Raw genomic sequence first — 72,089 nt, forward strand, 5'->3', positions numbered from 1 at the left:
TCCGCCCAAAACTTACGTTTTCCTTCGCGACCGCATACCAACGTCATTGCGCAAGTTTAAATATAACTTATTTGACAGCACGTCGAATATCCCTTTTAAATTGTTTTTCTCCATAACCTATGATACAATTACACTCGTCACTCCGCTACAATTTCCTCACACAATTATGTTATCGGGGCGTGCGCTCGAACAAGACGATCGCGATAACATGACGTGCGCAAGATGTGATGTGCAACGGTAACGTGTCGCATCGATGGAGCGTCAATTGACGCACCCCGCTGTTAGAGGTAGATCAAAACAGTTCTAGTGTTAAGAACAGCAGTGAGATGGAGGTATTGCATACTACATAAGGAAAATATACATATTGCCCATTTCAGTGCCCCTTGGCGATTGTTCTCAATTAATCGCCCACCCCCCCATAAACTTTCTCTAATTATCGCCCTGGGCGATAATTAGAATAAATACTGTATGTTATTAAAACTATGAAAACTCATTCTGTATACCGTCTTTCTTTGTAAATAACTCAAGAGCACATGCGGCTTTTAGTACGGTGCGGCTTATGTATGAAAAACAAACTGCTAGTGAGGTTTATAATCAGGTGACGCTTATAGTCTAGAAATTACAGTAAACCCCCTTAGAGAAATTTATAAATATATACATAAATATTACCGTAATATTCGGACTATAAGTCGCATTTTTTTTTCATAGTTTGGGTGGGGGGGGCGACATACTGAGGAGCGTTGTTGTCAAAGGACGAGGAATTTGATCGATGGATTTAATGATTTGGAGTGGCACAGATGGTTTGATAATATTATTTCTTATATAATATTTATTTGATATATAATTTATATATATCGTTATATGGGCCTGTGGAATATTTTGAAGCGCACCCAGCCGGCATTGTTGACATAAAGTCCAGAAGTCTCTTTTTGCACCTTTATCCCCCTACTTGTACCTTCCTGTTAATCGGGCTGTTGTTACATGCAGTTTCTCACACGTGAGATTAATAAAGTTCCTCTTATCTTATCTTATCTTATAAAGGACGATTGATGGATTTAATGATTTGGTGTGACACAGATGGTTTGATAATATTACTGCTCATATAATAGTTATGGGGGGTTATTGGTGGAGCACTGGGTAGCACGTCCGCCTCTCAGTTAGTTAGGAGGGTGCGGGTTCGATTCCACCTCCGGCTCTCCCTGTGTGGAGTTTGCATGTTCTCCCCGGGCCCGCATGGGTTTTCTCCGGGCACTCCGGTTTCCTCACACATCCCAAAAACATGCTTGGTAGGCCGATTGCAGACTCCAAATTGTCCCTAGGTATGAGTGCGAGTGCAAATGGTTGTTTGTCTCTGTGTGCCCTGCGATTGGCTGGCAACCGGTTCAGGGTGTCCCCCGCCTACTGCCCGATGACGGCTGGCATAGGATCCAGCACGCCCGCGACCCCCGTGGGTAGTAAACGGTTCAGAAAATGGATGGATGAATGTAATAGTTATTTGATATATAATTTATATATCGTTATATGTGCCTGTGGAATATTTTGAAGTGCAATCGCCGTCATAAAGGACAATCGATGGATTTAATGAATTGGAGTGACACAGATGGTTTTATAAACGTGTTATTTATGTAATAGTTATATCAACTCTGAATGTTACGTTCTCAGCTCTTCGTTTGTGTTTATGTCACGTTAGCATACCTATCGTTTAGCCTGTTGTTACTCATTCATGTCTGTTCTTGGTGTTGGACTTTGTCGAATTAATTTCCCCCAAAATGCGATTTACACTCCGGAGAGTCTTATATCTGTTTTCTTTTCACGTTATTGTGCATTTTATGGCTAATGCCACCTATATTCCGGAGCGACTTTTAGTCCAAAAAATACAGTAAATATAAATATTTGAACTTCAAAAAGAGTGGAAAAACACTAACATTCTGTACCGTGAGGCAAGCAGGGTGGATTATCTGTGCACAATTCGAACATTCCATCAAACTAAAGAGCCAATCTCCAGTTTCATCTTGGTTAGGCTCCTTGCATATTTCACAAACAGCAGACAGTGGTAGTCCTGGCTGGAAAGAAAGGGAAAAAAAAAATCAGGTTTATATGACAAACACCAAGGTTTACTTTTCAAAACAAAATTTCTGAACAGAAATAAACCAATACAATTTTTTTGGCCCAATCCTGATACCAAATATTAGTAGCAAAGTAGGCCAATAACCAATACAGCTAAAGCTCAATTTTACGCGAACTTTGGGGTCTAGAATTTGGGAATTGCGTTAACCCCGAAAGAGCGTCGTATAGAAGGTCTTGTTTTTTTCAGATAGGCATGTTTTTTGTTTTTTTGTTTCGTTAATTTATGTCATGCATGTTGTTCGGCAGTCGAAGGGGTCCGTTTGCCGTCCGTCACCTTCAATGCTCCCCACATAATAAAGTCTGTTGACATTTTATTAAAAGAGAAGCAATACGCAGATGACAATAACAGGCGGATTGAGTGAGTCATTTTGATGCTATGTGAATTATGTGAATGGACACGTGAATAAAGCAGCCACTTGTGAGTGACTATATGGATGAGGTGCGTCTACAATGTTCCCCCTTTCCGAATGAAAAACAGTCCAAGCTATCACTAACACTGTAACAAAGCAATCATAAAAATCAAACAGCCCGACTACTCCTTATGAAACGCCTTCAAATTGGTCACAGAAACTCATCAAATCACTGGCACTAAGGTCTATGCGTTGGTTGGTTGGTTGGTTGGTCGGTAGGTCTGTCAGTTGGCCAATAGCAAGTGTCACTAGCTGGTATAGTTTGTCCCAATTCTTTATCTTTAATGTTCGCTATGCTAATAGTAATTACCAGTTGGCTGCCTTCTCAGTTTAACTAATGTGTGCAGAATGATCGAGACACAGCTGTGGAGCCATCTCTGCGAAATTATGGAAGAAGGTCTAACCCCCACCCCCAAGGTCCCTATTCTTATACTACTCTTGGCTGCCGTGGGTGGGTGGTTAGGTAGGTAGGTTTGGGTGGGTGGGTAGGTTTGTAGGTAGGTAGGGAGAGGGAGAGGGAGAGGGAGAGGGAGAGGGAGAGGGAGAGAGCGAGAGAGAGAGCATGACAATAGCGTAACATTAGCTTACATGTAACATCATGTTACTTTCTAAACCCACATGCTTGTAAAATTTTGTTTCGATGTGCTCCTTAATATTCCTAGTGCCGCGACCTCCATAGCTGATCATATCTTGACAGAAAATACACAAAACCTTCCACAGGACATCTACTTTACGGATATGTTCCGTCAAGCACGTGGTTACGGACTGTGTTCCGAGTTGTACAATGACGTTACTCTTGAGCCATGCCCATCTGAAGCAGTTCTTGATCCCGTTCGGCTTGTCTATTTCCCTGGCACGATCCTCATGCTGGCGAAAATTTTTGCCAAGTAGGCCCTAGATCTATCTAACTAAATAACTCGTACAAGTGATGAAAACCCAATTGCAAATTTACATTGTGGCGGTGTAAAAACACTAGTTCTCCGCGTAAGTTAACAAATGGAAATGATGTGACGAAAGTAGCGCCAAAATCCTGCCGAAAATAAGGCGGATGTTGTCGCATCACTGCTGCCAGTGAGTTAGGTTTACAGAGCAAAGCCAATTTCCGTACTAATTTTGCCTTGAGATGTGCCTAAAGATGCCATCACGGCAGGCGGCCGAATGCTCGCAAGTCACGAGGCTAACGTTGCCCGGCCAACTGGCCGGCCGCTTCCATACCCCCCCCGCCCTATATATATAAAAAAATATATATATTCTCAACGGATTTACACGATTCACGAAAATGATACTTTCGACGGAAAAAAACACAGAAATCCACGGATCCGCGGAAAATTCTCATCCCTGATATAATAGACTGCCGCCTTGTCAGCATCAGCCAATCAGCGTAAGGATGTCTTCCTACTTCACACGCAGGCGCAGACCAAGAGGAGGAAATCACCCTTTCACTGCACAAAGCCCCCTGCATAGTGCAATAATAAACTGAATGCATTACTAGCGAAAAGGTCGGTAAGAATTTTTTTTATTCAGAATGCAGGGTATTTATAACCTGCAGTGGACACACTATTACACTATTTTTTTGTTCAATGCAAAGAAATAGGTGTTTGTCCTACCTGTCAAGAAAACCATGGCAGTATTCAAAGAATACAATCAAAAATAGTATGATAGTTTGTAAGGCTAAATGCGATCAGACAAACTCCATCCATTCATCCATCCATCCATCCATCCATCCATCCGTCCGTCCGTCCGTCCGTCCGTCCGCCCGCCCGCCCGCCCGCCCGCCCGCCCGCCCGCCCGCCCGCCCGCCCGCCCGCCCGCCCATCCATCCATCCATCCATCCATCCATCCATCCATCCATCCATTTTCTATTTTGCTTTGTCCCCATGGGGGTCGCGGGCGTGCTGGAGCCTATCCCAGTGATCATCGGGCTGTAGGCGGGAGACACCTTGAACCGGTTGCCAGCCAATCGCAGGGCACACAGAGACGAACAACCATTCATCTCAACAAGAAAATGTGAACTGTCAGATGAGCAGAATATATTTGTACTTCAAACTCAGATTAACCAGTCATTTGTTTGGGCGAGCTTTTGCAAAGCTCATCTGATAGTGAGCAGCGGTAAACGATTCACGGAATTTGTCAAGGAATGTTTGAATACTGTTGCAGAAGTGGTATGTCCCGAAAAGAAAGATGTCTTTAATGCCGTGAGTATGTCGGTGAGTACAATTACTAGAGGGATTGAAGAACGTAAATGTGCAGCTGCAGCAGAAGACGAAAGTATTGGTCTTTTTTTCATTCGCATTGGATGAGAGCACGGACGTGCAGGACACAGCACAGCTGCTCATTTTTATTTGTGGAATCAGCGCAAATTTTTGAAACATGCGAGGATCTGGCTAACTCGAACCCTAACCCTCCAAAATCTCAACTGGACTACGACGAGAGGATGTTTTCGCAGTGTTCCAAACCATAGAAGAGCTGGACCTGTACTGGTCAAAGATTTCCAGCATCACAACAGACAAAACTCCTAGTATGGTGGGCGTTTCTTGAGGTCGAAGAGGACTCATGAATCGTAATATGGAAGAACGGGGTCGCACGGCCCCGCTACAAGTCCACTGCTTAATTCACCAACAACCACTGTGCTGCAAATTCTTGAAGTGGGATTCTGTCATGAAGGTTTTGGTGTCAATCATTAATATCATCAGAGCAAAGGGACTTAAACACAGGCAGTTCCAACAATTCCTGTCTGAGTCAGAGTCTGCGCGTGGCAAAGTGCTGTACTACAGAAAAGTACGATGGTTGAGCCCGGGCAGTTTTGAGGCGTTTTTACGAGCTGCTGCCCGAAATTAACACATTTCTTCTGTCAAAAGAAAAAACGGTCCAGAGTTAATCAGCCCAGATTGGAAATGGCACCTTACTTTTTTAACAGATCTGACAGAAATGCTAAATAGCCTGAACTTGCACCTATAAGGCAAAGGCAAACTCATCCATGACATGTATTTCCACATAAAGGCTATTGAGGTAAAGCTAGCACTGCTTTTAGAACAAGTGCAAAAGCACAAATTTGAACGTCACCCTGCTACCCAAAACTACTCTGCAGAGAAACCAGCGGTCCGGTCCCTAGCTGAAAAATGTGTGTAAGCACTGGAAATGCCAAAGGAGGAGTTCAGTGTGCGATTCCATTTAACTCCATGTCTATGCAAAAGAAATCTGTCTCTTTTGTTGTCGACATCAATGCAGCCCAGCCTTCTTATCAGTTTGAGTTGGTCAAGTTAAAGAACTGTGATGCCTGAAAGAATCATTCAAGTCTAACAGCCCCAATCACTTTTAAGCTGCCCTCCGACAAGACACGTACCCAAACATTAAAAAACACGCAATGAAGATGTCCACATTTTTGACAGTACGTAGATCTGAGAGCATTTCACAAATGAAACAAATGAAAACTCAGATGAGATCAAAATTAACAGACAAACATCTGCATCAGTGTTTGAGACTAGCTGTGACTAAAACGAAAGCTGACATTCAATTACTCACCAGCCAGATACAGGCCCACAGTTCACACTGATATTTGCTTATTTATTTCATATTCATATTTCACAGTGTTAGTATTTCATGACTTAATGAGTGGCTTTCTGGAAAACAATACATTTTTATTTTCAGGCACCCTTGCAACTGTCACCTGTTTTTTGGTGCAAAAAACCCCGGCCCCCAATCAGAAAAGAGTTATGTGGCCCACATTCGAATAGGTTTGGGGACCCCCGGTGTAGAGCTTAAACTGAAATTTCTGTTTAACTGTTTCTGTTGACGGGTGGCTTGGGTAGCACGTCCGCCTCACAGTTAGGAGGGTGCTGGTTTGATTCCACGTCCGGCTCTCTCTGTGTGAAGTTTGCATATTCTCCCCGAGCCCGCGCGGGTTTCCTCTGGGCACTCCGATTTCCTCCCACATCCCAAAAACATGCTTGATAGGCCGATTGAGCACTCTAAAAATTGCCCCTAATTACGAAGGATTACTGTATAAGATTTAGTTTATAGCCTTATATGCAAAATAAAATATAGTGGAAACAGTGAACTTCTTTTTTTCATCAATTACTGTTAACATCTCATGAAAAAAAAAAAAAAAAAAAAAAAAAAACGGGACTTACCGAAAGACACTGGCGCAGCACACAGGTTTGCTTAAGCTTTCCAGGTCCTCCAAACTTCTTCATGTCTCGGCAGAAATTGCAATCTCCACATTCAGCTCTCATACATGCCTCACAGCGCTTACACCTGCACAGACAAAATATCCATCCATCGATCCATTTTCTGTATCGCTTTGTCTCCACGGGGGTCACGGGCATGCTGGAGCCTATCCCAGCGGTCATCGGGCAGTCGGCGGGGGACACCCTGAACCGGTTGCCAGCCAATCCCAGGGCACACAGAGAAACGTAATTTCGGTCTCTTTGTGTGTTGTGACATGTGGAGAGATTGACAATAAAGCTGACTTTGACTTTGACGAACAACCATCCGCACTCGCACGCACACCTAGGGACAATTTGGAACATTCATTTCCCGATATATAGTGTTTTGATATGCGAGAGAATCTTAAGATTGTGGAACAAGGAAAGAACCTCTGAAAGAATTTAGCTCATACACACACGCAACCACACACACACGCACACACACACTAGGGATGAGATATGGCAAATGTAAAAAAAACACTGAAAAGTAGCCGGGGGTGTGGGGGGCCGACCGGGGGTCTGGGGGGCCATATATACGTAGGGTATGACTAGACATATAGACGAACTCGCTTCCACACACAACTTGGGCGTCTGTACCCCGGTTATCGAGTGGGTAGCCTTTGGGTGGGGAGAAAGATCCTGACTGTTGTTTGTGCCTGTGCAACAAACGGCAGTTCAGAGTACCAACCCTTTTTGGAGTCCTTGTAGGGTGTGCTGGAGAGCGCTCCTCCTGGGGGTGCCATTGTTCTGCTGGGTGACTGTAATGCTCACGTAGACAATGACAGTGAGACCTGGAATGGCGCTGCTCCTTCGTGTTGAGGAGCCTGATGATGTGGCTCAAACATATAATTCGGATACCTCCTGGTGTGGTGTTACGGGCATGTCCCACTAGACCAGGGGTGGGCAAACTACGGCCCGCGGGCCACATCCGGCCCACGGGACCGTTTAATCCGGCCCGCCAACCCTGAACAAATTGTATTATTAAAAAATGTTTTGGGTCATTTCGCCTGCAATGACTGTGTTTCCCCAGTAGATGAGGAAGCGCTCGCCTGCGCATTTACTACCGGAAGCCGTGTCAGAAAGCTCGGTGCACACACACAAGTACGTACTCAGTAGTACGGACATGGCGCACTCGCGCTCTATTTGTATCAGTCCCGAAATTAGAGCGTGGGCTGTGACGACAGCATTCTTGTAATTCGCGCGCTGAGCTTTCAGATACAGTTTTGCGCTAAAGCCACCCACAAACCTTCCCCTGGAATCCTTCCATTAAAATGAGTCGCCCAAGGAAAAGCAAGGTGGACACAGTGCCGAGCGTTTAAAAGAGCGGCCAATTTGGCTCGACGTACGCTACGTGACGTTCAGCCACATGAACGTCAACATCAACCCGTCACAGATCGAGGTAAACGGACCAACACCTCGGATCTCGCCTAAGAATTGCCACAACAAATTTTACTCCAGACTATGACGCACTAGCAAAAAAGGGAGACCAACAACACTGTTCCCACTGAAAATGAAGGGGAGGCATTTTGAATATGATTTCTACACATAGCAGGGCTTGAAACTAGCGACCATTCTCATTTTCAAACAATGCAGGATGCTCAAAGACATTGATGCACCACCTGTTTGCGACTAATCTTAACCTGTAAAGTTCTTAAGGTTTACTTTAAGGAAGTGTTTCCCCGTTTCCTCACCTCTGTTACCAGGTGTTTGCGAGTTAAAACCCCTCACCGTGTTGCCGTTTTGATTACTTTATTTGGGTGTATGCTTTCACCGATTCTTCAAGATGATATATTTGGTCAGAATGTTTGCCGTTTGATGTGATCTCATAAGATAAACATCTTTCATTAATCTGACCTGCAGGCACTGAAGTGATGGAGACTGTTATTAGTGTGAAGGTGAAGACCTTCACACTATTGTTATTCCTGTCCTTTATTATTGTGTGAAGGCGAAGGCCTTCACACATATGTTATTCTACACCATTCTCTATTATTATTGTGTGAAGGCGAAGGCCTTCACACATATGTTATTCTACACCATTCTCTATTATTGTGTGAAGGCGAAGGCCTTCACACATATGTTATTCTACACCATTCTCTATTATTATTATTATTGTGTGAAGGCGAAGGCCTTCACACATATGTTATTCTACACCATTCTCTATTATTATTATTGTGTGAAGGCGAAGGCCTTCACACATATGTTATTCTACACCATTCTCTATTATTGTGTGAAGGCGAAGGCCTTCACACATATGTTATTCTACTCCATTCACTTTATTATTATTGTGTGAAGGCGAAGGCCTTCACACATATGTTATTCTACTCCATTTACTTTATTATTGTGTGAAGGCGAAGGCCTTCACACATATGTTATTCTACTCCATTCACTTTATTGTGTGAAGGCGAAGGCCTTCACACATATGTTATTCTACTCCATTAACTTTATTAGTGTGAAGGTGAAGACCTTCACACTATTGTTATTCCTGTCCTTTATTATTATTATTAGTGTGAAGGTGAAGACCTTCACATTAGTGTGAAGGTGAAGACCTTCACACTATTGTTATTCCTGTCCTTTATTATTAGTGTGAAGGTGAAGACCTTCACACTATTGTTATTCCTGTCCTTTATTAGTGTGAAGGTGAAGACCTTCACACTATTGTTATTCCTGTCCTTTATTATTGTGTGAAGGCGAAGGCCTTCACACATTGATATTCTACTTTATTGTGTGAAGGCGAAGGCCTTCACACATTGTTATTCTACTTTATTATTATTTTTATTAAACAACTTATTCCTCCCACTTTTTTGACATCCAACTACTCCCACATGCTTCAACCGATTCACCTCGTTCAACCTTTCACACGTTCCAAAAATTCATGGCAAGCTTGCCACTTTTTTTCTCGTTCATAACATTTACCGTTTTTAAGTAATTAGCAAATTTGTGCCTTTTATTTCCCCATTCATTCTTAATGGCAATGTCAACCCGAGCCAGTTTCCTGTAGTGGGTTCGATTCCCACATTGGGCGTCATTAATTATTTTACTCTTTATTCTTCCCGCTTATAATTTTCAACGCTTATCATTTGTAACTAACATTCGCATTCAACATTCATTACATTAAGCAATTTCCACCACTTTGATTACGTATTCGCATTCAACAAACACATTCATTACATTAACCAATTTCAACCGTGGCATAGTAAGGGACTCAATTAGCTCGTGGGAAACACAAGTGATTCCAGTACACGAGCATCATTCCCGAGTGGTATCAAAACCCGCGTCAGTTCGATTCCCACATTGGGCGTCATTATTTATTTTACTCTTTATCCTTCCCGGTTATCATTTTCAACGGTTATCATTTGTAACTTTTGTCATTCGCATTCAACATTCATTACATTAAGCAATTTCCACCACTTTGATTACGCATTCGCATTCAACAAACACATTCATTACATTAACCAAATTCAACAGTTACTGAGGTAGGAACCTGATTAGCTCAGTTGGAAACACAATGGCAATGTCAACCTGCGCCAGTTTCCTGTAGTGGGTTCGATTCCCACTTTGGGCGTCATAAATTATTTTACTCTTTATTCTTCCCCCTTATCATTTGTACCTTTTTTGTAACATTTGTAACGTTTCATTTTTAACGCTTATCATTTGTACCTTTTTGTAACATGTATTTGTAACATTTTCCCATTTATTTCACAATTATCTATTTTCCCTTTGTATTCTTCCCGCTCATCATTTTTAACGCTTAACGTTTGTAACTTAACATCTGCCTTCGCCTTCACACGCAATTTCTTCCGAAATTGCAATTCTAGTTATTATTAAACAACTTATTCCTCCCACTTTTTTGACATCCAACTACTCCCACATGCTTCAACCGATTCACCTCGTTCAAACTTTCACACGTTCCAAAAATTCATGGCAACCTTGCCACCTTTTTTCCCCTTCATAACATTTACCGTTTTTAAGTAATTAGCAAATTTGTGCCTTAAAAACAGTTTCCTGTAGTGGGTTCGATTCCCACATTGGGCGTCATTAATTATTTTACTCTTTATTCTTCCCGCTTATCATTTTCAACGCTTATCATTTGTAACTAACATTCGCATTCAACATTCATTACATTAAGCAATTTCCACCACTTTGATTACGTATTCGCATTCAACAAACACATTCATTACATTAACCAATTTCAACCACGACATAGTAAGGGACTCAATTAGCTCGTGGGAAACACAAGTGATTCCAGTACACGAGCATCATTCCCGAGTGATATCAAAACCTGCGTCAGTTCGATTCCCACATTGGGCGTCATTATTTATTTTACTCTTTATCCTTCCCGGTTATCATTTTCAACGGTTATCATTTGTAACTTTTGTCATTCGCATTCAACATTCATTACATTAAGCAATTTCCACCACTTTGATTACGCATTCGCATTCAACAAACACATTCATTACATTAACCAGATTCAACCAGCAAGAAGGAAGGATCCTCATTAGCTCAGTCGGGAACACAATGGAATTGTCAACCCGAGCCAGTTTCCTGTAGTGGGTTCGATTCCCACATTGGGAGTCATAAATCATTTTACTCTTTGTTCTTCCCCTTTATCATTTTCAACGCTTATCATTTGTACCTTTTTTGTAACATTTGTAACGTTTCATTTTTAACGCTTATCATTTGTACCTTTTTGTAACATGTATTTGTAACATTTTCCCATTTATTTCACAATTATCTATTTTCCCTTTGTATTCTTCCCGCTCATCATTTTTAACGCTTAACGTTTGTAACTTAACATCTGCCTTCGCCTTCACACGCAATTTCTTCCGAAATTGCAATTCTAGTTGTGTGAAGGCGAAGGCCTTCACACATTGTTATTCTACTTTATTATTATTATTTTTTTTATTCTTATTATTAAACAACTTATTCCTCCCACTTTTTTGACATCTAACTACTCCCACATGCTTCAACCGATTCACCTCGTTCAAACTTTCACACGTTCCAAAAATTCATGGCAAGCTTGCCACCTTTTTTCCCCTTCATAACATTTACCGTTTTTAAGTAATTAGCAAATTTGTGCCTTTTATTTCCCCATTCATTCTTAATGGCAATGTCAACCCGAGCCAGTTTCCTGTAGTGGGTTCGATTCCCACTTTGGGCGTCATAAATTATTTTACTCTTTATTCTTCCCCCTTATCATTTGTACCTTTTTTGGAACATTTGTAACATTTCATTTTTAACGTTTATCATTTGTACCTTTTTGTAACATGTATTTGTAACATTTTCCCATTTATTTCACAATAATTTATTTTCCCTTTTCATTCGTCCCGCTTATCGTTTTTAACGCTTAACGTTTGTAAATTAACATCTGCCTTCGCCTTCACACGCAATTTCTTCCGAAATTGCAATTCTAGTTATTATTGTGTGAAGGCGAAGGCCTTCACACATTGATATTGTACTTTATTATTAAACAACTTATTCCTCCCACTTTTTTGACATCTAACTACTCCCACATGCTTCAACCGATTCACCTCGTTCAAACTTTCACACGTTCCAAAAATTCATGGCACGCTTGCCAGTATTTTTCGCGTTCATAACATTTACCGTTTTTAAGTAATTAGCAAATTTGTGCCTTTTATTTCCCCATTCATTCTTAATGGCAATGTCAACCCGAGCCAGTTTCCTGTAGTGGGTTCGATTCCCACATTGGGCGTCATTAATTATTTTACTCTTTATTCTTCCCGCTTATCATTTTCAACGCTTATCATTTGTAACTAACATTCGCATTCAACATTCATTACATTAAGCAATTTCCACCACTTTGATTACGTATTCGCATTCAACAAACACATTCATTACATTAACCAATTGCAACCACGACATAGTAAGGGACTCAATTAGCTCGTGGGAAACACAAGTGATTCCAGTACACGAGCATCATTCCCGAGTGGTATCAAATCCCGCGTCAGTTCGATTCCCACATTGGGCGTCATTATATATTTTACTCTTTATCCTTCCCGGTTATCATTTTCAACGGTTATCATTTGTAACTTTTGTCATTCGCATCCAACATTCATTACATTAAGCAATTTCCACCACTTTGATTACGCATTCGCATTCAACAAACACATTCATTACATTAACCAGATTCAACCAGCAAGAAGGAAGGATCCTCATTAGCTCAGTCGGAAACACAATGGAAATGTCAACCCGAGCCAGTTTCCTGTAGTGGGTTCGATTCCCACATTGGGAGTCATAAATTATTTTACTCTTTATTCTTCCCCCTTATCATTTTCAACGCTTATCATTTGTACCTTTTTTGTAACATTTGTAACGTTTCATTTTTAACGCTTATCATTTGTACCTTTTTGTAACATGTATTTGTAACATTTTCCCATTTATTTCACAATTATCTATTTTCCCTTTGTATTCTTCCCGCTCATCATTTTTAACGCTTAACGTTTGTAACTTAACATCTGCCTTCGCCTTCACACGCAATTTCTTCCGAAATTGCAATTCTAGTTATTATTCTACTTATTCTGCCCACTTTTTCGGCGCTTAACTACTTCCACATACTTCAACCGATTCACTCCATTCCACTTTTCACTTATTCCAAATATTCATGGCAACACTGCTTAGATTTTTTTCCTTCCAAAAATTTTCCGTTTTCACAAAGTTCACAAATTTATGGCAAATTTTGCCCCATTCATTCTTAATGGGAGATTCAACATTTCACATTTACGTTGTTCCAGTTTCAAATTCACATAATTCAACACATTCAAATCACATTGGGGACATTCCCAAACTTGCCAAATTCAACATTTTCACGTTTTCATCTTTTATTTTGAAATTCACACCCAATTCCTTTTTCCCTTTTCCCTTCTCATTTCTACATTTTTCAACCGATTCAACCCATTCCAACTTTCAACTGTTCATCATTTTTCTACCTATTCCACAACTTCCCACTTACCAAAAAATTCACATCTTTTATTTTGAAATTCACGCCCAATTCCTTTTTCCCTTCTCATTTCTACATTTTTCAACCGATTCAACCCATTCCAACTTTCAACTGTTTATCATTTTTCTACCTATTCCACAACTTCCCACTTACCAAAAAATTCACATCTTTTATTTTGAAATTCACGCCCAATTCCCTTTTCCCTTCTCATTTCTACATTTTTCAACCGATTCAACCCATTCCAACTTTCAACTGTTCATCATTTTTCTACCTATTCCACAACTTCCCACTTACCAAAAAATTCACATCTTTTATTTTGAAATTCACGCACAATTCCTTTTTCCCTTCTCATTTCTACATTTTTCAAACGATTCAACCCATTCCAACTTTCAACTGTTCATCATTTTTCTACCTATTCCCCAACTTCCCACTTACCAAAAAATTCACATCTTTTATTTTGAAATTCACGCCCAATTCCTTTTTCCCTTCTCATTTCTACATTTTTCAACCGATTCAACCCATTCCAACTTTCAACTGTTCATCATTTCTTTACCTATTCCACAACTTAACAAAAACTTCACATCTTTTATTTTGAAATTCACACCCATTTCCTTTTTCCTTTCTCATTTCCACATTTTTCAACCGATTCAACTCGTTTCAACGTCATTCTGCAACATTCCTTAAATATTTATTCAACTTCTTCACCTTCACACGCAATTCCTTCAGGAATTGCAAATTCTAGTTAGTGTGAAGGTGAAGACCTTCACACTATTGTTATTCCTGTCCTTTATTATTATTATTCAACATCTTCTGCCCACTTTTTTGACGCTTAACTACTTCCACATACTTCAACCTATTCACTCCGTTCCACTTTTCACTTATTCCAAATATTCATGGCACGTCTGCTCACATTTTTCTCGTTCCACAAATTTTCCGTTTTCGCATAATTCACAAATTTATGGCGATTTTTGCCCCATTCATTCTTAATGGCAGATTCAACATTTCACATTTACGTTGTTCCAGTTTGAAATTCACATCATTCAACACATTCAAATCACATTGGGGACATTCCCGAACTTGCCAAATTCAAAATTTTCACGTTTTCACTTTTAAAATTTGCATAAAATTTTGCAAAATTTCATAAAATTTCATTTTTCACTTCTAACTTCTACATTTTTCCACCGATTCAACTCGTTCCAACTTTCAACTATTCATCTTTTGCCTACCTATTCCACAACTTCCCACTTACCAAAAACTTCACATCTTTTATTTTGAAATTCAACCCAAATTCTCTAAAATTTCCTTTTTCTACTCTAATTTCTACACTTTTCAACCGATTCAACCCATTCCAACTTTCAACTGTTCATCATTTTTCTACCTATTCCACAACTTACCAAATACTCCACATCTTTTATTTTGAAATTCACACCCAATTCCTTTTTCCCTTCTCATTTCTACATTTTTCAACCGATTCAACCCATTCCAACTTTCAACTGTTCATCATTTTTCTACCTATTCCACAACTTCCCAAAAACTTCACATCTTTTATTTTGAAATTCACACCCAATTCCTTTTTCCCTTCTCATTTCTACATTTTTCAACCGATTCAACTCGTTTCAACATCATTCTTCAACATTCCTTAAATATTTATTCAACTTCTTCACCTTCACACGCAATTCCTTCAGGAATTGCAAATTCTAGTTATTGTGTGAAGGCGAAGGCCTTCACACATTGTTATTCTACTTTATTGTGTGAAGGCGAAGGCCTTCACACATTGATATTGTACTTTATTATTAAACAACTTATTCCTCCCACTTTTTTGACATCTAACTACTCCCACATGCTTCAACCGATTCACCTCGTTCAACCTTTCACACGTTCCAAAAATTCATGGCACGCTTGCCAGTATTTTTCGCGTTCATAACATTTACCGTTTTTAAGTAATTAGCAAATTTGTGCCTTTTATTTCCCCATTCATTCTTAATGGCAATGTCAACCCGAGCCAGTTTCCTGTAGTGGGTTCGATTCCCACATTGGGCGTCATTAATTATTTTACTCTTTATTCTTCCCGCTTATCATTTTCAACGCTTATCATTTGTAACTAACATTCGCATTCAACATTCATTACATTAAGCAATTTCCACCACTTTGATTACGTATTCGCATTCAACAAACACATTCATTACATTAACCAATTGCAACCACGACATAGTAAGGGACTCAATTAGCTCGTGGGAAACACAAGTGATTCCAGTACATGAGCATCATTCCCGAGTGGTATCAAAACCCGCGTCAGTTCGATTCCCACATTGGGCGTCATTATTTATTTTACTCTTTATCCTTCCCGGTTATCATTTTCAACGGTTATCATTTGTAACTTTTGTCATTCGCATCCAACATTCATTACATTAAGCAATTTCCACCACTTTGATTACGCATTCGCATTCAACAAACACATTCATTACATTAACCAAATTCAACCAGCAAGAAGGAAGGATCCTCATTAGCTCAGTCGGAAACACAATGGAAATGTCAACCCGAGCCAGTTTCCTGTAGTGGGTTCGATTCCCACATTGGGAGTCATAAATTATTTTACTCTTTATTCTTCCCCCTTATCATTTTCAACGCTTATCATTTGTACCTTTTTTGTAACATTTGTAACGTTTCATTTTTAACGCTTATCATTTGTACCTTTTTGTAACATGTATTTGTAACATCTTCCCATTTATTTCACAATTATCTATTTTCCCTTTGTATTCTTCCCGCTCATCATTTTTAACGCTTAACGTTTGTAACTTAACATCTGCCTTCGCCTTCACACGCAATTTCTTCCGAAATTGCAATTCTAGTTGTGTGAAGGCGAAGGCCTTCACACATTGATATTGTACTTTATTATTAAACAACTTATTCCTCCCACTTTTTTGACATCTAACTACTCCCACATGCTTCAACCGATTCACCTCGTTCAACCTTTCACACGTTCCAAAAATTCATGGCACGCTTGCCAGTATTTTTCGCGTTCATAACATTTACCGTTTTTAAGTAATTAGCAAATTTGTGCCTTTTATTTCCCCATTCATTCTTAATGGCAATGTCAACCCGAGCCAGTTTCCTGTAGTGGGTTCGATTCCCACATTGGGCGTCATTAATTATTTTACTCTTTATTCTTCCCGCTTATCATTTTCAACGCTTATCATTTGTAACTAACATTCGCATTCAACATTCATTACATTAAGCAATTTCCACCACTTTGATTACGTATTCGCATTCAACAAACACATTCATTACGTTAACCAAATTCAACCAGTATGTAGACAGGGACACAATTAGCTCGTGGGAAACACAAGTGATTCCAGTACACGAGCATCTTTCCCGAGTGGTATCAAAACCCGCGTCAGTTCGATTCCCACATTGGGCGTCATTATTTATTTTACTCTTTATCCTTCCCCTTATCATTTTCAACGCTTATCATTTGTACCTTTTTTGTAACATTTATAACATTTCATTTTTAACGCTTATCATTTGTACCTTTTTGTAACATGTATTTGTAACATTTTCCCATTTATTTCACAATAATTTATTTTCCCTTTCTATTCTTCCCGCTCATCATTTTTAACGCTTAACGTTTGTAAATTAACATCTGCCTTCGCCTTCACACGCAATTTCTTCCGAAATTGCAATTCTAGTTATTGTGTGAAGGCGAAGGCCTTCACACATTGATATTGTACTTTATTGTGTGAAGGCGAAGGCCTTCACACATTGATATTGTACTTTATTATTAAACAACTTATTCCTCCCACTTTTTTGACATCAAACTACTCCCACATGCTTCAACCAATTCACCTCGTTCAAACTTTCACACGTTCCAAAAATTCATGGCACGCTTGCCAGTATTTTCCCCCTTCATAACATTTACCGTTTTTAAGTAATTAGCAAATTTGTGCCTTTTATTTCCCCATTCATTCTTAATGGCAATGTCAACCCGAGCCAGTTTCCTGTAGTGGGTTCGATTCCCACATTGGGCGTCATTAATTATTTTACTCTTTATTCTTCCCGCTTATCATTTTCAACGCTTATCATTTGTAACTAACATTCGCATTCAACATTCATTACATTAAGCAATTTCCACCACTTTGATTACGTATTCGCATTCAACAAACACATTCATTACATTAACCAAACTCAACCACTAAAAGAAAGGGACTCAATTAGCTCGTGGGAAACACAAGTGATTCCAGTACACGAGCATCATTCCCGAGTGGTATCAAAACCCGCGTCAGTTCGAGTCCCACATTGGGCGTCATTATTTATTTTACTCTTTAGCCTTCCCGGTTATCATTTTCAACGGTTATCATTTGTAACTTTTGTCATTCGCATTCAACATTCATTACATTAAGCAATTTCCACCACTTTGATTACGCATTCGCATTCAACAAACACATTCATTACATTAACCAAATTCAACCGTTACTGAGGTAGGAACCTGATTAGCTCAGTTGGAAACACAATGGCAATGTCAACCTGCGCCAGTTTCCTGTAGTGGGTTCAATTCCCACTTTGGACGTCATAAATTATTTTACTATTTATTCTTCCCCCTTATCATTTGTACCTTTTTTGTAACATTTGTAACATTTCATTTTTAACCCTTATCATCTGTACCTTTTTGTAACATGTATTTGTAACATTTTACCATTCATTTCACAATAATTTATTTTCCCTTTCTATTCTTCCCGCTCATCATTTTTAACGCTTAACGTTTGTAAATTAACGTCTGCCTTCGCCTTCACACGCAATTTCTTCCGAAATTGCAATTCTAGTTATTATTAAACAACTTATTCCTCCCACTTTTTTGACATCCAACTACTCCCACATGCTTCAACCGATTCACCTCGTTCAAACTTTCACCCGTTCCAAAAATTCATGGCACGCTTGCAAGTATTTTTCGCGTTCATAACATTTACCGTTTTTAAGTAATTAGCAAATTTGTGCCTTTTATTTCCCCATTCATTCTTAATGGCAATGTCAACCCGAGCCAGTTTCCTGTAGTGGGTTCGATTCCCACATTGGGCGTCATTAATTATTTTACTCTTTATTCTTCCCGCTTATCATTTTTAACGCTTATCATTTGTAACTAACATTCGCATTCAACATTCATTACATTAAGCAATTTCCACCACTTTGATTACGTATTCGCATTCAACAAACACATTCAATACATTAACCAAATTCAACCAGTCTGTAGACAGGGACACAATTAGCTCGTGGGAAACACAAGTGATTCCAGTACACGAGCATCTTTCCCGAGTGGTATCAAATCCCGCGTCAGTTCGATTCCCACATTGGGCGTCATTATATATTTTACTCTTTATCCTTCCCCTTATCATTTTCAACGCTTATCATTTGTACCTTTTTGTAACATGTATTTGTAACACTTTCCCATTTATTTCACAATTATCTATTTTCCCTTTGTATTCTTCCCGCTCATCATTTTTAACGCTTAACGTTTGTAACTTAACATCTGCCTTCGCCTTCACACGCAATTTCTTCCGAAATTGCAATTCTAGTTGTGTGAAGGCGAAGGCCTTCACACATTGATATTGTACTTTATTATTAAACAACTTATTCCTCCCACTTTTTTGACATCTAACTACTCCCACATGCTTCAACCGATTCACCTCGTTCAACCTTTCACACGTTCCAAAAATTCATGGCACGCTTGCCAGTATTTTTCGCGTTCATAACATTTACCGTTTTTAAGTAATTAGCAAATTTGTGCCTTTTATTTCCCCATTCATTCTTAATGGCAATGTCAACCCGAGCCAGTTTCCTGTAGTGGGTTCGATTCCCACATTGGGCGTCATTAATTATTTTACTCTTTATTCTTCCCGCTTATCATTTTCAACGCTTATCATTTGTAACTAACATTCGCATTCAACATTCATTACATTAAGCAATTTCCACCACTTTGATTACGTATTCGCATTCAACAAACACATTCATTACATTAACCAATTGCAACCACGACATAGTAAGGGACTCAATTAGCTCGTGGGAAACACAAGTGATTCCAGTACATGAGCATCATTCCCGAGTGGTATCAAAACCCGCGTCAGTTCGATTCCCACATTGGGCGTCATTATTTATTTTACTCTTTATCCTTCCCGGTTATCATTTTCAACGGTTATCATTTGTAACTTTTGTCATTCGCATCCAACATTCATTACATTAAGCAATTTCCACCACTTTGATTACGCATTCGCATTCAACAAACACATTCATTACATTAACCAAATTCAACCGGCAAGAAGGAAGGATCCTCATTAGCTCAGTCGGAAACACAATGGAAATGTCAACCCGAGCCAGTTTCCTGTAGTGGGTTCGATTCCCACATTGGGAGTCATAAATTATTTTACTCTTTATTCTTCCCCCTTATCATTTTCAACGCTTATCATTTGTACCTTTTTTGTAACATTTGTAACGTTTCATTTTTAACGCTTATCATTTGTACCTTTTTGTAACATGTATTTGTAACATCTTCCCATTTATTTCACAATTATCTATTTTCCCTTTGTATTCTTCCCGCTCATCATTTTTAACGCTTAACGTTTGTAACTTAACATCTGCCTTCGCCTTCACACGCAATTTCTTCCGAAATTGCAATTCTAGTTATTGTGTGAAGGCGAAGGCCTTCACACATTGTTATTCTACTTTATTATTATTATTTTTTTTATTCTTATTATTAAACAACTTATTCCTCCCACTTTTTTGACATCTAACTACTCCCACATGCTTCAACCGATTCACCTCGTTCAAACTTTCACACGTTCCAAAAATTCATGGCAAGCTTGCCACCTTTTTTCCCCTTCATAACATTTACCGTTTTTAAGTAATTAGCAAATTTGTGCCTTTTATTTCCCCATTCATTCTTAATGGCAATGTCAACCCGAGCCAGTTTCCTGTAGTGGGTTCGATTCCCACTTTGGGCGTCATAAATTATTTTACTCTTTATTCTTCCCCCTTATCATTTGTACCTTTTTTGGAACATTTGTAACATTTCATTTTTAACGTTTATCATTTGTACCTTTTTGTAACATGTATTTGTAACATTTTCCCATTTATTTCACAATAATTTATTTTCCCTTTTCATTCGTCCCGCTTATCGTTTTTAACGCTTAACGTTTGTAAATTAACATCTGCCTTCGCCTTCACACGCAATTTCTTCCGAAATTGCAATTCTAGTTATTATTATTCTACTTATTCTGCCCACTTTTTCGGCGCTTAACTACTTCCACATACTTCAACCGATTCACTCCATTCCACTTTTCACTTATTCCAAATATTCATGGCAACACTGCTTAGATTTTTTTCCTTCCAAAAATTTTCCGTTTTCACAAAATTCACAAATTTATGGCGAATTTTGCCCCTTTCATTCTTAATGGGAGATTCAACATTTCACATTTACGTTGTTCCAGTTTCAAATTCACATAATTCAACACATTCAAATCACATTGGGGACATTCCCAAACTTGCCAAATTCAACATTTTCACGTTTTCATCTTTTATTTTGAAATTCACACCCAATTCCTTTTTCCCTTTTCCCTTCTCATTTCTACATTTTTCAACCGATTCAACCCATTCCAACTTTCAACTGTTCATCATTTTTCTACCTATTCCACAACTTCCCACTTACCAAAAAATTCACATCTTTTATTTTGAAATTCACGCCCAATTCCTTTTTCCCTTCTCATTTCTACATTTTTCAACCGATTCAACCCATTCCAACTTTCAACTGTTTATCATTTTTCTACCTATTCCACAACTTCCCACTTACCAAAAAATTCACATCTTTTATTTTGAAATTCACGCCCAATTCCCTTTTCCCTTCTCATTTCTACGTTTTTCAACCGATTCAACACATTCCAACTTTCAACTGTTCATCATTTTTCTACCTATTCCACAACTTCCCACTTACCAAAAAATTCACATCTTTTATTTTGAAATTCACGCACAATTCCTTTTTCCCTTCTCATTTCTACATTTTTCAACCGATTCAACCCATTCCAACTTTCAACTGTTCATCATTTTTCTACCTATTCCCCAACTTCCCACTTACCAAAAAATTCACATCTTTTATTTTGAAATTCACGCCCAATTCCTTTTTCCCTTCTCATTTCTACATTTTTCAACCGATTCAACCCATTCCAACTTTCAACTGTTCATCATTTCTTTACCTATTCCACAACTTAACAAAAACTTCACATCTTTTATTTTGAAATTCACACCCATTTCCTTTTTCCTTTCTCATTTCCACATTTTTCAACCGATTCAACTCGTTTCAACGTCATTCTGCAACATTCCTTAAATATTTATTCAACTTCTTCACCTTCACACGCAATTCCTTCAGGAATTGCAAATTCTAGTTGTGTGAAGGCGAAGGCCTTCACACATTGTTATTCTACTTTATTATTATTATTTTTTTTATTCTTATTATTAAACAACTTATTCCTCCCACTTTTTTGACATCTAACTACTCCCACATGCTTCAACCGATTCACCTCGTTCAAACTTTCACACGTTCCTAAAATTCATGGCAAGCTTGCCACCTTTTTTCCCCTTCATAACATTTACCGTTTTTAAGTAATTAGCAAATTTGTGCCTTTTATTTCCCCATTCATTCTTAATGGCAATGTCAACCCGAGCCAGTTTCCTGTAGTGGGTTCGATTCCCACATTGGGCGTCATTAATTATTTTACTCTTTATTCTTCCCGCTTATCATTTTCAACGCTTATCATTTGTAACTAACATTCGCATTCAACATTCATTACATTAAGCAATTTCCACCACTTTGATTACGTATTCGCATTCAACAAACACATACATTACATTAACCAATTTCAACAACTCCATAGTAAGGGACTCAATTAGCTCGTGGGAAACACAAGTGATTCCAGTACACGAGCATCATTCCCGAGTGGTATCAAAACCCGCGTCAGTTCGATTCCCACATTGGGCGTCAGTATTTATTTTACTCTTTATCCTTCCCGGTTATCATTTTCAACGGTTATCATTTGTAACTTTTGTCATTCGCATTCAACATTCATTACATTAAGCAATTTCCACCACTTTGATTACGCATTCAACAAACACATTCATTACATTAACCAAATTCAACCGTCACTGAGGTAGGAACCTGATTAGCTCAGTTGGAAACACAACGGCAATGTCAACCTGCGCCAGTTTCCCGTAGTGGGTTCGATTCCCACTTTGGGCGTCATAAATTATTTTACTCTTTATTCTTCCCCCTTATCATTTGTACCTTTTTTGTAACATTTGTAACATTCCATTTTTAACGTTTATCATTTGTACCTTTTTGTAACATGTATTTGTAACATTTTCCCATTTATTTCACAATAATTGTGTGAAGGCGAAGGCCTTCACACATATGTTATTCTACACCATTCTCTATTATTATTATTGTGTGAAGGCGAAGGCCTTCACACATATGTTATTCTACACCATTCTCTATTATTATTATTATTCTCTTTTATTCTCCTCACTTTTTTGTCCAGTTTCATCTTCCACATAATTCATCCGATTCACTCCATTCCACTTTTCACGTATTCCAAATATTCACGCGAAGAGCGCTTCCATTTTTCTCGTTCCGAAAATTTTCCGTTTCCGCAAAATTCCCCAAATTCCGACAAATTTTTCCCCATTCATTCTTAATGGCACATTCGACATTTCACATTTACGTCGTTCCAATTTGAAATTCACATCATTCAGCACATTCTAATCACACTCGGAAGGATTCTCGACATTCCCAAAATTCCCAAATTCGAAAATTTCACGTTTTCACGTTAAAAATTCCGACAAATTTTCACAGAATTTCGTTTTTCACCTCTAACTTCTACATTTTTCAACCGATTCAACTCGTTCCAACTTTCAACTGTTCATCTTTTGCCTACCTATTCCACAACGTCCCACTTACCAAAAACTTCACATCTTTTATTTTGAAATTCAACCAAAATTCTCTAAAATTTCGTATTACTCTAATTTCTACATTTTCCAACCGATTCAACCCATTCCAACTTTCAACTGTTCATTATTTTTCTACCGATTCCACAACTTCCCACTTACCAAAAGCTTCACATCTTTTATTTTGAAATTCACACCCAATTCCTTTTACCTTCTCATTTCTACATTTTTCAACCGATTCAACCCATTCCAACTTTCAACTGTTCATCATTTTTCTACCTGTTCCACAACTTCCCACTTACCAAAAACTTCACATCTTTTATTTTGAAATTCACACAGTATTCTCCAATATTTTCTTTTTCCCTTCTCATTTCTACATTTTTCAACCGATTCAACCCATTCCAACTTTCAACTGTTCATCATTTTTCTACCTATTCCACAACTTCCCACGTCACAAAAACTTCACATCTTTTATTCTGAAATTCACACCCATTTCCCTTTTCCCTTCTCATTTCTACATTTTTCAACCGATTCAGCCCATTCCAACTTTCAACTGTTCATCATTTTTCTACCTATTCCACAACTTCCCACTTACCAAAAACTTCACATCTTTTATTTTGAAATTCACACCCAATTCCTTTTTCCCTTCTCATTTCTACATTTTTCAACCGATTCAACCCATTCCAACTTTCAACTGTTCATCATTTTTCTACCTATTCCACAACTTCCCACTTACCAAAAACTTCACAGCTTTTATTTTGAAATTCACACCCAATTCCTTTTTCCCTTCTCATTTCTACATTTTTCAACCGATTCAACCCATTCCAACTTTCAACTGTTCATCATTTTTCTACCTATTCAACAACTTCCCACTTACCAAAAACTTCACATCTTTTATTTTGAAATTCACACCCAATTCCTTTTTCCCTTCTCATTTCTACATTTTTCAACCGATTCAACCCATTCCAACTTTCAACTGTTCATCATTTTTCTACCTATTCCACAACTTCCCACGTCCCAAAAACTTCACATCTTTTATTTTGAAATTCACACCCTTTTCCTTTTTCCCTTCTCATTTCTACATTTTTTAACCGATTCAGCCCATTCCAACTTTCAACTGTTCATCATTTTTCTACCTATTCCACAACTTCCCACTTACCAAAAACTTCACATCTTTTATTTTGAAATTCACACCCAATTCCCTTTTCCCTTCTCATTTCTACATTTTTCAACCGATTCAACCCATTCCAACTTTCAACTGTTCATCATTTTTCTACCTATTCCACAACTTACCAAAAACTTCACAGCTTTTATTTTGAAATTCACACCCAATTCCCTTTTCCCTTCTCATTTCTACATTTTTCAACCGATTCAACCCATTCCAACTTTCAACTGTTCATCTTTTTTCTACCTATTCCACAACTTCCCACTTACCAAAAACTTCACATCTTTTATTTTGAAATTCACCACAAATTCTCCAAATATTCTACATTTCTCAAGTAATTCAACACGTTTCAACATCGTTCGGCAGCATTCCCCGAAGAAGTTATTCATACATTTCGCCTTCACACGCAATTTCTCCAGAAATTGCAAAATTCTAGTTAGTGTGAAGGTGAAGACCTTCACACTATTGTTATTCCTGTCCTTTATTATTATTCTACTTATTCTGCCCACTTTTTTGGTGCTTAACTACTTCCACATACTTCAACCGATTCACTCCATTCCACTTTTCACTTATTCCAAATATTCATGGCAAGTGTGCTCACATTTTTCTCATTCCAAAAATTTTCCGTTTTCGCATAATTCATAAATTTATGGCGATTTTTGCCCCATTCATTCTTAATGGCAGATTCAACATTTCACATTTACGTTGTTCCAGTTTGAAATTCACCTCATTCAACACATTCAAATCACATTGGGGACATTCCCAAACTTGCCAAATTCAACATTTTCACGTTTTCATCTTTTATTTTGAAATTCACACCCAATTCCTTTTTCCCTTTTCCTTTCTCATTTCTACATTTTTCAACCGATTCAACCCATTCCAACTTTCCACTGTTCATCTTTTCTCTACCTATTCCACAACTTCCCACTTACCAAAAACTTCACATCTTTTATTTTGAAATTCAACCAAAATTCCCTAAAATTTCCTTTTTCTACTCTAATTTCTACATTTTTCAACCGATTCAACCCATTCCAACTTTCAACTGTTCATCATTTTTCTACCTATTCCACAACTTCCCACTTACCAAAAACTTCACATCTTTTATTTTGAAATTCACGCCCAATTCCTTTTTCCCTTCTAATTTCTACATTTTTCAACCGATTCAACCCATTCCAACTTTCAACTGTTCATCTTTTCTCTACCTATTCAACAACTTCCCACTTACCAAAAACTTCACTTCTTTTATTTTGAAATTCACACTCAATTCCTTTTTCCCTTCTCATTTCTACATTTTTCAACCGATTCAACCCATTCCAACTTTCAACTGTTCATCATTTTTCTACCTATTCCACAACTTCCCACTTACCAAAAACTTCACATCTTTTATTTTGAAATTCACGCCCAATTCCTTTTTCCCTTCTAATTTCTACATTTTTCAACCGATTCAACCCATTCCAACTTTCAACTGTTCATCTTTTCTCTACCTATTCAACAACTTCCCACTTACCAAAAACTTCACATCTTTTATTTTGAAATTCACACCCATTTCCTTTTTCCCTTCTCATTTCCACATTTTTCAACCGATTCAACTCGTTTCAACATCATTCTGCAGCATTCCTTCAATATTTATTCAACTTCTTCACCTTCACACGCAATTCCTTCAGGAATTGCAAATTCTAGTTATTGTGTGAAGGCGAAGGCCTTCACACATATGTTATTCTACACCATTCTCTATTATTATTGTGTGAAGGCGAAGGCCTTCACACATTGATATTGTACTTTATTATTAAACAACTTATTCCTCCCACTTTTTTGACATCTAACTACTCCCACATGCTTCAACCGATTCACCTCGTTCAACCTTTCACACGTTCCAAAAATTCATGGCACGCTTGCCAGTATTTTTCGCGTTCATAACATTTACCGTTTTTAAGTAATTAGCAAATTTGTGCCTTTTATTTCCCCATTCATTCTTAATGGCAATGTCAACCCGAGCCAGTTTCCTGTAGTGGGTTCGATTCCCACATTGGGCGTCATTAATTATTTTACTCTTTATTCTTCCCGCTTATCATTTTCAACGCTTATCATTTGTAACTAACATTCGCATTCAACATTCATTACATTAAGCAATTTCCACCACTTTGATTACGTATTCGCATTCAACAAACACATTCATTACATTAACCAAATTCAACCAGTATGTAGACAGGGACACAATTAGCTCGTGGGAAACACAAGTGATTCCAGTACACGAGCATCTTTCCCGAGTGGTATCAAATCCCGCGTCAGTTCGATTCCCACATTGGGCGTCATTATATATTTTACTCTTTATCCTTCCCCTTATCATTTTCAACGCTTATCATTTGTACCTTTTTTGTAACATTTGTAACATTTCATTTTTAACGCTTATCATTTGTACCTTTTTGTAACATGTATTTGTAACATTTTCCCATTTATTTCACAATTATTTCTTTCCCTTTTCATTCTTCCCGCTCATCATTTTTAACGCTTAACGTTTGTAACTTAACATCTGCCTTCGCCTTCACACGCAATTTCTTCCGAAATTGCAATTCTAGTTATTATTATTATTATTCTCTTTTATTCTCCACACTTTTTTGACACGTTTCATCTTCCACATAATTCATCCGATTCACTCCATTCCACTTTTCACGTATTCCAAATATTCACGCGACGAGCGCTTATATTTTTCTCGTTCCGAAAATTTTCCGATTCCGCAAAATTCCCAAAATTCCGACAAATTTTTCCCCATTCATTCTTAATGGCACATTCGACATTTCACATTTACGTCGTTCCAATTTGAAATTCACATCATTCAGCACATTCTAATCACATTCGGAAGGATTCTCGACATTCCCAAAATTCCCAAATTCGAAAATTTCACGTTTTCACGTTAAAAATTCCGACAAATTTTCACAAAATTTCGTTTTTCACCTCTAACTTCTACATTTTTCAACCGATTCAACTCGTTCCAACTTTCAACTGTTCATCTTTTGCCTACCTATTCCACAACGTCCCACTTACCAAAAACTTCACATCTTTTATTTTGAAATTCAACCAAAATTCTGTAAAATTTCGTTTTTCTACTCTAATTTCTACATTTTTCAACCGATTCAACCCATTCCAACTTTCAACTGTTCATTATTTTTCTACTGATTCCACAACTTCCCACTTACCAAAAGCTTCACATCTTTTATTTTGAAATTCACACCCAATTCCTTTTCCCTTCTCATTTCTACATTTTTCAACCGATTCAACCCATTCCAACTTTCAACTGTTCATCATTTTTCTACCTATTCCACAACTTCCCACTTACCAAAAACTTCACATCTTTTATTTTGAAATTCACACCCAATTCTCCAATATTTCCTTTTCTCCTTCTCATTTCTACATTTTTCAACCGATTCAACCCATTCTAACTTTCAACTGTTCATCATTTTTCTACCTATTCCACAACTTCCCACGTCCCAAAAACTTCACATCTTTTATTTTGAAATTCCCACCCAATTCCTTTTTCCCTTCTCATTTCTACATTTTTCAACCCATTCAACCCATTCCAACTTTCAACTGTTCATCATTTTTCTACCTATTCCACAACTTCCCACTTACCAAAAACTTCACATCTTTTATTTTGAAATTCACACCCAATTCCTTTTTCCCTTCTCATTTCTACATTTTTCAACCGATTCAACCCATTCCAAATTTATTCACTTAATTCACCTTATGCTTACCACATTCACTCCCATTCACCCCCACTTCCACTATGCTTACATAATTCAACCCTTGACCCCAAATTCCAGTGTGGCGGCCATCTTGGATGACCCTGAAGTGCCACCAATGAACCCAGAATGAACCGGAAGTGCCCCAAAACAAACGGAAAGTGACCCCAAATAGACCGGAAGTGACCTCAGGTAAACCGGAAGTGACCCCAGATCAAACCGGAAGTGACCCCAAATGTACCGGAAGTGACCTTTTTAGACCGGAAATGACCCCTAATAAACCGGAAGTGACCTCAGACGAACCGGAAGTGACCCAAATTAAACCGGAAGTGACCCCAAATAGACCGGAAGTGACCTCTGGTAAACCGGAAGTGACCCCAAATCAAACCGGAAGTGACCCAGAATGAACCGGAAGTGACCTTTTTAGACCGGAAATGACCCCAAATAAACCGGAAGTGACCTCAGCTAAACCGGAAGTCACCTGTTTTAAACCGGAAGTGACCCAAATAAACCGGAAGTGACCCAAACTAGACCGGAAGTGACCCGAATCAAACCGGAAGTGACCTTATTTCAACACTGAGTGGCCCAAATAGCTACATTTGCGCTAACTTTTTCGTTTTTTGTCTGATTTAACCCGTTTCGACATTTTTACCCCAAAAGTGAACCTCCTGAGGCCGTTTTTTTTTTTTGTTCCAAATTTAGAAAGATTTTGGCGCAATTGCTTTTTTTTATTTTCCCATTCATTCTCTATGGGGATTCAACATTTGCTCTAACTTCTACATTTTTTAACTGATTCAACTCGTTCCAACTTTCAACTGTACATCTTTTGCCTACCTATTCCACAACTTCCCACTTACCAAAAATTCCAAATTCGAAATTCAACCAAATTCTCCAAAATTTCGTTTTTCTACTCTAATTTCTACATTTTTCAACCGATTCAACCCATTCCAACTTTCAACTGTTCATCTTTTGCCTACCTATTCCACAACTTCCCACTTACCAAAAATTCCAAACTTTCAAATTTGAAATTCACCACAAATTCTCCAAATATTCTACATTTCTCAAGTAATTCAACACGTTTCAACATCGTTCGGCAGCATTCCCCGAAAAAGTTATTCATACATTTCGCCTTCACACGCAATTTCTCCAGAAATTGCAAAATTCTAGTTATTATTATTCTTCTATTTTATTCTCCACACTTTTTTGACACGTTTCATCTTCCACATAATTCATCCGATTCACTCCATTCCACTTTTCACGTATTCCAAATATTCACGCGACGAGCGCTTCCATTTTTCTCGTTCCGAAAATTTTCCGATTCCGCAAAATTCCCAAAATTCCGACAAATTTTTCCCCATCCATTCTTAATGGCACATTCGACATTTCACAAAATTTCGTTTTTCACCTCTAATTTCTACATTTTTCAACCGATTCAACCCATTCCAACTTTCAACTGTTCATCTTTTGCCTACCTATTCCACAACTTCCCACTTACCAAAAATTCCAAATTCTCAAATTTGAAATTCAACCAAAATTCTCTAAAATTCCGTTTTTCCACTCTAATTTCTACATTTTTCAACCGATTCAACCCATTCCAACTTTCAACTGTTCATCTTTTGCCTACCTATTCCACAACTTCCTACTTACCAAAAATTCCAAATTCTCAAATTTGAAATTCAATCAAAATTCTCTAAAATTCCGTTTTTCCACTCTAATTTCTACATTTTTCAACCGATTCAACCCATTCCAACTTTCAACTGTTCATCTTTTGCCTACCTATTCCACAACTTGCCACTTACCAAAAATTCCAAATTCTCAAATTTGAAATTCAACCAAAATTCTCTAAAATTTCGTTTTTCTACTCTAATTTCTACATTTTTCAACCGATTCAATCCATTCCACATTTATTCCCCTTATTCACCTTATGCCTACCACATTCACCCCCACTTCCACTATGCTTCCCACATTCACTCCCATTCACCCCCACTTCCACTATGCTCACACAATTCAACCCTTGACCCCCAATTCCAGTGTGGCGGCCATCTTGGATGACCCTGAAGTGCCACCAATGAACCCAGAATGAACCGGAAGTGCCCCAAATCAAACCGAAAGTGACCCCAAATAGACCGGAAGTGACCTCAGGTAAACCGGAAGTGACCCCAAATCAACCCGGAAGTGACCCCAAATGTACCGGAAGTGACCTTTTTAGACCGGAAATGACCCCTAATAAACCGGAAGTGACCTCAGACGAACCGGAAGTGACCCAAATTAAACCGGAAGTGACCCAAATAAACCGGAAGTGACCCGAAATAGACCGGAAGTGACCCCAAATAGACCGGAAGTGACCTCTGGTAAACCGGAAGTGAACCCAAATCAAACCGGAAGTGATCCAAAATGAACCAGAAGTTACCTTTTTAGACCGGAAATGACCCCAAATAAACCGGAAGTGACCTCAGCTAAACCGGAAGTGACCTGTTTTAAACCGGAAGTGACCCAAATAAACCGGAAGTGACCCCATATAGACCGGAAGTGACCCCAAATAGACCGGAAGTGACCTCTGGTAAACCGGAAGTGACCCCAAATCAAACCGGAAGTGACCCCAAATGAACCGGAAGTGACCTTTTTAGACCGGAAATGACCCCAAATAAACCGGAAGTGACCTCAGCTAAACCGGAAGTGACCTGTTTTAAACCGGAAGTGACCCAAATAAACCGGAAGTGACCCAAACTAGACCGGAAGTGACCCGAATCAAGCCGGAAGTGACCTTATATCAACACTAAGTGCCCCAAATAGCTACATTTGCGCTAACGTTTTTGTTTTTTGTCCGATTCAATCCGTTTCAACATTTTTACCCCAAAAGTGAACCTCCTGAGGCCGTTTTTTTTGTTTTGTTCAAAATTTAGAAAGATTTTGGCGCAATTGCTTTTTTTTATTTTCCCATTCATTCTCTACGGGGATTCAACATTTGCTCTAACTTCTACCTTTTTTTTTACTCTAATTTCTGCATTATTGCATTTCAACTTTCTAATGGATTTTTTGTGTATTGTGACAGCAAACGAGCAGGTGATTTAGCAAGCGTCTGATATGAGAGCATTGTGTTCGTATGGAGCGTGTTTGAAGTGAACAGCAGAGAAGAAAGCGCATGTGTAATGGCGGCCTCCGTATGATATCCGGATAAAAAACAAAAATTGTATCCATGTATAATGCGCACCCCAGATTTTATGACAATAAATTAGTTACATTTTGCGCATTATACATGAAAAAATACGGTATGTTAGTTTGCGAGCAAGCTGTAAGACGCATTCAGATTTGTTCCAAGAAGCAAAAAGCGCTCCATTTGCATTCATCTCTGAATGCAGACAGTAAACATGCAGCGTATCCACAATGTCCTCATTCGAAGCACATGTGCGTGTACTTTTACTTACTTTTTTTGTATTTAGAAATAACATTTTAAAATTTTTAGTAACTGATTTATCTCTCTCTCTTTCTCTCACGCTCTCATCCTCTTTATGCAGTTGAATTGCTTTGATGAATTGCTGTCACAAAGTTTCGAGGTCTTTATTGTGGGAGAGATTTGGCATACATTACAACGTCTGTTGTGGTGGTGCTTGACACATTGTCCAAACTGTTACTTCCCAATTTGAACACTAGGTGTCACCCAAATGACATTAAAAACTGACGTGGTGCTGTCGCTGCGTTGCAGTGTAAACAATAAAAGAAAAAAGAAGTATGAAATCGATTATCGAAATTACTGCAAGAGTCAAACTTGTTTGTCAACATTATAGTTCCATACATCAACCCTCACATTTTGAAACATTCAACGGCCATTGAATACCTGCCGAGCTAGACTGCAATTGACTGATTTTATGAATCCAAACTCTACTTTTGATATTCAACCAGCAGCACATCGTCATTTTTCTGACTAGGTACGTGGCTCAAAACACGATAATTTAATAAACTACTTACCCCAGGGACTTGAAATTTAGATTTTCCGATTGTCGTAAATGCATCACGAGAGCATGTACGCGTCACGAGGTGAACACATTCATTCCGGTGCGGCCGTGAATGTCTGACCAAGGTAAGTAGCAACACGTCGTCCTCATAAGAATTCAAATGGCCAAATGTGTTCTTTAATGGTCTAATCTACTATAAACTCTACTCTACTATAAACTACCATGTTTATGTCCGCGCGTGTAGGCAAGTAGCGTCAAACGGTCCTTGCGTTTTCTTGCTATCGTTAGCACGCTAGCATCTGCGCTTGCTACTGTTAGCTCGTTATCGCGCGTGGTAACGACATATATTCAAACGTTGAGGTAATATAGTTAGTGCGTCTTCTAGCGTTGAGACGTTCTGACGTTGGCGGTCATTGAGATATAACCAAATTAGGACGATAGGCCGCATGTTTGAAAAGTGTTAAGATTTGTTTCGTTTAAGTCGTTACGTTTATAAAGTCAATAAACCTACGGCCGCCATTTTAATTTCTTTACGGCAGAAATGCATGGCGTCTTTCTCCCTGTTTAGAAAATGATGTATTTGAGGCTTGCTAACTCAGTCATGTATTCATATTTAATGAAAATGTTCAGTGGCTGTACTTATTATTACTTATTCATATGCATATGAATACACACAGTTTTTGAGTCATTACAAACGATTTCTTTTTACATGCACGTTTTTGGTTGACTGATTTTCTGAAAATACGAGCCTCGGGGGATTTGGAAGTCTGTTTAATGTTCGAAAAATGTATTTTTGTATGCCTCAATAAGGCATTGCAATCTGTATGAGTGGTTTGTATGTGATCTCACTGCACACATACATTGTCACCGTGAGAACCCTGACGGCCGTGATTGAGTTGTTTGATAATATGTTTGAATTACACCATTTTTCATGAAAATTGGCTGATCATGAGAGGAGCATCTCTGGTTCTGACCATTTTGCGGATGTGTAAAAAGTGTGTTGTGGGTTCTGTGGAAGTTTGAACATTTTCTCCAAACATAAGAAGATTCACGTTTGCATGCTGTATTGTATCTTATTTTTGATTGGTAGAGTTTGTGTGCAAGAAATATTTTAAATTCTCAAACCAAAATATTTGTTTGTATTTAAAAATAATATATTTTTAAATTTTTTACATTTGTCAGAAATGTATGTTCAAGTATAGTAACTGATTTCTCTCTCTCTCTCTTCCTCTCTATGCAGTTGAATTGCTTTGATCAGGTAAGGTGTGGATTATGATTATTTAATTTCACTAATGGCATCAGACAGATTCATAATTTTTGCAGCAACAAAATAATTCTTTCTTCATGCTCTTGATTTTTACTGGATTTTGAAAATACAAGACTAAAGGAGATTGGAAAGTAGGTTTTGGTGTTACATAGAAAAAACCCTGAAAAAATACCTCAACAAAGATTCGAGGTTTTTCTTTTTGTGGGAGAGATTTGGCATACATTACAACGTTTGTTGTTGTGGTGGTGCTTTACACATTGTCCAAACTGTTACTTCCCAATTTGAACACTAGGTGTCACCCAAGTGACATTAAAAAACTGATGTGATGCTGATGCCTCGTTGCAGTGTAAACAATAAAAGAAAAAATAAATATAAAATCGATTATCCAAATTACTGCAAGAGTCAAACTTGTTTGTCAACATTATAATTTCATACATCAATCCCTCACATTTTGAAACATTTTACGGCCTTTGAATACCTGCCGAGCTAGACTGCAATGCTTTTTTCATCGCCACTGCATGTCCTTCAAAAACAAGTGGTAGCTTGTTCAATTTTCAACGACTTTTATGAGGCAGTCTTTTTACTTCTGCTATCATTACAAAGCATATATAAATACGTTCTAGGGTTTTTTCTTTGAGATGCTGTTTCTAACATTGTGACTTTTCAGTCGTGTTGTGTGCAAATAGCGACTAGTCATCAAATTGATTTTTCATTGGTTTGGATGGGTTTGTATGGTGACAGGAGCATCCCCAGTTGTGACCACTGTGTGGATGTGTTTGAAGTGAATCATATTCAAATGTTTATGTTCTGATTTTGCTTAATTTTGGTTAAGTAGATTGTGTGCTAAAAATATTTAAAATATCAAAATGTGTATATTTTAAATAGTCCTGCAACATTTTGTACAGTTTTTGTACGCAGATGTATGTTCAAGTTCAATAACTGATTCTCTTTTTCTCTGTTTGCAGAGTTCATTCGCTTTGACCAAAGGTGAAGTGCAGATTATATCCAGCCAGCTAACCATGCTTCCACCCATTATGCAATAAAAGTTTCATAGTGATGTTTAACTGTAAAAAATGCTGTTTGTTCTTTGTACAACATACAATTAGATGCAGAGATCCTGTCACCTGTTTGCAAATGCGTTTATACATTTCATGTACAAATGCTATTGTTAGGAATATTACAATCTTTTATCATTTACTGCTGTGCCATTTATCATTCATTTTGTGGCCACATAAACACATGATTTTCTGCACAGAATTGCTAACCGATTTTCATATTTTATTATAAATTGTCATGCAAATTTAATTTCATTACTTATTTTTTTAATTATTTACTTAATTCAAAAACCATTTCTAGTATACGGCGGGTCTGCAGTGACAGTAAAAATAAGGTTGCCGTGCCACCATTTTTTAAAGCTGACGTGAATTACAAGAGAAGTAGAAAGATGGTAATGTTGTAACAACTATTTGAACACTGTGGTTGACTTTAATTAATGCTTTTATGCTTTTTGTACCCCTTCTCCCCAGGCTGCCGACTGAGTCCCCCCCCCAACCCTCTTTTTTGCTGCTCCACTTTTTGTCTCTGACTTCTTTCACTCACTGTCTATCTTGGATTGACGACGCATTGTGGTGGACGTTGACTCAGACATTGACGAATCAGACGTGGACTTTGATCCCTGTGTTGAGGATCAAACTTTTTTTTTTTTATCCTTGTGGTGTGGATCAGACCTTGACTTGATCCCTGGTATCTGGATCAGACCTTGACTTGATCCTTGCCTGGATCGGACCTTGACTTGATCCCTTGCGGTGCGGGATCTGATGAAAAAAAAAACCCTGCCTTGGGATTGGCATTGAAATATAACCCTGTTGTGGGCTGTGCATTCAAAATATAACCTGTTGTGGGCTGTGCATTGAAATATAGCTTCTTGGACCTGGGCCTAACTGTGAAATATTACTACCTCTTGTGCGAGATCCAATTGACAAAAGTGCAAGACACGAGCCATGCCGCGCAAAAGCAAGAAGGCGCAAGCTGTCAAGATAAGCTGGCAACAACGTAAAAAAAACACTGACTGTGGAAGTGCAGATAAACCAACACCCGCTGAAGAATTGCTGGCCATTGAACCTGGAAACTCTACGGAGGTAATGATGTCTACATCTCATGATCCTGTAACATGTGTTTTGGCATCCTACAGTCAAGATCATCCAAAGTATGCTGATTCCAGAAACAGTCAGTGTGCTGCAAACTCTGCTACATTTCTAGCTTTCCTGCAGGAGACAGACAATGTGACAAGTGCTCACCTGGACCTTGTTCTCGATCGAGGCAATGAGCTCTATGTGGCTACTGTGGCTGTGCTGAAAGCAGAAGGACGATACGAACATCCTCATTTGGCAACCGATGAAATTCCATCCATTGTGAATGGCTTTCACAAACAACATGTGTTAATAAAGTATCAGTCAATGTATGGTCTTTTCAATTCCTCTATTGCTGATGTGGCATTTATGATGCTCTGTGACGGACTTCAGTGCCTGGTGTCAGAGGTAAATTATGCTCTTTTGGTTATGAATTCATTGTTTATTGCTGTTTTCCGAAACCAACAAGGGAGATATGGCTATTTTGATCCACACGCCAGAGAACGTGATGGTCTCCCTCCGCCCTCCGGTGCACCACATGGTACAGCTGTCATGATGCTTTTTACATGTTTGAACGATCTGATAGATAAGCTCATACAGGTGTTCACTCTGGCTGGTGCCGCTCCCACTACTCAATATGAATTGATGCCGGTAAGTTTTCAACCTATTGACAATGCAAGTGACCGTGAAATGGCGACTGATGCAGAAGCTTCTCCAATGACAACACACAATGATGACGCTATGTTAAGCCAGTCTGCTGCTGAGATGACACACAACAGTAAGGTGGTATGTACACAACAACAAAAAACACGAGATGTGTTGAAAATTGCGAGATCCAAAAGGAGAACATTTGCAAGACGAACTCAAGCCCACAACATAATTGACAAAGCTATGGCGAGAGTCACAAAACAAGAAACAAGGCGAATAAACGCAAACCTGAAAAAGAAGGAACGTTACAGCCAAACTCCAGAGATTAGACAACGTAAAAAGTCTTACATAGTGACTCGCTACCAGCAAGATCCTAATTTCCGTGTAAAACAAAAGTCGTTTGCAGTCGACCGCTATTGCAAACATGACACAATTAAGATGAAACAGCGTTCTTATAGCAAACAGAAATATACTCATGACGATGAATACCGAGCCAAAAAGTGCTATTCTGTTAAACAGAAATATAGTCATAATGTTGAGTATCGGACCAAAAAATGTTCCTATATCAATCAGCGATATGGTCATGACGATCAATTTCGGAACAAACAACGTTCCTATATCAATCAGAGATATGGTCATGACGAACAATTTCGGAACAAACAACGTTCCTATATCAATCAGAGATATGGTCATGACGACCAATTTCGGAACAAACAACGTTCCTATATCAATCAGAGATATGGTCATGAGGACCAATTTCGGAACAAACAACGTTCCTATATCAAGCAGAGATATAGTCATGATGATCAGTTTCGGAACAAACAACGTTCCTATATCAAGCACAGATATGGTCATGATGATGAATTTAGGCGTAAACAACGTTCTTATATCAAAGACCGTTACGCACTTGATCCTGCATTCAGATCCAAGCAGAAGGAGAACTCAAGTTTGCTTTGGAAAGCCAAACATGATTCATCAATGAAGGCAAATGCTCATCGCACTGCAATGAAAGTACTACAAAAATACAGAGTCATTAACAGATTATGTAAAGAGAGAAACAATTGCGCAATCATGAAAGCTGTTGCGCTATTCAAAGTTCAGGTAAAAAATGGACCGACTTTTGTTTGCACAGTTTGCCACAGAGCATTATTTCCCAATCAAGTACGCCAGCTGACCAAATATAAGAAAAACAAGGACGTTGTTGCAAGTTGTCTCACACGAAGGTTTGTTCATATTTGTAATCGTGAATGTAACACATGCTGCAAAGTACCGGATGAGAGAAAAATGGAGTGGATATGTCACACCTGCCATGCACATCTCAAAGATGGTAAAATGCCAGCACTTGCTGTAACTAACCATCTCCAACTTGCAGACATTCCCACTGAACTGTGTGATCTGAATATTCTGGAAAGACATCTCGTTTCAAAATGCATTTCATTTGCCAAAATCGTCCCTCTGCCAAAGGGTCAACAACGAGCCATCCGTGGGAATGTTGTGTGTGTACCATCAGAAGTGGAAGAAACGGTCAATGTCTTGCCCAGACTAAGAAGTAGGTCTCAGGTGTTGAGAGTGAAACTGAAAAGACGACTTTGTTACAAAGGACATCAGATATTTCAAACTGTCACTTGGTCCAAGTTAATGAGTGCCCTGATAAAACTGAAACAAATTCATCCGCAGTACAGAAACATCACCATTCGCGACGATGCTGACCTTTGTGACCCGACGCTCACTGATGATGACAGCGGCTCTGATGAAGACGAAATGAACGAGAGTGACTACAATGAGGAAGACCTCGAGGCAATCCACGCATTTGAGAGGGATGCTCTCTGTGAATTGAACAGTGACTCACAGAACGATGCACGTGGTAATGTGCAGCAACAACAGTGTGCTGAAAATGTGGAAGAAGGTGATGCACCAAATGGTGGGGTTATCCTGGAGTCATGTCTCCAACCAAATGATGTGTCAGAGGAAATTATGAGTTTTACTCAAGGCATTTACTGTGTGGCTCCTGCAGAAAGAAATAACCCCGTAAGCTTTTTCAGGACTCCCAAACTTGAGGCCATGGCATTTCCAGTGCAATTTCCAACTGGACAAAACACCCTCGATGAAGAGAGACAAATAAAAGTCACACCAAGCAAATATTTCAAAACACGTCTGTGTTGTGTGGATGAACGTTTTGCCCGTGATACAAACTACTTGTTCTTTGCTCAGTTTGTGACTGAAATTTACCTGGCAACATCAAGCATGAGAATCCAGCTACGCAAAGGTAAACCTTTTACCAGGGATGGTCGGAGGATAAACAATGCTATGCTGCAGGACAAACGTGAAGTTGAAAAACTGGTGCGCAGCAAGGATGCAGTCCGTTTCATGACGCCCCTGAGAGGCACGCCAGCCTATTGGGAAAGAACCACCAAAGATCTTTTTGCAATGATCCGACAGCTGGGTACACCCACATTCTTTTGCACATTTTCTGCTGCCGAAATGCGTTGGGAAGAGGTTATCACTGCCATTAAAGCGCAACAAGGTGAGGTGGTGAATTTTGCTGAACTTGACTGGGCCACGAAGTGTGAAATTCTGCGCAGCAATCCTGTGACGACAATGCGCATGTTTGACAAACGTGTGGAAGCTCTGTTCAGAGATTTGATCCTCTCTCCGGCACGACCGATTGGTGAAGTCGTCGACTACTTTTACCGATTGGAGTTTCAGCACAGAGGAAGTCCTCACATTCATTGCCTCATATGGGTTAAAGATGCCCCTGTATTTGAGGAAGCCTCAGAAGGAGCCATCTGCGATTTTGTGTCCCGCTACATCTCGGCTCAGCTGCCGGACCCAGAAAAGGAACCCGAGTTGTATAAAAAAGTCACAGAAGTTCAGATGCACAGCAAAGGTCACACCAAAACGTGCGTCAAACACCAAGGTGCAAACTGCCGATTTGGTTTTCCCAGACCACCGTGCGAAACCACAATGATCATCACACCTGTAGCCTGTGAAAATCAAGATCAACACAAGGAGAAGCAGGTGGTGGCAAATGACAAGCTTGTTCGTGTGCAGCGTTTGCTGAATGAACCCGAAACCTCATCCCTGACTTTGCCGCAGCTTTTGGCTAAATGCGAGCTCACTGACGCCGAGTACGTGGAATGTTTGTACATGACCGCCTCAAAGAGTTCTGTTGTGCTCAAGCGAGATCCAAAAGACTGCTGGGTGAACAACTACAACCGCCATTTGCTTCTTGCCTGGGATGCCAACTTGGACATCCAGTACATTCTGAATGCCTTTTCGTGCATCTCGTACATCTGCAGCTACATCAGCAAAGCTGAACACGGTCTGAGTCAATACCTGAAGTCTGTTATTGAAAACTCACGCAATGAAAATGTCAATGAGAGCGATGAAATGAAACAAATCATGCAAGCGTACTCAAAGAAAAGAGAAGTGAGTGCTCAGGAGTGTGCCGCACGCGCGTGCGGCTTGCATATGAAACAGTCCTCTCGCAGTGTGGTATTTGTACAAACGAGTGACAATCCGCTGAAAATGAGTTATCCTCTCTCGCTCCTTGAGGGCAAAACGCAGGAGTCTCATGAAGTGTGGATGACTGGCCTGCCAGACAAATATAAAAGCAGACCCCAAACGAAGGACTTTGAAGTGATGTGCTTGGCCGATTTTGCATCAACATGCAGAATTGTTTATGGAAAACAGGTAAAAGGCAAAAATGTTTTGCCTCTGCTGAACGACATGGGCTTTGTCCAGAAAAGAAAAGAAAAAGCTGCGGTCATCAAATACTGCAAATTCTCTGAACAAAAGAATCCAGAGGAATATTACTGCTCCTTGCTCAAGCTGTACCTGCCTCATCGTGCTAATTGCCAGTTAAAATCTGAACGCTGTCCCTCATATCAGTTGTTTCATGATCATGCCTGTGTACAGTTACCATATAACGACTCTGTGGAGCGTGTGTGCGAAATTGTCAACAGGAACAGAGAAAGGTATGAGAAGCACAGTAAAGACATTGACGATGCCATCCAAGAGGTGGAGGAGAGCGGGCTCGTCATAAACGAATGGTGCCACCTGGCTCCTGAGAGCGAGTTGCAAAGACTCGAATGCATTGAGGAAAACAACGCAAGAGATGAACCAAATGACAACGTGGAGGACAATGTCCCGGACTATAACGTAAGGTCAGAAACGTCTGAAATTTCCATTGCGACAGAAGCTGCTGCCATCGATCCCGCAGTGTTACGTGACATGTATCGGAACCTGAACCAAAAGCAAGCGTCTGTTTTCTACAAGGTCAGAGATTGGTGCATAAAACGTGTGTGTAGCTCAAAGCCCATCGAGCAGTTCTTCTACCACATCAACGGTGGCGCCGGGACCGGCAAATCGCATCTCATTAAGTGTATCCACACCGAGGCTACCAAAATACTGCAAAGACTACCACGACTGGCTGAGGAGGCCGACATTTCCAAACAGACGGTCGTTCTCGCAGCCTTCACTGGCACGGCGGCATTCAACATTTCTGGGACAACTTTGCATTGTCTGCTCAAACTGCCGAGAAGTCTCAAACCCCCGTACCACGGCCTGGGCAATAAACTGGACGAAGTCAGAGCCGAGCTGTCGATCGCCCAAATACTCATCATCGACGAGATTTCCATGGTGTCCAAAGACCTCTTTGCCTACGTGAATGCCAGGTTGATACAAATCAAAGGCATCAATTTACCTTTTGGTGGCATGTCTGTTCTTGCTGTTGGAGATTTCTTTCAGCTCCCTCCCGTGAGACAGTCCAAACCGCTATGCGTGTACGATCCCACTCGGCTGGACCACTGGCGTGACAACTTCAAAAAGATCACGCTCACCGCCATCATGAGGCAGAAAGACGATGTTGCCTTTGCCGAACTGCTGAACCGACTCCGGGTGAAAGAAAAGTCTGATGAACTTTCGGAACTGGACAGAGCTCTTCTTGCTACGAGGTACACTTCTCCAGAAATGTGTCCAAGTCATATTCTGCATGTTTTTGCCACCAATAAACAGGTAGATGGCCATAACTCTGCGATGCTGGATCTGCTTCATAAGGACATTGTACAAATTGATGCAGATGACTACAAGAAGGACAAACAAACCGGCAGAATGGCGAGGCAAACTTTCCCTGTGCAAGGCGCTAAGAGCGAGCTCCCGGACTCGATCAGAGTTGCCCTCGGTGCTCGTGTTATGCTCACGCGTAATTTTGATGTTCAAGCAGGTCTGTGCAACGGGACGTTTGGAAAAATTGTGGAATTGGTCAACTATCCGAATGAAGCCCGCGTAAAGAAAGTTGGGTTGGAACTTGATCATGTGAGTAACACAGCGCGTGCCGCTAACCGTGTGTACATTGACAGACAGGAGGAGAAGCTGAAAAAGCCTGGAGTGACGCGCCGACAGTTTCCCATCAAGCTTGCTTTTGCCTGCACGATCCACAAGGTACAAGGCATGACAACGTCAGAGGCTGCTGTTTCGCTGAAAGGCGTTTTCGAACACGGCATGGGGTACGTAGCTCTGAGTAGAGTGACCTCGCTCAGCGGTCTGCATATTCTGCATATGGACGAGAGAAGACTTCATGCAAATCCAGAAATCACTGCTGCTCTTGCTGAGATGGCAGAGGATTCTTTGGAGAGCGTCATGCCACTCCTTCACGTGATGCCGTCGGTAGATCGAGCAAATCACCTGGTTGTCGTCCATCATAACACCGAAGGGCTGTCTTGTCATGTGCAGGACATCAGGTGCCACCACGAGCTGCACTTTGCTGATGTTTTGTGCTTCACAGAGACACACCTTCAAGGATCTGTGGCTGATGGACGTGCCTGCTTGGAAGGCTTCACAATGTTTCACAGGAACCGAAGAGATTCTTACACAAACTGTCCTGACTTGGCAACAAAACTTGGTGGCGGCGTAGGTATTTGTGTCAAAAGTCACATTGCAGCCCAGGAAAAGAAATACATACAGGGTGTGACCGACATTGAATTTGTTGTGGTGAAACTTGAAGCTCCCCTCAATGTGTTGATTGCTGCCGTTTACAGGCCTCCAGGCAACAGTCTGCGCACTTTTCTGCCAAGCTTGGGAAATCTCTTGCGGTACCTTGAAGTAATGGACCATCATCAGATCTTGGTTTGTGGAGATTTTAATGAAGATATGCTATCTGCCTCATTCAAGCCCATTCTCGATTTGTTTCGCTCAACAGGTTACACGCAACTCATAACCACTGCTACCACTGACAAAAACACATTGCTTGACTTAATTTTTGTCTCTCGACCTCAGTGTGCTCTTCATTCAGGTGTCTTGCAAACGTACTACAGCTATCACAATCCTGTTTTCTGTGTTTTGGCCACTGAAAGGTAAGTCACAGCTAAATCATGTGGTTCAGCATTTGCAAAAAGGATGGAAATCAGAACGTGAACGTTGTCGTAAGTGTATAATATTAGTGGTGGGATGTGGTGGGTGATTTGTTGCCTTTAGGTGAGATGGGATCTGGGGCGAAAGTTGCTCAAAATGACAAATGAAAGAAACCTGCTGGAATAGTGGTTGGGGGTCGGTGAGGAATCACGTTGAGTTAAGGGAAGGCAGAGGCTTATTAAAATTTCAAAAAGCCTTCCCTTAACTCAACTTTTTAATTTTTAAAAAGCCTTCCCTTAACTCAACTTTTTATTTTTAAAAAGCCTTCCCTTAACTTAACGTTTTAATTTTTAAAAATGTTACTTTTATTTTTTTTAAATTTTAACTTTTAAAACTTTTACCTTTTTACATTTTTAAATTAACTTATGGTTGAGAGGAGACTTTTTAACTTTTTAAACCTTTATTTTACAATCAAATTTTAACCTTTTAAACCTTTATTTTACAATCAAATTTTAACCTTTTAAAACTTTATTTTACAATCAAATTTTAAAATTTTAAACCTTTATTTTACAATCAAATTTTAACCTTTTAAACCTTTATTTTACAATCAAATTTTAAAGATGAGTTAAGGGAAGGCCTTTTACATTTTAATTTTTTAATTGTTTTGAACTTTTATTTTGAATTTTTTTGAATGTCATAATCACCAGGCGAGAACAGAAAACAGATGAGGTAAGTTGCTCGTCATGAAACATGTTTTTTCCTTTCTTTCTAAAGAGAGTAAATGCTGCTATTTCACTCCTTTGTATTTTAACAGTTTTTATCTGGCGAAAGCAGTTCATCCCAGAATGGAGGCCAGAGGTAGGCATGACATATCACCTTATTGTAATGTAATTATAAAATTGTAACATGTTGTAATTTATAGTTAAGCTTGTGTAAGCCCTCTGTACAATCATACATTTTCAATCAACTTTGCTGGATTGTCCTTTTTTCTCCACAAAGACCTTGAGCATGCAAAAACATTCATCATGGACGAATGACTCCCAAGCAGACTCAAGGCACGCCACCCCTACAACATGGCAGCACAAGAGATGCTCAATTCCATCCCTGAAGACATCTCCAGAGATGCCTGGCTGGCAGCAGCTTGGAAGCAGGAGTGGGAGGCAGCTGGCCCCTCCCTCATGCACAGTTATGTCTGGGAACCAGGAGACGGCGCCATAGGAGGAGACGAACTACCTCGCCAGCAGTGGACCACACTGAACCGCTTAAGAACTGGTGTTGGGCGCTTCAACATGTCTAGTGGGGTCTGGCGGACAGTGCGGCATGCGAGTGCGGAGCCCTCGAGCAGACAGCCGACCACACCATCAACACCTACACCAACATATAGACCACCCTCAGAGGCCGGCCTCTTCGACCTGGGACCAGAGATGCTGGCGTGGCTCCACGACACCAAGTTGGAGCGCTGACGTTACACGAGAGAGAGAGAGAGAGAGAGAGAGAGAGAGAGAGAGAGAGAGAGAGAGAGAGAGAGAGAGAGAGAGAGAGAGAGAGAGACTCCCAAACCAGGGTGGCAAGAAGCAGGACTTCTCATTCCTCTGTAAGTAGCCAATTATTATTGACTATTGTTACAAAACACTCTCTTTAATTTTGAATGTCTTTTTCAACTCATGTCCTCAACCACCTCTATGTTTTTTCTTCTTCAGTTTTCTATGTTGCGTGTGGCTCCACATGCTCCATTTGTATAGACCATTTGTTTGGCCACCTTGGTACTCAGCCTTGATGAGACCTGGCCTGTCTCGCCAAAAAAATGACCGACATTTTAAGAAGATCCATGGGACCAGTGTTATTCTCCTTTTCTATTGACTCCAAGCAACAGGTAAGTAATTGTGATTCCAAATTGAATGTGTTCATATCATTCACTCAAGATGGACACAAGTTGTACATATGCTTGATTTATGACTGTATTGTAATGTGATTTTTCAAAATGAATTAATTATGATGTTATATTATAGCACAGGGAGAGCCAAGACTTTCCAAAAGACCTGTACAACGGAGGCCAGCATCATGAAACACAAACTCCCAAACCAGCACGGTAACATGAAACACAAACTCCCAAACCAGCATGGTAACACACAGGACTTCTTCTGATTCTTCTGTGAGTAACCATCAAGGAATATTTTCATGAAGCATTTTGCTCCTTTTCCTCAACACATCTTTCATGTTTTTTTTTAGTATGTTCTTGGGTCTTGCCTGTGGTTCTACACGCATCCAGAAATGCAGACAAAGAACAGCTTGGCCTTTAACAGTCGGAAGCCTCTGATTTTACTCTACTAAGCCTCAGATACAGTCTGTTTTCTGTTCTCATTCAGTCATTCATTCATTCATTTATTTATTATTTATTATTTATTATTTATTATTTATTATTTATTATTTATTATTTATTTATTTATTTATTTATTTATTTATTTATTTATTTATTCATTCATTCATTCATTCATTCATTCATTCATTTATTTATTTATTTATTTATTTATTTATTTATTTATTTATTATATTTTTTGCCTCAAATTATGTTTGCATTATCTTTTGTATAACAGCGTCTTCAATCATGTTGCACTTAAACTCTTAAAAAATAACACTGAAATTAACATAACATCCATCCATCCATTCATTCTCTGAACCGCTTAGTCCCCACGCGGGCCGCAGGTGTGCTGGATCCTATCCCAGCCGTCATCGGGCAGTAGGTGGGGGACGCCCTGAACCGGTTGCCAGCCAATCGCAGGGCACACAGCGATTATTATCTATTGAATCAGTAAAATACTTGATATGTTTTTATTTGTTATGTCTTCAGCGTTTTTGAAAGTTATTTATATTATTTCTTGCATTACTTCTTTGACTCAATTAAAAAAACTGTATTTTGTCCCAAAAGGCACTATTTTTTTCCTTCTCTTGTGTGTGATTTATTATATTTTGTTTCCAATATTTAAACAGCTCAGTGACCTAGTGGTAGAGTGTCCGTCCTGAGACTGGAAGGTTGTGGGTTCAAACCCTGGCCGGGTCATACCAAAGACTATAAAAATGGGACCCATTGCCTCCCTGCTTGGCACTCAGCATTAAGGGTTGGAATTGGGGGGTTAGATCACCAACTGATTCCCGAGCGCGGCACCGCTGCTGCTCACTGCTCCCCTCTCCCCCAGGGGATGGATTAAAATCACACGGGGATGGGTTAAATGCAGAGGACAAATTTCACCACACCCAGATGTGTGTGTGACCATCATTGGGACTTTAACTTTAACTTTTTTAACATGAATTTGAACACTTTCGAGTCAAGCCCAATTTATTCATACTTTCCGAAAGTTATTTATATTATTTCATGTATTACTTCTTTGATTCAATTAAAAAAAAAAAAACTAATTCCTCCCAAAATCAGGAGTTTCCGGGTTAACGTAATAAATCGGTGAGCGATTGGCTAAGGCAGCGCCCAATTACGTGAGCGGTTGTCTAAGCCAGCGCCCAATTATGTGAGCGGTTGGCTAAGGCAGCGTTATGGTAGCCAATCAGAGCCGGTGCTCTGTAAACTATTGCGGTTCGGTGTTATTGTGGAAATTATTACTCGCCACTTTAAACTTTGTGAAAATTATTAAGTATTCCAATATCCTCACATTTCATTTACTAGACATTTGCGTGTACATACATTTTCTAAATTTTAGAAAAGTCGCGTACACGCAGATTTGCGCTGCTAGATAAGAGTCAACATTCAGCATCTTACAAAATACACAAATCAGACATCTATTCGTTTAAGAATACTAATTCATTATGTTCATATGCCCATGTATTTCACCACTTAGTAATTGCCAATTTATATTTGGTGAACGACAATTGGCTGCAGAGAATGACGTTCCTGACGGGTCGCAGCCAGACGGTGAGAGTGGGCCGTCATACATCCACACCTCTCAGTCTCGGTACCGGCTCCCCACAGGGCTGCGTACTGAGCCCACTGCTTTACACGCTCTACACACATGCATGCACCCCCGCCCACCGTAGCAACATCATTGTGAAATTTGCGGATGACACAACCGTGGTGGGACTCATCTCAAAGGGGGATGAGTCTGCCTACAAGGACGAAGTGGTCCGGCTATCGGAGTGGTGCGGAGAGAACAATCTGCTCCTAAACACTTTTTTTAAATTATTCTATTTATTCTATTTTTTTTTTTTTTTTATCTCATGCGCGGATCGGTTGGCACTTTTTAAATTTCGTTGTACAGGTGACAATGACAAATAAAGATCTATTGTATTCTATTCTATTCTAGAACCGCGATCATGGTCGAAAATATGTTTTGACCATGACTGACAGCTCTCAATTGTATAATCACAATTCACATGATGTGTTTAGCAGTTATTATTTTTCTTTCTTCCGTGTGTAATTAATATCTTATTAATGTTGAATGGGGGCGGGGTTGTGCTACGTTCATAGAAATCTGAATTCACAAGGACTGTGATCGTAGTATATCATGAACAAAATCTTAAAGTGCTGAAACATGTTCACTCAATCGTTTAGTCACATTTCAGACGAATTTACAGGGATATGTGTGTCTGACACTCTTTTTATCGATTGCATATCCAAATATTGCATATCCAAATGTTGCATATCTGTTTAGCCTAGCTGCACTTAAATTTCCCACTACCCGCAAAGATATTGGGGCGCACACAAGTTCGCATCAGACTTTCCCAGACGTCGAAAGAGGTAAGTAGCTCGCTCAACCCAGTCCGAAATTTGATTTTCCCAAAACATTTATAAACACTTTGTAGTCTAGTGTTGTACTGTAGACCATTGTGTTACTCTGTAAATTAGTATTTACTACTTTAAACTGGGTGAAAATTAAGTAACATCCTCACTTTTCCGCGTGTACAGACAGGCCTTTTAAAATGTTTCTTAAAAGGCCTGTACACGCGAATTTGAGTAAGAGGTCTTCAGGTCCGTTTCTTAATGTTTAATAACAATTGCACCGATTTGGTTGAAGAAGAGCTGATATTCAAGAAAAAAAACGAAATAAACCTCGCGCACGACGGCAAGTGTAAAATTGTAAAAAGTGTATTAAATGAGTCCTATGACCTTAAAAATGTATATTATAATATATATTATACCTATGTCCTCAAAAAAATTGATCCATTAGTAAGCATCTCTCGAACAATATATTTCTTCAAATGGTTTAGTTTTTGAGACGACGATGACTAAATATCATTCAGTAGTGCGTACTCTTAAACCAAATGAGCAAATATTCCGAGTCATATTGTATAAACTTATTTGTACAATTATAAATTGGCAATATTGTTGTATACGTGATTTAACATTGTGATGCCGCCTTAACAAGGCTGCATAGACACCTTTTTTGATCTATACCGCATGTGGGAAAAAAGCCTGGGAACTAGTGAGCGGCCAGAAAAAAAAAACCGTGGCGCTGTCAATCATGCGAGTGTCGCGGCTAGATCAGTCAACTCTCAGCACCGTTTCTGGCTGCAGATGTTTATTTCACTATAACAAATAGAAAATCAATCTTTGCTTACCGTTGGAACAAATGCACAGGTGCCAACATATGAGTTTCCCAAATTATGTAGGGGATGAAATTGTAGATCAAAGGAGTCAACTCTTAACATCTTCCAAAATACACAAAACTGGAAGTAGTTCATTGGAAATAATAAATAAATAAATAAATAAATAAATAAATATATGATAGATAGATAGATAGATAGATAGATAGATAGATAGATAGATAGATAGATAGATAGATAGATAGATAGATAGATAGATAGATAGATAGATAGATAGATAGATAGATAGATACATAGATACATAGATAAATAAAACCAACAAAAAACAATTAAACAATAGCCATTTAGGACAAAAACAATTAAACAATAGCCATTTAGGACATTAACCATAGTCCTTCTAAAAGGGTAGGGCTGCTATTTTATAACCGATTTCTGTCATCATGTAGACTAATTCAACCATATATAAGTGCTATAGTAATTATGTCTCTGATGATCAGTTATTATTTTCATTTTTTTTGTCAGAATGGAAAACCTGTGGACGCTCCACCAAATGCCAGCGGCGGTCACGGCCAAAGTGGTGGCCTTAAAAACATCAACAAGATATTCCAGATGGGCCCTTAAAGAGGATGGCACGGTGGAGGCTAAGGCTTCCCACTGTAATACAGTGGTGGCCCTCTGTGATGGCCACCATTTGTGTAAAATGATTCTTTTTGAAAATTTAGCCTCTGATGTCTCCGTTGGAGGCACTTTTCGAATTATTAATTTTGGCCGGGGAAAAGAACAAGGGGTCCTCCTCTCCCGGCACAACACCGGCATTTATGTGGCTGGGGCGATAGAAGTGACCCCAGATTTGGAGGTGAGGGGGACAGCTCTGCTGTACCCTCCAAGCATTGCCAGAGCCTTAAAGGACATCCGCCATGAGGAGGGTGTCCTTTTCACGACAGACGGCATTGTCTCTGCTGTAAGATCAATCTCTCTCTCTTTCCGCTCCCTCTCTTTCATGAAGTAGTGATGATTAATCTGTTTTTCATTTTTAGATCCGCCCCATGAGGATGGCGATGTCACGTGGGTCTGTCGTCCCATTAGGCATCATTTATTTAAAAAAAGTAAACTGATTGTTCTCTCTCTCTCTGTCACACTATCTGTGTGTGTTTGTGTGTGTGCGCGTGCGTGTGCATGCATGTGTGTGCGTATGTGTGCATGTGCGTGTCTAAATATAGATACATCACACACACTCACATTTCACCTGAGTAAGGTGCCTTCAAGGCCTGATCCTTTCCAAGCTTTTGATAGCTCACTCTAATATCACCCGTGCAAAGTTTGCTGACGATCATGCATATTAGAGGAGGGAGACGTCTAAACCTGCAAGACACTGGTTTTGTAGGACAGAAATTTGACACCAGTTTCTTGAGTATTTCTCTAGCTTTATTGTCTTAGTCATTGTAGCCTAGATCGACATTTCAACAGCTAGTACTAATTTGTCATTTTCATTACAGGATCAAATGGTAATAAAGGTGGTCAGGTGGCGAGAGGCGAACATTTTTGTCCTAACGGTTGGACAGCGGGTGTCTCTTACGCACCTGAAAACATCGTGTTCCGGTGGCCTGGAGCTCCACTCCACCGAAAATACTGAGATCAAGGTACCTAAAGCAAGCTGTTTTTCCCATGTGTATAAACAAAGGTATTCTAAATTGAATCAACACTGTTATTTACTTGGGATGCACTGCTATCAGTGGCTCATCATCACTAAGGTTGAAGTCAGATTCACGCTTTGGGAGTGTTCTCAAAATCTGGATCATCAACTTTATAAGATTTTGTCTCAGATGCAGCTCTATCAGGAAGACATACAATTTCACTTGCTTCCTTGACTGTATAAAATCATTGTGGTTGTGATTATGGTCATGAAATTAATCAAATTGTTTTAGGTTTTCTATCTATCTATCTATCTATCTATCTATCTATCTATCTATCTATCTATCTATCTATCTATCTATCTATCTATCTATCTATCTATCTATCTATCTATCTATCTGCCCATCATGTTTTCTCGTGGTGTTTTAAACACAATAAATTGTCATGAAATTTCTTTGCGCAGGAACTGGAACAAGAGCCATTTCGATTTGTGGCCTTTAAAATAAAAGGTGAAGACGTGGAGCTTTTGGACGCCACCAATGCCACCAAAAAGGTTCCATTGACAGTGTGGAAAGAAAGATTCCCCGAAGGCCCTAATCTTACCCCAGAGGGGCTTTTGTGGTAATTTTTTTCTTTTGTTCTATTGTTTGTATTTCTTGTTTGTTGTTCTGTTTAAAATGTTCTATTATTAAAGTTTAAAGTTAAATGCACAAAATAGTCATTGTTTATTTATTTTGTATTAAATTGAATTAATTTAATCTAAATTATGATAATATATTTCACCTCTTAGTTATATTTAGTTGTCCGTGTATAAATTGTGTGTTGAGTCATTATATTAAATGTATTAGTTGTATCAATTCAATAGATGCTTTCCTTTTTTTTCTCCCCATATTTTTCCAACTATTTTTTAAAATTATGATAAATTATTATTGACAATTGCTACACCAAAATACAACTTACATATTTAGTTTTCCTTTCATGGTCTGGCTTGATAACCACATAAGCTACAACAAAACCAGGAAAAAAGTAACTAGGTTTTTACTAAACATTGTTAAATGTGCACTATATTGGCACTATATTGGGTGATAAGCTTAACTAACTTAAATGCTAGCTTAACTCAACGTTTTAATTTTTAAAAATGTTACTTTTACTTTTTAAAATGATAACTTTTAAAACTTTTAACTTTTTACATTTTTAAATTAACTTATGGTTGAGAGGAGACTTTTTAACTTTTTAAACCTTTATTTTACAATCAAATGCGTCAATTGACGCTCCATCGATGCGACACGTTACCGTCGCACATCACGTGTTGCTTACGTCATATGAATGCGTCTTGTTCGAGCGCACACACCTATAACGTAATTGTGTGAGGCTATTGTAGTGGAGTGACGAGTGTAATTGTATCATAGTTTATGGAGAAAAACAATTTAACAGGGACATTCGACGTGCTGTCAAAGCGTTCTTTGGCCCGCTGTCCAAAGAACATAGAAAACGATACGGAATGCGATCATCTCATGTGCGGTGGCGCCACAAAGTGGATTGCAGAAGTTAACTCAGCAGCATGGACGCGTTCCAGGCAGTTGCTGCGACCGCAAGGGGGTAAGTATTACTAAAAAAAAAAAGCACTCAAGTTTCAAACTTGCCTAGTGGACAGTGAAGCAGAAAATAGATGTGCCAAAAAGTGTGAGGAAAATATGCACTGTCTGCCGACGCACATTTTTCATAGTCCATGTGGAACTGACTCACCTTAAGCAACACGCAATACGGTGGACACGAATGAAAAAACGCACAACTAAGCAAGGGGGAACCTGGACAGATCCATCAGGCAACGACAAAGATGGTATGTAAATATTTTTTTTACATCCTCTGGTCAAGGTTAATATGAGAATGTACAATGGATGTCTGTATCGTATGGAAAAAGCTATTATACATTTTGGGTGTAGTAAACGACCCGGTAAATACATACTTGAGATAAACTGCTATCAGTGGCTCATCATCATCAAGGCTGAAGTCAGAATCATGCTTTAGAGTTTTCTCTAAATCTGGATCACCAATTTTGTAAGATTTTGTCTCAGATACAGCTCTATCAGGAAGACATACAATTTCACTTGCTTCCCTGACTGTATAAAATCATTGTGGTTGTGATTATGGTCATGAAATTAATCGAATTGTTTTAGGTTTTACGTTTATTATCTGTCTGCCTGTCTGCCATCCATGCATCATGTTTTCTCGTGGTGTTTTAAACCCATAATAAATTGTCAAAACATTTCTTTGCGCAGGAACTGGAAGAAGCGTTTCACGTTGTGGCCTCCAAATTAAAGGCGATAATATGTATATTTTCCTTATGTAGTATCTCACTGGTGTTCTTAACACGAGGACAGCGGCTGTTTTGAGCTACCTCTAACAGCGGGGTGCGTCAATTGACGCTCCATCGATGCGACACGCTACCGTCGCGCATCACGTGTTGTACACGTCATATTAACGCGATCGTCTTGTTCGAGCCCATGCCCCGAGAACGTAATTGTGTGAGGATATTGTTGCGGAGTGACGAGTGTAATTGTATCATAGTTTATGGAGAAAAACAATTTAAAAGGGACGTTCAACGCGCTGTCAAATCAGTCATATTTAAACTTGCGCAATGACGTCGGCATGTGGTCGCGGAGGAAAACGTAAGTTTTGGGGGGATTTTTTTAGCAGCATGGGCGATAATTAGAGGTATCAATGTTTTATTTATGCCATCGCTAACACACACAGGGCGGTTATTAGAATTTGGGCGATAATTAGAATAATTACGGTATTGCAATCACAATTGCAAAGAAACAATTGGTTGAGGAGCAGTTTTATAGCAGATTTTTGTTGTTGTATTGCGATACCGTATTGCTAATGCTAATCTGTTGATTGTGTCGCGAGAGAGAGAGAGAGAGAGAGAGAGAGAGAGAGAGAGAGAGAGAGAGAGAGAGAGAGAGAGAGAGAGAGAGAGAGAGAGAGTCTCAGTAAAGATATCTGTCACACTCTCATTTCACCTGAGTAAGGTCCCTTAGGGCATCATGTTGCCTTAGTAATTGAAGCCTAGATCCACATTTCAACAACTAGTACTAATTTGACATTTTCATTACAGGATCAAAGAGAAATTAAGGTCCTCACATGGCGCGAAACCAACTTTTTCCATGTCAAACTTGGACAGCGGCTGTCCATGACACACATGACAACATCATCAGAAAATACTGTAATAAAAGGTACCTAAAGCAAGCAGTTTTTTATGTGTATAAACAAAGGTGTTCTCAATTGAATCAATACTGTTATTTACTTGGGATGCACTGCTATCAGTGGCTCATCATCATTAAGGTTGAAGTCAGATTCATGCTTTAGGAGTTTTCTCAAAATCTGGATCACCAACTTTGTAGGATATTGTCTCAGATACAGTTGTCTGTCTGTCTGTCTGTCTGTCTGTCTGTCTGTCTGTCTGTCTGTCTGTCTGTCTGTCTGTCTGTCTGTCTGTCTGTCTGTTTATATATCTATATCTAACCAACCTACATACCTACCTACCTACCCAACCCCATCCATCAATCAATCCATCCATCCATCCATCCATACATCCATCCATACATCCATCCATCCATCCATACATACATATCCATCCATCATGTTTTCTCGTGGTGTTTCAAACATAAATTGTCATGAAATTTCTTTGCGCAGGAACTGGAAGAAGAGCCCTTTCGCTTTGTGGGCTTTAAAATCAAAGGTGAACAGGTGGAGCTTGTGGACGCCACCAATGCCACCAGAATGGTTCCATTAGAGGAGTGGAACCAAAAATTCCCCGATGGCCCTAATCTTCCCCTAGAGGGGTTTTTGTGGTAAATTTTTTTTTTTGTTCTGTTGTTTGTATTTTGTGTTACTTGTTTGTTCTGTTTAAAATGTTCTACTATTAAAGTTTAAAGTTAAATGCACAAAATAATAATTGTTTATTTTATTCATTTTTATTACATTATGATAATATATTTCACCACTTCATCAACATCTGCCCCCTATAGAGACCACCCTCAGAGGCCGGCCTCTTCGACTTGCAACCAGAGATGCTGGCGTGGCTCCACGACACCAAGTTGGAACACTGACGTTACACGTGAGAGAGAGAGAGAGAGGCAACGTCGATTTAGGTGACCCAGTTTATTATTTTGTTTATAGCAAATACAGTTGCAAATATATTGTTTCAATGTGTAGTTAATGGTATTAATGTATAGTATATGATTTTAATCTATTTTAATCTATAGTAATGGTATTTTACCCATGCCTTATTTTGGGATATTTGTAACTTCTGCTGTCTTTATCTTAGTATTCTGGAATACTATGGTTTATTTCGAAAATGTTTCTCAGATGTCGCATGTTTTCCCATTCTAGATTGATAGATAGAATTTACGGTAGCGTTCTTTGGCCTGCTGTCCAAAGAACATAGAAAACAATACGGAATGCGATCATCTCATGTGCGGTGGCACCACAAAGTAGATTGCAGAAGTTAACTCAGCAGCATGGACGCGTTCCAGGCACTTACTGCGACCGCAAGGGGGTAAGTATTACTAAAAAAAGCACACAAGTTTCAAACTTGCCGAGTGGACAGTGAATCAGAAAATAGATTTGTCAAAAAGTGTGAGGAAAATATGCACTGTCTGCCGACTCACATTTTCATTGTCCATGTCTCACCTTAAGCAACACGGTGGACACGAACAAAAAAACGCACAACTAAGCAAGGGGGAACCTGGACAGATCCATCAGGCAACGACAAAGATGGTATGTAAATATTTTTTTAAACCCTCTCAAGGTTAATATGAGAATGTACAATGGATGTCTATCGTATAGAAAAAGCTATTATACATTTTGGGTGTAATAAACGACCAGGTAAATGGATAGATAATACATAAAAACCATTCGTTTGCATACATTGATAAATGAAAGATCAACATTATGTGCCACTTGCCTCCCCAGAACTTTTGGTTTATAGGAAGGTTTGTTTTCTATTTAGAGGAAGAAATGCATGCGCCCAAGTGCAATATGTATTTTTGCCAGCAGAGGACGCTGAAAATAAATATGTTGCATAGCGGATGAGCTGTCTTAATCATTTCTGTCTGTAACAATTGCACACACAGCCTTACATTTGTAACAAGTTTCAAGAGATGTGCATATTTTTTCATTGGACATGCAATGTAATTCTGTCAACTTTTAAATAAACTATGTTATTTTACTTTTAATGTGGATAGAGGATTTATTTTTGGTGTTTTTGATTTTACTGCAGATTATCCAGACATCCCCAACGTCAAAGCAGCAGTATCTTTGGCCTCAGCATCCTTATTTTCCACTGGGCTTTGTGGACAGGAATGTCTTTTTCGACATGTTCCAACTTTAAACTGTTCATCTCATGCCTAATAATTGTCACTCAGCACTGACACCTGGTGGACGTTATGTTGTCATGCAGATGTTGTTATGCCTAATAAGAACAGATTCAGATTTGATTCTTAGTAGTTATCTTGCTGACTGTTTCTTGTTGACTAATACTTCTTGCGTATGTACTGTTTTTACTCGCTTATTGGTTTTCTTGCTTACTGCTTTTTCTAAAATGTACATATTCACCTGCAGTTTCCAAATTTTTTTAACCTATTTGTATTGTCCCAACATCAACAGGTTCAGCTCAATCCCACTTCATGTCTACATCATTCAGTGTCATTTAACAGCGTTTTTCCTTTCTAACTTATTCATTTTGCCACCAATTCAACCCGTTTCAACATTTAGCTCATGCATCTTATGCCTAACTATTCCACAACTTCTCACTTACCAATAATTTGAAATTCTCTAAAATTTCGTTTTTCTACTCTAAATTCTACAATTTTCAACCGATTCTACCTATTCCAACTTTCAACTGTTCATCTTTTGCCTACATATTCCACAACTTCCCACTTACCAAAATTCCAAATTTGAAATTCAACCAAATTCTCCAAAATTTCATTTTTCTACTCTAATTTCTACATTTTTCAACCCATTCAACCCATTCCAACTTTCAACTGTTCATCTTTTGCATACCTATTCCACAACTTCCCACTTACCAAATATTCCAAACTCTCAATTTTGAAATTCACCACAAATTCTCCAAATTTTCTACATTTCTCAAGTAATTCAACTCGTTTCAGCATCGTTCGGCAGCATTCCCCGAAGAAGTTATTCATACATTTCGCCTTCACACGCAATTTCTCCAGAAATTGCAAAATTCTAGTTTATTTTCCCTTTTCATTCTTCCCGCTTATCATTTTTAACGCTTAACGTTTGTAAATTAACATCTGCCTTCGCCTTCACACGCAATTTCTTCCGAAATTGCAATTCTAGTTGTGTGAAGGCGAAGGCCTTCACACATTGTTATTCTACTTTATTATTATTTTTATTAAACAACTTATTCCTCCCACTTTTTTGACATCCAACTACTCCCACAGGCTTCAACCGATTCACCTCGTTCAACCTTTCACACGTTCCAAAAATTCATGGCAAGCTTGCCACTTTTTTTCTCGTTCATAACATTTACCGTTTTTAAGTAATTAGCAAATTTGTGCCTTTTATTTCCCCATTCATTCTTAATGGCAATGTCAACCCGAGCCAGTTTCCTGTAGTGGGTTCAATTCCCACTTTGGGCTTCATAAATTATTTTACTCTTTATTCTTCCCCCTTATCATTTGTACCTTTTTTGTAACATTTGTAACATTTCATTTTTAACGCTTATCATTTGTACCTTTTTGTAACATGTATTTGTAACATTTTCCCATTTATTTCACAATAATTTATTTTCCCTTTCTACTCTTCCCGCTCATCATTTTTAACGCTTAACGTTTGTAAATTAACATCTGCCTTCGCCTTCACACGCAATTTCTTCCGAAATTGCAATTCTAGTTATTATTATTATTCAACTTCCGCTCACTTTTTTGACGCTTAACTACTTCCACATACTTCAACCGATTCACTCCATTCCACTTTTCACTTATTCCAAATATTCATGACACGTCTGCTCACATTTTTCACGTTCCAAATTTTTTCCGTTTTCGCAAAATTCACAAATTTATGGCGAATTTCGCCCCATTCATTCTTAATGGCAGATTCAACATTTCACGTTAACGTTGTTCCAGTTTGAAATTCACATCATTCAACACATTCAAATCACATTGGGGACATTCCCAAACTTGCCTAATTCAACATTTTCACGTTTTCATCTTTTATTTTGAAATTCACACCCAATTCCTTTTTCCCTTTTCCCTTCTCATTTCTACATTTTTCAACCGATTCAACCCATTCCAACTTTCAACTGTTCATCTTTTGCCTACCTATTCCACAACTTCCCACTTACCAAAAACTTCACATCTTTTATTTTGAAATTCAACCAAAATTCTCTAAAATTTCGTTTTTCTACTCTAATTTCCACATTTTTCAACCGATTCAACCCATTCCAACTTTCAACTGTTCATCATTTTTCTACCTATTCCACAACTTCCCAAAAACTTCACATCTTTTATTTTGAAATTCACAATATTCCCTTTTCCTTTCTCATTTCTACATTTTTCAACCGATTCAACCCATTCCAACTTTCAACTGTTCATCATTTTTCTACCTATTCCACAACTTCCCACTTACCAAAAACTTCGCGTCTTTTATTTTGAAATTCACACCCATTTCCTTTTTCCCTTCTCATTTCTACATTTTTCAACCGATTCGACCCATTCCAACTTTCAACTGTTCATCTTTTTTTTTCCTATTCCACAACTTACCAAAAACTTCACATCTTTTATTTTGAAATTCACACCTAGTTCCTTTTCCCTTCTCATTTCTACATTTTTCAACCGATTCAACTCGTTTCAACATCATTCTGCAGCATTCCTTAAATATTTATTCAACTTCTTCACCTTCACACGCAATTCCTTCAGGAATTGCAAATTCTAGTTATTATTCAACTTATTCCGCTCACTTTTTCGGCGCTTAACTACTTCCACATACTTCAACCGATTAGCTCCATTCCACTTTTCACTTATTCCAAATATTCATGGCAACACTGCTTAGATTTTTTTCCTTCCAAAAATTTTCCGTTTTTGCAAAATTCACAAATTTATGGCGAATTTCGCCCCATTCATTCTTAATGGCAGATTCAACATTTCACATTAACGTTGTTCCAGTTTGAAATTCACATCATTCAACACATTCAAATCACATTGGGGACATTCCCAAACTTGCCTAATTCAACATTTTCACGTTTTCATCTTTTATTTTGAAATTCACACCCAATTCCTTTTTCCCTTTTCCCTTCTCATTTCTACATTTTTCAACCGATTCAACCCATTCCAACTTTCAACTGTTCATCATTTTTTTACCTATTCCACAACTTCCCAAAAACTTCACATCTTTTATTTTGAAATTCACACCCACTTCCTTTTTCCCTTCTCATTTCTACATTTTTCAACCGATTCAACCCATTCCAACGTTCAACTGTTCATCATTTTTCTACCTATTCCACAAATTCCCACTTACCAAAAACTTCACATCTTTTATTTTGAAATTCACTCCCAATTCCTTTTTTCCTTCTCATTTCTACATTTTTCAACCGATTCAACCCATTCCAACTTTCAACTGTTCATCATTTTTCTACCTATTCCACAACTTCCCACTTACCAAAAACGTCACATCTTTTATTTTGAAATTCACACCCACTTCCTTTTTCCCTTCTCATTTCTACATTTTTCAACCGATTCAACCCATTCCAACTTTCAACTGTTCATCACTTTTTCTACCTATTCCACAACTTCCCACTTACCAAAAACTTCACGTCTTTTATTTTGAAATTCACACCCATTTCCTTTTTCCCTTCTCATTTCTACATTTTTCAACCGATTCAACCCATTCCAACTTTCAACTGTTCATCAGTTTTTTTCCTATTCCACAACTTACCAAAAACTTCACATCTTTTATTTTGAAATTCACACCCAGTTCCTTTTCCCTTCTCATTTCTACATTTTTCAACCGATTCAACTCGTTTCAACATCATTCTGCAACATTCCTTAAATATTTATTCAACTTCTTCACCTTCACACGCAATTCCTTCAGGAATTGCAAATTCTAGTTATTATTATTAGTGTGAAGGTGAAGACCTTCACACTATTGTTATTCCTGTCCTTTATTATTATTAGTGTGAAGGTGAAGACCTTCACACTATTGTTATTCCTGTCCTTTATTATTGTGTGAAGGCGAAGGCCTTCACACATTGATATTGTACTTTATTATTAAACAACTTATTCCTCCCACTTTTTTGACATCTAACTACTCCCACATGCTTCAACCGATTCACCTCGTTCAACCTTTCACACGTTCCAAAAATTCATGGCACGCTTGCCAGTATTTTTCGCGTTCATAACATTTACCGTTTTTAAGTAATTAGCAAATTTGTGCCTTTTATTTCCCCATTCATTCTTAATGGCAATGTCAACCCGAGCCAGTTTCCTGTAGTGGGTTCGATTCCCACATTGGGCGTCATTAATTATTTTACTCTTTATTCTTCCCGCTTATCATTTTCAACGCTTATCATTTGTAACTAACATTCGCATTCAACATTCATTACATTAAGCAATTTCCACCACTTTGATTACGTATTCGCATTCAACAAACACATTCATTACATTAACCAATTGCAACCACGACATAGTAAGGGACTCAATTAGCTCGTGGGAAACACAAGTGATTCCAGTACACGAGCATCATTCCCGAGTGGTATCAAAACCCGCGTCAGTTCGATTCCCACATTGGGCGTCATTATTTATTTTACTCTTTATCCTTCCCGGTTATCATTTTCAACGGTTATCATTTGTAACTTTTGTCATTCGCATTCAACATTCATTACATTAAGCAATTTCCACCACTTTGATTACGCATTCGCATTCAACAAACACATTCATTACATTAACCAAATTCAACCAGCAAGAAGGAAGGGTCCTCATTAGCTCAGTCGGAAACACAATGGAAATGTCAACCCAAGCCAGTTTCCTGTAGTGGGTTCGATTCCCACATTGGGAGTCATAAATTATTTTACTCTTTATTCTTCCCCCTTATCATTTTCAACGCTTATCATTTGTACCTTTTTTGTAACATTTGTAACGTTTCATTTTTAACGCTTATCATTTGTACCTTTTTGTAACATGTATTTGTAACATTTTCCCATTTATTTCACAATTATCTATTTTCCCTTTGTATTCTTCCCGCTCATCATTTTTAACGCTTAACGTTTGTAACTTAACATCTGCCTTCGCCTTCACACGCAATTTCTTCCGAAATTGCAATTCTAGTTGTGTGAAGGCGAAGGCCTTCACACATTGATATTGTACTTTATTGTGTGAAGGCGAAGGCCTTCACACATTGATATTGTACTTTATTATTAAACAACTTATTCCTCCCACTTTTTTGACATCTAACTACTCCCACATGCTTCAACCCATTCACCTCGTTCAAACTTTCACACGTTCCAAAAATTCATGGCACGCTTGCCAGTATTTTTCGCGTTCATAACATTTACCGTTTTTAAGTAATTAGCAAATTTGTGCCTTTTATTTCCCCATTCATTCTTAATGGCAATGTCAATCCGAGCCAGTTTCCTGTAGTGGGTTCGATTCCCACATTGGGCGTCATTAATTATTTTACTCTTTATTCTTCCCGCTTATCATTTTCAACGCTTATCATTTGTAACTAACATTCGCATTCAACATTCATTACATTAAGCAATTTCCACCACTTTGATTACGTATTCGCATTCAACAAACACATTCATTACATTAACCAATTTCAACCACAACATAGTAAGGGACTCAATTAGCTCGTGGGAAACACAAGTGATTCCAGTACACGAGCATCTTTCCCGAGTGGTATCAAAACCCGCGTCAGTTCGATTCCCACATTGGGCGTCATTATTTATTTTACTCTTTATCCTTCCCGGTTATCATTTTCAACGGTTATCATTTGTAACTTTTATCATTCGCATTCAACATTCATTACATTAAGCAATTTCCACCACTTTGATAACGCATTCGCATTCAACAAACACATTCATTACATTACCCAAATTCAACCATCACTGACGTAGGATCCTGATTAGCTCAGTTGGAAACACAATGGCTATGTCAACCTGCGTCAGTTTCCTGTAGTGGGTTCGATTCCCACATTGGGCGTCATAAATTATTTTACTCTTTATTCTTTCCCCTTATCATTTGTACCTTTTTTGTAACATTTGTAACATTTCATTTTTAACGCTTATCATTTGTACCTTTTTGTAACATGTATTTGTAACATTTTCCCATTTATTTCACAATAATTTATTTTCCCTTTCTATTCTTCCCGCTCATCATTTTTAACGCTTAACGTTTGTAAATGAACATCTGCCTTCGCCTTCACACGCAATTTCTTCCGAAATTGCAATTCTAGTTATTAAACAACTTATTCCTCCCACTTTTTTGACATCTAACTACTCCCACATGCTTCAACCGATTCACCTCGTTCAACCTTTCACACGTTCCAAAAATTCATGGCACGCTTGCCAGTATTTTTCGCGTTCATAACATTTACCGTTTTTAAGTAATTAGCAAATTTGTGCCTTTTATTTCCCCATTCATTCTTAATGGCAATGTCAACCCGAGCCAGTTTCCTGTAGTGGGTTCGATTCCCACATTGGGCGTCATTAATTATTTTACTCTTTATTCTTCCCGCTTATCATTTTCAACGCTTATCATTTGTAACTAACATTCGCATTCAACATTCATTACATTAAGCAATTTCCACCACTTTGATTACGTATTCGCATTCAACAAACACATTCATTACATTAACCAATTTCAACCAGTATGTAGACAGGGACACAATTAGCTCGTGGGAAATACAAGTGATTCCAGTACACGAGCATCTTTCCCGAGTGGTATCAAAACCCGCGTCAGTTCGATTCCCACATTGGGCGTCATTATTTATTTTACTCTTTATCCTTCCCGGTTATCATTTTCAACGGTTATCATTTGTAACTTTTGTCATTCGCATTCAACATTCATTACATTAAGCAATTTCCACCACTTTGATTACGCATTCGCATTCAACAAACACATTCATTACATTAACCAGATTCAACCAGCATGAAGGAAGAAGCCTCATTAGCTCAATCGGAAACACCATGGCAATGTCAACCCGAGCCAGTGTCCTGTAGTGGGTTCAAATCCCACATTGGGCGTCATAAATTATTTTACTCTTTATCCTTCCCGGTTATCATTTTCAACGCTTATCATTTGTACCTTTTTTGTAACATTTGTAACATTTCATTTTTAACGCTTATCATTTGTACCTTTTTGTAACATGTATTTGTAACATTTTCCCATTTATTTCACAACTATTTCTTTCCCTTTTCATTCTTCCCGCTCATCATTTTTAACGCTTAACGTTTCTAAATTAACATCTGCCTTCGCCTTCACACGCAATTTCTTCCGAAATTGCAATTCTAGTTATTAGTGTGAAGGTGAAGACCTTCACACTATTGTTATTCCTGTCCTTTATTATTGTGTGAAGGCGAAGGCCTTCACACATTGATATTGTACTTTATTATTAAACAACTTATTCCTCCCACTTTTTTGACATCTAACTACTCCCACATGCTTCAACCGATTCACCTCGTTCAACCTTTCACACGTTCCAAAAATTCATGGCACGCTTGCCAGTATTTTTCGCGTTCATAACATTTACCGTTTTTAAGTAATTAGCAAATTTGTGCCTTTTATTTCCCCATTCATTCTTAATGGCAATGTCAACCCGAGCCAGTTTCCTGTAGTGGGTTCGATTCCCACATTGGGCGTCATTAATTAATTTACTCTTTATTCTTCCCGCTTATCATTTTCAACGCTTATCATTTGTAACTAACATTCGCATTCAACATTCATTACATTAAGCAATTTCCACCACTTTGATTACGTATTCGCATTCAACAAACACATTCATTACATTAACCAATTGCAACCACGACATAGTAAGGGACTCAATTAGCTCGTGGGAAACACAAGTGATTCCACTACACGAGCATCATTCCCGAGTGGTATCAAAACCCGCGTCAGTTCGATTCCCACATTGGGCGTCATTATTTATTTTACTCTTTATCCTTCCCGGTTATCATTTTCAACGGTTATCATTTGTAACTTTTGTCATTCGCATTCAACATTCATTACATTAAGCAATTTCCACCACTTTGATTACGCATTCGCATTCAACAAACACATTCATTACATTAACCAAATTCAACCAGCAAGAAGGAAGGGTCCTCATTAGCTCAGTCGGAAACACAATGGAAATGTCAACCCAAGCCAGTTTCCTGTAGTGGGTTCGATTCCCACATTGGGAGTCATAAATTATTTTACTCTTTATTCTTCCCCCTTATCATTTTCAACGCTTATCATTTGTACCTTTTTTGTAACATTTGTAACGTTTCATTTTTAACGCTTATCATTTGTACCTTTTTGTAACATGTATTTGTAACATTTTCCCATTTATTTCACAATTATCTATTTTCCCTTTGTATTCTTCCCGCTCATCATTTTTAACGCTTAACGTTTGTAACTTAACATCTGCCTTCGCCTTCACACGCAATTTCTTCCGAAATTGCAATTCTAGTTATTATTATTATTCTACTTATTCTGCCCACTTTTTCGGCGCTTAACTACTTCCACATACTTCAACCGATTCACTCCATTCCACTTTTCACTTATTCCAAATATTCATGGCAACACTGCTTAGATTTTTTTCCTTCCAAAAATTTTCCGTTTTCGCAAAATTCACAAATTTACGGCGATTTTTGCCCCATTCATTCTTAATGGCAGATTCAACATTTCACATTTATGTTGTTCCAGTTTGAAATTCACATAATTCAACACATTCAAATCACATTGGGGACATTCCCAAACTTGCCAAATTCAACATTTTCACGTTTTCATCTTTTATTTTGAAATTCACACTCTATTCCTTTTTCCCTTTTCCCTTCTCATTTCTACATTTTTCAACCGATTCAACCCATTCCAACTTTCAACTGTTCATCTTTTCTCTACCTATTCCACAACTTCCCACTTACCAAAAACATCACATCTTTTATTTTGAAATTCAACCAAAATTCTCTAAAATTTCCTTTTTTCTACTCTAATTTCTACATTTTTCAACCGGTTCAACCCATTCCAACTTTCAACTGTTCATAATTTTTCTACCTATTCAACAACTTCCCCCTTACCAAAAACTTCACATCTTTTATTTTGAAATTCACACCCACTTCCTTTTTCCCTTCTCATTTCTACATTTTTCAACCGATTCAACCCATTCCAACTTTCAACTGTTCATCATTTTTCTACCTATTCAACAACTTCCCACTTATCAAAAACTTCACTTCTTTTATTTTGAAATTCACACCCAATTCCTTTTTCCCTTCTCATTTCTACATTTTTCAACCGATTCAACCCATTCCAACTTTCAACTGTTCATCATTTTTCTACCTATTCCACAACTTCCCCCTTACCAAAAACTTCACATCTTTTATTTTGAAATTCACACCCACTTCCTTTTTCCCTTCTCATTTCTACATTTTTCAACCGATTCAACCCATTCCAACTTTCAACTGTTCATCATTCTTCTACCTATTCCACAACTTCCCACTTACCAAAAACTTCACATCTTTTATTTTGAAATTCACACCCAATTCCTTTTTCCCTTCTCATTTCTACATTTTTCAACCGATTCAACCCATTCCAACTTTCAACTGTTCATCATTTTTCTACCTATTCCACAAGTTCCCACTTACCAAAAAATTCACATCTTTTATTTTGAAATTCACGCCCAATTCCTTTTTCCCTTCTCATTTCTACATTTTTCAACCGATTCAACCCATTCCAACTTTCAACTGTTCATCTTTTCTCTACCTATTCAACAACTTCCCACTTACCAAAAACTTCACTTCTTTTATTTTGAAATTCACACCCAATTCCTTTTTCCCTTCTCATTTCTACATTTTTCGACCGATTCAACCCATTCCAACTTTGAACTGTTCATCTTTTTTCTACCTATTCCACAACTTACCAAAAATTTCACATCTTTTATTTTGAAATTCACACCCAATTCCTTTTTCCCTTCTCATTTCTACATTTTTCAACCGATTCAACTCGTTTCAACATCATTCTGCAACATTCCTTAAATATTTATTCAACTTCTTCACCTTCACACGCAATTCCTTCAGGAATTGCAAATTCTAGTTATTATTATTCTACTTATTCTGCCCACTTTTTCGGCGCTTAACTACTTCCACATACTTCAACCGATTCACTCCATTCCACTTTTCACTTATTCCAAATATTCATGGCAACACTGCTTAGATTTTTTTCCTTCCAAAAATTTTCCGTTTTCACAAAATTCACAAATTTATGGCGAATTTTGCCCCATTCATTCTTAATGGGAGATTCAACATTTCACATTTACGTTGTTCCAGTTTCAAATTCACATAATTCAACACATTCAAATCACATTGGGGACATTCCCAAACTTGCCAAATTCAACATTTTCACGTTTTCATCTTTTATTTTGAAATTCACACCCAATTCCTTTTTCCCTTTTCCCTTCTCATTTCTACATTTTTCAACCGATTCAACCCATTCCAACTTTCAACTGTTCATCATTTTTCTACCTATTCCACAACTTCCCACTTACCAAAAAATTCACATCTTTTATTTTGAAATTCACGCACAATTCCTTTTTCCCTTCTCATTTCTACATTTTTCAACCGATTCAACCCATTCCAACTTTCAACTGTTTATCATTTTTCTACCTATTCCACAACTTCCCACTTACCAAAAAATTCACATCTTTTATTTTGAAATTCACGCCCAATTCCCTTTTCCCTTCTCATTTCTACATTTTTCAACCGATTCAACCCATTCCAACTTTCAACTGTTCATCATTTTTCTACCTATTCCACAACTTCCCACTCACCAAAAAATTCACATCTTTTATTTTGAAATTCACGCACAATTCCTTTTTCCCTTCTCATTTCTACATTTTTCAACCGATTCAACCCATTCCAACTTTCAACTGTTCATCATTTTTCTACCTATTCCCCAACTTCCCACTTACCAAAAAATTCACATCTTTTATTTTGAAATTCACGCCCAATTCCTTTTCCCCTTCTCATTTCTACATTTTTCAACCGATTCAACCCATTCCAACTTTCAACTGTTCATCATTTCTTTACCTATTCCACAACTTAACAAAAACTTCACATCTTTTATTTTGAAATTCACACCCATTTCCTTTTTCCTTTCTCATTTCCACATTTTTCAACCGATTCAACTCGTTTCAACGTCATTCTGCAACATTCCTTAAATATTTATTCAACTTCTTCACCTTCACACGCAATTCCTTCAGGAATTGCAAATTCTAGTTATTATTATTATTATTATTCTACTTATTCTGCCCACTTTTTCGGCGCTTAACTACTTCCACATACTTCAACCGATTCACTCCATTCCACTTTTCACTTATTCCAAATATTCATGGCAACACTGCTTAGATTTTTTTCCTTCCAAAAATTTTCCGTTTTCCCAAAATTCACAAATTTATGGCGAATTTTGCCCCATTCATTCTTAATGGCAGATTCAACATTTCACATTTACGTTGTTCCAGTTTCAAATTCACATCATTCAACACATTCAAATCACATTGGGGACATTCCCAAACTTCCCAAATTCAACATTTTCACGTTTTCATCTTTTATTTTGAAATTCACACCCAATTCCTTTTTCCCTTTTCCCTTCTCATTTCTACATTTTTCAACCGATTCAACCCATTCCAACTTTCAACTGTTCATCTTTTCTCTACCTATTCAACAACTTCCCACTTACCAAAAACTTCACTTCTTTTATTTTGAAATTCACACCCAATTCCTTTTTCCCTTCTCATTTCTACATTTTTCAACCGATTCAACCCATTCCAACTTTCAACTGTTCATCATTTCTTTACCTATTCCACAACTTAACAAAAACTTCACATCTTTTATTTTGAAATTCACACCCAGTTCCTTTTTCCCTTCTCATTTCTACATTTTTCAACCGATTCAACTCGTTTCAACATCATTCTGCAACATTCCTTCAATATTTATTCAACTTCTTCACCTTCACACGCAATTCCTTCAGGAATTGCAAATTCTAGTTATTATTCAACTTATTCCGCTCACTTTTTCGGCGCTTAACTACTTCCACATACTTCAACCGATTCACTCCATTCCACTTTTCACTTATTCCAAATATTCATGGCAACACTGCTTAGATTTTTTTCCTTCCAAAAATTTTCCGTTTTCGCAAAATTCACAAATTTACGGCGAATTTTGCCCCATTCATTCTTAATGGCAGATTCAACATTTCACATTTACGTTGTTCCAGTTTGAAATTCACATCATTCAACACATTCAAATCACATTGGGGACATTCCCAAACTTGCCAAATTCAACATTTTCACGTTTTCATCTTTTATTTTGAAATTCACACCCAATTCCTTTTTCCCTTTTCCCTTCTCATTTCTACATTTTTCAACCGATTCAACCCATTCCAACTTTCAACTGTTCATCTTTTCTCTACCTATTCCACAACTTCCCACTTACCAAAAACTTCACATCTTTTATTTTGAAATTCAACCAAAATTCTCTAAAATTTCCTTTTTTCTACTCTAATTTCTACATTTTTCAACCGATTCAACCCATTCCAACTTTCAACTGTTCATCATTTTTCTACCTATTCAACAACTTCCCACTTCCCAAAAACTTCACATCTTTTATTTTGAAATTCACACCCAATTCCTTTTTCCCTTCTCATTTCTACATTTTTCAACCGATTCAACCCATTTCAACTTTCAACTGTTCATCATTTCTTTACCTATTCCACAACTTCCCAAATACTTCACATCTCTTATTTTGAAATTCACACCCAATTCCTTTTTCCCTTCTCATTTCTACATTTTTCAACCGATTCAACCCATTCCAACTTTCAACTGTTCATCATTTTTCTACCTATTCCACAACTTCCCACTTACCAAAAACTTCACATCTTTTATTTTGAAATTCACACCCAATTCCCTTTTCCCTTCTCATTTCTACATTTTTCAACCGATTCAACCCATTCCAACTTTCAACTGTTCATCATTTTTCTACCTATTCCACAACTTCCCACTTACCAAAAACTTCACATCTTTTATTTTGAAATTCACACCCAATTCCCTTTTCCCTTCTCATTTCTACATTTTTCAACCGATTCAACCCATTCCAACTTTCAACTGTTCATCATTTTTCTACCTATTCCACAACTTCCCACTTACCAAAAACTTCACATCTTTTATTTTGAAATTCACACCCAATTCCCTTTTCCCTTCTCATTTCTACATTTTTCAACCGATTCAACCCATTCCAACTTTCAACTGTTCATCATTTTTCGACCTATTCCACAACTTCCCAAAACCTTCACATCTTTTATTTTGAAATTCACACCCAATTCCTTTTTCCCTTCTCATTTCTACATTTTTCAACCGATTCAACCCATTCCAACTTTCAACTGTTCATCATTTTTCAACCTATTCCACAACTTCCCACTTACCAAAAACTTCACATCTTTTATTTTGAAATTCGCCACAAATTCTCCAAATATTCTACATTTCTCAAGTAATTCAACACGTTTCAACATCGTTCGGCAGCATTCCCCGAAGAAGTTATTCATACATTTCGCCTTCACACGCAATTTCTCCAGAAATTGCAAAATTCTAGTTAGTGTGAAGGTGAAGACCTTCACACTATTGTTATTCCTGTCCTTTATTAGTGTGAAGGTGAAGACCTTCACACTATTGTTATTCCTGTCCTTTATTATTATTATTCAACATCTTCTGCCCACTTTTTTGACGCTTAACTACTTCCACATACTTCAACCTATTCACTCCGTTCCACTTTTCACTTATTCCAAATATTCATGGCACGTCTGCTCACATTTTTCTCGTTCCACAAATTTTCCGTTTTCGCATAATTCACAAATTTATGGCGATTTTTGCCCCATTCATTCTTAATGGCAGATTCAACATTTCACATTTACGTTGTTCCAGTTTGAAATTCACATCATTCAACACATTCAAATCACATTGGGGACATTCCCGAACTTGCCAAATTCAAAATTTTCACCTTTTCACTTTTAAAATTTGCATAAAATTTTGCAAAATTTCATAAAATTTCATTTTTCACTTCTAACTTCTACATTTTTCCACCGATTCAACTCGTTCCAACTTTCAACTATTCATCTTTTGCCTACCTATTCCACAACTTCCCACTTACCAAAAACTTCACATCTTTTATTTTGAAATTCAACCCAAATTCTCTAAAATTTCCTTTTTCTACTCTAATTTCTACATTTTTCAACCGATTCAACCCATTCCAACTTTCAACTGTTCATCATTTTTCTACCTATTCCGCAACTTACCAAATACTCCACATCTTTTATTTTGAAATTCATTCCCAATTCCTTTTTCCCTTCTCATTTCTACATTTTTCAACCGATTCAACCCATTCCAACTTTCAACTGTTCATCACTTTTTCTACCTATTCCACAACTTCCCACTTCCCTAAAACTTCACATCTTTTATTTTGAAATTCACACCCAATTCCTTTTTCCCTTCTCGGTTCTACATTTTTCAACCGATTCAACCCATTCCAACTTTCAACTGTTCATCATTTTTCTACCTATTCCACAACTTCCCACTTACCAAAAACTTCACGTGTTTTATTTTGAAATTCACACCCAATTCCTTTTTCCCTTCTAATTTCTACATTTTTCAACCGATTCAACCCATTCCAACTTTCAACTGTTTATCATTTTTCTACCTATTCCACAACTTTCCAAAATCTTCACTTCTTTTATTTTGAAATTCACACCCAATTCCTTTTTCCTTTCTCATTTCTACATTTTTCAACCAATTCAACCCATTCCAACTTTCAACTGTTCATCATTTTTCTACCTATTCCACAACTTACCAAAAACTTCACATCTTTTATTTTGAAATTCATACCCAGTTCCTTTTTCCCTTCTCATTTCTACATTTTTCAACCGATTCAACTCGTTTCAACATCATTCTGCAACATTCCTTAAATATTTATTCAACTTCTTCACCTTCACACGCAATTCCTTCAGGAATTGCAAATTCTAGTTAGTGTGAAGGTGAAGACCTTCACACTATTGTTATTCCTGTCCTTTATTATTAGTGTGAAGGTGAAGACCTTCACACTATTGTTATTCCTGTCCTTTATTAGTGTGAAGGTGAAGACCTTCACACTATTGTTATTCCTGTCCTTTATTATTGTGTGAAGGCGAAGGCCTTCACACATTGATATTGTACTTTATTATTAAACAACTTATTCCTCCCACTTTTTTGACATCTAACTACTCCCACATGCTTCAACCGATTCACCTCGTTCAACCTTTCACACGTTCCAAAAATTCATGGCACGCTTGCCAGTATTTTTCGCGTTCATAACATTTACCGTTTTTAAGTAATTAGCAAATTTGTGCCTTTTATTTCCCCATTCATTCTTAATGGCAATGTCAACCCGAGCCAGTTTCCTGTAGTGGGTTCGATTCCCACATTGGGCGTCATTAATTATTTTACTCTTTATTCTTCCCGCTTATCATTTTCAACGCTTATCATTTGTAACTAACATTCGCATTCAACATTCATTACATTGAGCAATTTCCACCACTTTGATTACGTATTCGCATTCAACAAACACATTCATTACATTAACCAATTTCAACCAGTATGTAGACAGGGACACAATTAGCTCGTGGGAAATACAAGTGATTCCAGTACACGAGCATCTTTCCCGAGTGGTATCAAAACCCGCGTCAGTTCGATTCCCACATTGGGCGTCATTATTTAATTTACTCTTTATCCTTCCCGGTTATCATTTTCAACGGTTATCATTTGTAACTTTTGTCATTCGCATTCAACATTCATTACATTAAGCAATTTCCACCACTTTGATTACGCATTCGCATTCAACAAACACATTCATTACATTAACCAGATTCAACCAGCATGAAGGAAGAAGCCTCATTAGCTCAATCGGAAACACCATGGCAATGTCAACCCGAGCCAGTGTCCTGTAGTGGGTTCAAATCCCACATTGGGCGTCATAAATTATTTTACTCTTTATCCTTCCCGGTTATCATTTTCAACGCTTATCATTTGTACCTTTTTTGTAACATTTGTAACATTTCATTTTTAACGCTTATCATTTGTACCTTTTTGTAACATGTATTTGTAACATTTTCCCATTTATTTCACAACTATTTCTTTCCCTTTTCATTCTTCCCGCTCATCATTTTTAACGCTTAACGTTTCTAAATTAACATCTGCCTTCGCCTTCACACGCAATTTCTTCCGAAATTGCAATTCTAGTTATTATTATTATTCTACTTATTCTGCCCACTTTTTCGGCGCTTAACTACTTCCACATACTTCAACCGATTCACTCCATTCCACTTTTCACTTATTCCAAATATTCATGGCAACACTGCTTAGATTTTTTTCCTTCCAAAAATTTTCCGTTTTCGCAAAATTCACAAATTTACGGCGTTTTTTGCCCCATTCATTCTTAATGGCAGATTCAACATTTCACATTTATGTTGTTCCAGTTTGAAATTCACATAATTCAACACATTCAAATCACATTGGGGACATTCCCAAACTTGCCAAATTCAACATTTTCACGTTTTCATCTTTTATTTTGAAATTCACACTCTATTCCTTTTTCCCTTTTCCCTTCTCATTTCTACATTTTTCAACCGATTCAACCCATTCCAACTTTCAACTGTTCATCTTTTCTCTACCTATTCCACAACTTCCCACTTAC

General features: G+C 38.2%; 2 protein-coding genes and 2 long non-coding RNA genes across 5 annotated transcripts; all 4 read left to right on the forward strand.

The window, feature by feature from the left end:
- Nucleotides 1–32,300: 32,300 nt before the first annotated feature.
- LOC133150951 (uncharacterized) lies at nt 32,301–39,939 on the forward strand. The gene is made up of 5 exons (XM_061273590.1): nt 32,301–32,652; nt 33,768–33,785; nt 34,760–34,781; nt 35,321–38,120; nt 38,249–39,939. The coding sequence occupies exons 4-5, from the start codon at nt 35,795–35,797 to the stop codon at nt 38,278–38,280; spliced, it is 2,358 nt and encodes a 785-aa protein (XP_061129574.1). The 5' UTR covers nt 32,301–32,652; nt 33,768–33,785; nt 34,760–34,781; nt 35,321–35,794; the 3' UTR covers nt 38,281–39,939.
- Nucleotides 39,940–40,050: 111 nt separating this feature from the next.
- LOC133150950 (uncharacterized) lies at nt 40,051–45,294 on the forward strand. Its single transcript, XM_061273589.1, has 4 exons — nt 40,051–44,516; nt 44,623–44,795; nt 44,932–45,074; nt 45,152–45,294. The coding sequence occupies exon 1, from the start codon at nt 40,100–40,102 to the stop codon at nt 42,926–42,928; it is 2,829 nt and encodes a 942-aa protein (XP_061129573.1). The 5' UTR covers nt 40,051–40,099; the 3' UTR covers nt 42,929–44,516; nt 44,623–44,795; nt 44,932–45,074; nt 45,152–45,294.
- A 4,409-nt stretch (nt 45,295–49,703) lies between these two features.
- Nucleotides 49,704–50,768, forward strand: LOC133150955 (uncharacterized). Of its 2 annotated transcripts, XR_009713839.1 has the most exons (3): nt 49,704–49,880; nt 49,966–50,109; nt 50,565–50,768. It is a non-coding gene; the product is annotated as an uncharacterized LOC133150955 (long non-coding RNA). The 2 variants fall into 2 exon arrangements; XR_009713838.1 differs by having other exon boundaries at nt 49,704–50,109.
- A 3,498-nt stretch (nt 50,769–54,266) lies between these two features.
- On the forward strand, nt 54,267–55,719 carry LOC133150954 (uncharacterized). The gene is made up of 3 exons (XR_009713837.1): nt 54,267–54,662; nt 54,803–54,883; nt 55,386–55,719. It is a non-coding gene; the product is annotated as an uncharacterized LOC133150954 (long non-coding RNA).
- The last annotated feature ends 16,370 nt before the right edge of the window (nt 55,720–72,089 follow it).

Source organism: Syngnathus typhle, linkage group LG3 (assembly GCF_033458585.1).
Source record: "Syngnathus typhle isolate RoL2023-S1 ecotype Sweden linkage group LG3, RoL_Styp_1.0, whole genome shotgun sequence".
Classification (NCBI taxonomy): domain Eukaryota; kingdom Metazoa; phylum Chordata; class Actinopteri; order Syngnathiformes; family Syngnathidae; genus Syngnathus; species Syngnathus typhle.

Bases quoted from the DNA above. Each gene is read 5' to 3' on its own strand.
- LOC133150951 (XM_061273590.1), top strand. From the start codon at position 35,795: ATGCCGCGCAAAAGCAAGAAGGCGCAAGCTGTCAAGATAAGCTGGCAA. The intron at 38,121-38,248 runs GTAGGTCTCAGG...ATTCATCCGCAG, and splicing joins TGTCTTGCCCAGACTAAGAA to TACAGAAACATCACCATTCG.
- LOC133150950 (XM_061273589.1), top strand. From the start codon at position 40,100: ATGAGTTATCCTCTCTCGCTCCTTGAGGGCAAAACGCAGGAGTCTCAT.